Genomic DNA, 72089 nt, shown 5'->3' with positions numbered 1-72089 from the left:
CACACCTCACAATCATAATCACAGGTCCCAAATCACGAATCGTAATCACTTGGCATCTCGTGCGCACATTACCAATCACAACTACATGGACAACTCATGTGTTGCACGGACAACTCACATGCCAATACCATTTATGTCTCAGAACTGCACGGACAACTCACGTGCCAACAATAGTAATACCTCATATTCGCACGGATAACTCACGTGCCAACAGTTCAATCCACGCATAGAAGGCAGGTATACGAGGATACATGTACAGGATCAATAAACAACAAGATTCATACTCCTGGACTGATATGGTAATGTAATACAGTGTATGCTTGTGCAACTGTACTATCACAGCTTATGTCAACAGGTAAGATCAGAGACACCGAGTAGCACATTGGAAACAACACAAAACAACTTGTGATATGCATTACTCACCCAAGAAGGTCATACCACCATACAATTATCATCAATAACATTACCCCCAGGCCATCATAAGTCATCCCCGACAAAGCCACCTTGTCTCGCCGCGTGCGCAACAATAGAGTAAATGCATGTCTTGTCTCGCCGCGTGCGCAACAATAGAGTAAATGCATGCCTTGTCTCGCCACACGTGCATAATAATTATCACACCTTCTGTCACCACATGCGCAAACTCAACATATATAGCCTGTCTCGTCACGTCACATGTGAAAATATCAATAAGGGGTGGTTTGGTAAGAGGTATTAGAAAAAATAATGCAAGCATTAGTTCTATGGATTACTAATACCTTGTTTGGTACATTCTTCCAACTTGTGTATAACTAATACTTGTATTAGTTATACACCATACTTGGTATTATCCTATGTATAAATAATGCATAGAAAACCATGTCATTAGTAATACCAAGACTACTAATGCATGCATTAGGTTGGTTAAAGACAAAATTATCCTTAAAGTCCCTTAAAACTTGAGAATATGGAAGGCATTTTTGTAAACAACTATTTTTCTTAAATATTATGCAATGCATTATAGTTTTAATACACCACACCAAACAACAACAACAACAACAACAACAACAACCCAGTATAATCCCACTAGTGGGGTCTGGGGAGGGTAGTGTGTACGTAGACCTTACCCCTACCATGAGGTAGAGAGGCTGTTTCCAATAGACCTTCGGCATCCTTCCCTCCAAGAACTCCTCACCTTGCTCTTGGGGTGAAGCGAACTCACAACCTCTTGGTTGGAAGTGGAGGTTTCTTACCATCAGAGCAACCCCTCTTGTCTAAATAGTAGATAAGAAATAATATCTGCATAACTAATGCTTGCATTGCTAACCCATGCATTACTAATCCATGCATTACTAATACACCTTATTCCGCACTATTCTTATACACCCTACCAAATGACCCCTAATAGCAATAGCACGGATAGCTCACGTGCAAACACCCCGACAATCCTCTCAACAATCCCACATGTGCCAAAAACATAACAACATAATATAATAACTCGCACCACATGTGCTCATATACTATAATGTTTCCATAAAAATAATTCCAATACCACAACCACACATAGCCCACGGCTCAACAACACCAAGTACAATGAGAACACAATAACACGAGGGTACGACAAGTAAATCAACACAAGAATTACAATGATACAATGAAACAGAAGGATAAGCTCAACAATAAAAGACATAGCAAGTAATAATGACTTCAAGTAAGAGTAGTTCAACAATAATAGAGATAACATATAACATCGACTTCAAACAAGAATAATAAACTATGGATGAGATAACATGTAACAATGATTTCAAATAAGCATAATTCAACTATGAAAGAGATAGCATGTAACAATGATTTCAATTAAGAATAAATCAACTATGAAAGAGACAACATGACAATAAAGAGGCAACAACTCCAATTAAAGCATGTATGAGTATTTTTGGCAATAGAATATGAACCAACAACTTCAAATAATGCATAAAATAGTGAATTTAACAATGGAAAGCATAACATGATAGAGCAACTTCAATTTAGTGTGCATAAGAAACTTAAGAGTCTAAACCGATCAAATTTCCACATACAAGGCAGTGTACACACCAATCACCTCAAGTACACGTCTTTCATGTAGTTCAAATAGTGTAAACAAACCAATCCCTACGGGGTAGTTCCTCCACAAAAAGTTAGGCAAGACACTTACCTCAAAAGCCCTCAAGCAACACTCAGAAATAGCTTTTACTTTACAATTCACCTCTACTTGGCTCAAATCTAACCAAATTCGACTTAATAACATCAAATAATGCAAGAGAAATCAATTCCAATAAATAAAGCTATGATTTTTGCACAATTCCTCAAAAGTCAACAAAAGTCAACCCCGAGCTTGTCCGGTCAAAACTCGGGTCCAAGGGGAGATTCCGACTACCCATAACCCCGTGAGTCTATATATGTGTTTTGTTTAAAAATTTGAGTCCAAATCGACTCTCAAAACTCAAATTCTCATTTTTCAAAACATAGACAAAATTTCTCAAAATTGCACTTTAATTCTCACAAATTTGATGTTAAATCTCATATATAATCATGTAACTTAGTTGGAAATTGATCAAACTCACTTACCCAATGGTTGTATATGAAAATCCCTCTTTAAAGTTGGCTCTTACCGAGTGTAGGGTTCAAAGATGTGAAAATGAGACTAAAGTCTCATCCCTCGGCTTTTATGTTCAGTCACAGATGTCGCAAATACGACTTGGGGAACCCCGAAAATACGAAGAATGATCGCAAAAGCGACGCTCCTCACACCCATGCTGATGTCGCAAATGCGATGAAAAAGTTTGCAAATTCAAACAAGGAATGTATCACAAATACAAACACTTATTTTCGCAAATGCGAACCTGACAGACCCCCAGCATACTTCGTAATTGCGGTCACCCACCTCGCAAATGCGAAGATAGTCTCGCATTTGCGAGACCTGAAGCATCTGTGCAAAAACCTGCAAAGCTAGAACTCTTCCAAACACTCTGAAACGCGTCCAAAACTCACCCGAGCCCTCGGGGCTCCATACCAAACATCGACACAAGTTTAAAAATATAATACAAACTACCTCGCGCGATCAAACCGTCAAAATAACATTTGAAACAATGAATTGGACCTCCAAAACACATGAAATTAACATGAAACTCAAGAATTTCTAAAAACACAATCGCGCATCTGATTCCTATCAAATCAACTCGGAATAACGTCAAACTTTGCAGACAAGTTTCAATTAAAAAACGGACCTATTCCAAGTCCCAAAACCAAAATACGATCCCGATAGGCATGAAGTCAACCTACGGTCAAACTTATCAAAACTCTAAGCCTTTAAATTGCCAACTTTCGGCAAAACAAATCAAATTAACCTATGGGCCTTCGAATTAAATTCCGGGCATACGTCCAAGTCCAAAAATCACGATACGAACCTACCAGAGTCATCAAAACAACATTCCGGTGTCGTTTTCACAAAAGTCAAACCTCGGTCAACATTTTCAACTTAAGTTTTTAAAATGAGAATCACCCATCCAAATAAATCCCGAAACATCCGAAAATCAAATCCGACCACACACGCAAGTCATGTTACACAATATGAAGCTACCCAAGACCTCGAACAACTGAACGGAATGCTAAATCTCAAAATGATCGATCGGGTCGTTGCATTCTCCCTCTCTTAAGCAAACGTTCGTCCTCGAACGTGATAAGAGTCTTTCCCAAGCCATCAAATCACTACATAAACTTATTGTACACATGCCCACGGGTGATACTATGTCACCCCAATTCGCATAAGCCCGACACCATCATCACAACCGAAGATTATTCCTTCCACTCATGCCGATAATCCTTAGAATCAAATTTCAACACCCATCAAAAACCCGATCCTCACATAAACACACTGTATAATCCTGAAATAGTTGTAATAGCTCATGCATGCATCCACAAGATACAACCACATCGCATAACATATCACCCATATTCCCATAACAACAACTCTGACCACAATAGACGCACATTACCAAACCCGGTACTAGCAAATAGCCTCATATCGACTATAATCTTGTTCCAGACATTCACAATACTAACGATGATGCAAGAAACATGTGGAAATCATAACCACTCACCCGATTAACAAGCCACACCAAATGCCACCCAGGCACATACATTGCAATCCAAACCCAACAAGCATAACTTGAATACGACTGAATATGAAAAGAGGAACACATGAGAGAACTATCAAACAAGTCCAACAGGTATAACTCTCCATTGATACCGTATTATGGATCTATTCCACAAGGAAGAAGCAAGAAACACTGTCACGACCCCAATATCCCTCCGTAGGATATCGTGATGGCACCTAGACTCTACGACTAGGTAAGCCCAATATTTGATAATAATTAAACATATTTAAATAAAAAAATACTTAAACCCAGTTTGATAAACTCGTATAACTTCCGAAAAGCAAAATCTCAACCATACCATCCCCAAGAACTGTGGAACAGAGTCATAAGCACTATTGAATAAACTAAAATATCTGATACATCACTGTTTGCGAAAAAATACAATAGTAACTGAGAATAAGGGAAGGTGACTCTGAGACATGCGGATGCCAAGCAGGCATACCTTGAAGTCTCTGATAAAGGCAGCTAGCAGGTAATCTCTATTGACCGACACGAGAAGACGTACCTGGATCAGCACAAAAAATGTGCAGAAGCATAGTATGAGTACACCACAATGGTACCAAGTAAGTATCAAGCCTAACCTTAGTAGAGTAGTAACGAGGCCAGGTCAAGACACCTACTAGGATATAAGTAGACAGTATAAAAATGTAATACGGATATGTAATGGAGAGTGAAGAAACAACTGATATGGAACAAGATGATAGCAAGAACTAGTACCGGAAATCAACAATAGAAATAGCATAAAAGAATCAACTAAAGGGCTACAAGGATCATGTATGGACAATGGCTACTAGAACAATAAAGAATGAAACAACAAGATATATTCCCACCAAAAACACTCTGAAACATGAAATAAACAGCAAGAATCACAATGAGGTACCGCCTCATGTATAATGAAATCAAAATCGAGGCGTGTTTTTGCAACATGAAATAAACAGCAAGAATCACAACGAGGTACAGCCTCGTGTATAATGATATCAAAACCAAGGTACCGCCTCGTATAATCAAGAATCACAACCGAGGTACCACCTCGTATTCACATTTCTCAATTTTAGTCACAATCTTTTCCTTATACCGCCGTGTGAGCCTTACATTTGAAATAGGTTTTGAAAACAGTTTTCCCAAAATAGCTACACGCACTTTAGCCCACTTTATGACGCCGCGTGGCTTCACGTAGTTCCCCTACAAGAAACACTCACATAAGTTCCACCTTATGTTGCCACATGCACATCAATCCCAAGCCTTATTTCGCTGCATACGCGTCAATATCATATCACAATAACAATTCGCACCACAAGTGCCCATATATCACAACTTACCAATAACAATATTATCAATGTTTCACCAATAATATCCCATGACTCCACCTCAATATATACAAGAATATCAACAACAACAATGAATGATAAATGCTCAATAAGATAGATGTTACAGCAATAACTAACATCGCCTCAACCGCTCAACGTATTAACGACTTTCACAACTTCAACACCAAATAACTCAACAATGAGGGAAAATAATGTATAACCACGATATTAGATAAGACTAACTTGCAATGAAAGAGATAATATTTAACAATGAGTCTCAATAATGGAAATCAACAAGTAAGGGGATAACATGAAGAATTACTCCATCTAACGAAAATCAAATAAGGAAAGAGATAACACAGACAACAACTTCAAATAATGATAATTATTGATGAAGAGATGGCATGTAACAATTAAAAGATACAACAAGTTCAACTAAAGCATGGGAGCAAAACCCCCGAGAATCCCATGAAAAATCGCCAACAATGCTCTCTACATAGGCGACAGATTTGAATAGTGTATCGACGACCAACAATGGTCATTACTCCCTCGTCCGGTGGTGAAAAACCACTGGACCAGTCCCCAAAACTGCATATCAACATTGCGCACAAACAACTAGTAGGCGCCCCTATCATTTCTCCCCCAACTGTTGTAGAATTTAATAATGGTGGAAATGCCAATTTACCAAGAAATCGCCTGGGCACAACTGAAAGTCCTCTTCACATTCCTGGGTTAAATCTACTAATTCCAAGCCATGGAGATTGTTCACCTCCTCAAATACCTTTGACCCACCAAGTATCAAACAACTTCACCACCGGAATCGTCATCTCTGACCACAAGAACAAATCTTCTAAACTGCTGCTAGTCGCGCATGGGGACACAGGCATCCAAATGGGTCAACTACAATGCCAATCAACTCAAATTAATCTGGACATTGATCCCAAAGCCTCAAACAACAACTACACTGACCCACTCGTCACAACTTTGCAAAAAATCATTTCTGCAGATTTTACTATGCCTTGTGTTCGACGAAATACCCAGGTCAGTTTTGATGTCAATTTTAATGAACAAATGAATGGTTGTGCTTCACAAAGTCAAATTGAGATTAGTCATCATGAGAAGTCATAACAACATTTAACAAAAGAGGGTGATCATAAGCAGTCACCTTCAGCATCAACAATGGTGCAGGAACATGTTGATCTTAGGAGTTCTGAGTACCAAGTTGTGCTCAACCAAGGTGAACTAACTGTGTTAAATGCTGTCAATGCTATTAACAATCCACAAAGCTATCCAAATCCTCTACCTCTCCGAAATCCAAATTAAAGGAAAGGTTCACAACCAGTAGGGTCACAGGATGACAATAATAAAAAAATCATATCCCACACATCCCATCAGCAACTCAATAGTATCCCTTCCACCTCTATACAAAACCAACCTAAGATCTCTGCCAATTTTGATCGGCCAACAAGAAAAACTAATCAACCAAACCAAGCCCCACAAATAACTGCTGCTAGTACATTACACCCAGACACTAACAAAAACCCACATCAACCTGCAGGAACCAAAGCACAAGTCAAAATACCACCAAACAACACTGAACCACCCCTCATACAATCACTCATTCTTATGCTACAAAAATCAGGGCCAGATTTGAAGCAAAAAGAACTCCTATTAATTTCATACCACCAAAGTTAACCACCAAACAAGGCATACCTGCAGTTGTTTTTAAAAAAGATGATTACATGAGTACTATGGCTACAAGGTGTAGGAACACTGTGGTTGGGAAGTTCTCTAACACGATGCCTAGAATGGAAGTAATTAGAAGAAGCTTTGTCAACCAAATAGAACTCATATGAGGAGTTAAGATTGCTCACTTCAATTCTAAGACTGTCTACATTGATATAGACAATGAATATGATCATGCAATAGTGTGGAATAAGCAATTCATGTACATTCAAGGCCAAATTATGAAACTTGAAGCATGGACACCTCTCTTCAGTCCCAATGAAGACTCTCCTATTGTGCCAGTATGGATTATCATCCCCGAATTTCCATGGCATCTCTACTACATGGAAATTCTCACCCCATTACTATCTCATGTAGGTAAAGCCTTATTCTTTGATCTGGCTTCATTTCAAAAGACAAGGGGCAGTGTTGCTAAGGTGAAAATGCAGATTGACTTAACCAAGGATAGACTTCAACATGTTTGGTTGGGTTATGATGAAAACAAAGATAAAAATGGTGATGGTCAATGGTTGGAACTACAATATGAGAGAATTCCTGACTATTGCTCATATTGTAGACACCTTGAACACACAGCTCACGCATGCCCAGAAAAAGCTAGGCAAGAAGAAAAGCAGAAGAAGAAAGCAATTGCAATAACCAATGAACAAATTTAGCAGCAAGAGAAGACAACACAAGTCGTACATAACACCCAGAAACCACTGGAGCAACAAGAACTAACCACTCAGCAAATGTAGCCCCCTCAGTACCAACAGCAGATCAAGCACACAAAATAAGCAGCACAACACAAGGAAGAAGTGCAGAATTCAAGGGCAAACCCATCACAGGAAGAATGGCAAACGTAGAAAAATAGGAAGTTCAAAGGAATTGTACATAATAACACCAAGAAGCAACAGACAATATATATCTCTAAAGGCCCTACTGTTCGGCACATTCAGAATTCACCAAAAGAGAGTGCACCACCCGCCAACAAGCAATCAGGTATTACTACTAACAATAATCCAGCCCCAATGGAGAAGAGTACTGATTCTGATGCCCAGAATCAACCCAAGATCCCTACTCTCCCAACTGGTTATGTTTCTGAAGAAATAAATAGAAGAAGGGAGGTTGGTAAGGAGGAAACATTGAACAAACATGATAGGGATCCAAAAAGAGGGGGGCTCCTCATATTTTGCATGAGTGTTTTAAGGCACAACTGATTGAACCTACATTGGACCATTCCCCTGCTACCACCAATGACAATGCCAATCAGGTTCCTTTGATTAATGCCACTTCAGAGGAAGAAGTTGAAGCTCAGTCAAAGAGAAATGCAATTGGAAACCACCAACCTATGGAGTCAACTTTGAATTGGGTACATAAGAGTTTTTGGCACAAGTAGACAAGAGTTGAAGCAGTTGAATGTCACCATAAACCAGTCATGCTAGGAAATTCCTTCACAAACATATGAAGAATCTGAAATAAATAGAAAGCATAATGAAGTCAACTCTGACAAATCAATATGGAGTGATGAAGTTCAGTTACTGGCAACTCAAGAAAGAGTTAATGCTAGTTCAAAAAATAAGAAAAATAGGCAACAACCAGTTTTCCCAGTTAAGCATGATAAACCAGCTCAACTACAAGCTTTAAAAGATAGAAGTAAAGGGGCAAAAACCTTACAGATAGATCAGGACAATGAGGCACTCTCTTGTACACAAACTGGGCAGGTTTCCACCATATTTGAAGGTGCTTTAGTGAATGTTGTAGATGAGGATCCAGTTGGAGCGGCTAATTTAGGGTCCTTAGACGTTTTTGTGCAATCACATCTTCAGGCAGCTGGATACAACACCACTAATCTTAATGGAACAGTGATTACAAATTCATTGACTGCAGCAAAACCATGTTTGGAATCAATCTATGCATTACAATTCAGGAAGATGCACCAGACTGTTTGTGATGGAGAACAGAATGCTATGATTATGATGGAGACTAATGTGATGGAATCAGAACAATCACAACAACACATTGTACCACTACCAAAAGATTGTATGGCAGTAAGCCCTGTAGTTTCTATTTCTAAAACTAGACAGCCAATCCAACTGCAGATCAACATCCCATTGAAGACATATTTGCAAACATTACATGATTTAGTAACTCATAATATTACACCTAACGACCTGGCTTTGATGGAACAACAAAAACTAGAAGAGCAAGGAGATGATGAATCGACTATTGGGAATTCCAAGCAAGTGGCAAGGAAAGCTGATCTATCTCCTAGAACTAGTGCAAAGGGTGCTAAGACGACAAAGAGGCAGACTCAGAATAGAGAGCCACTACACCCAATAAGAATCTTGCCCAGTAGGGCAGCCTCACAGACTAAATGATGTTTAAGTCCTTGATTTAGAACATTAGGTCTGTCAATACACAACAGGCTTTTCCTAGGGTAATTATTATGCAAAGGGAGCACAGTTTCTTTTTCATTGCACTACTGGAGCCCTTTTAAAAGGTAGGGCATATAGAAAGGTATAGAAGAAGATTGAACATGGACACTGCTTTTTCAAATTTGAATGGAAAGATATGGTTGTTCTTTGACTCTATGGTGAAATGGGAATTGATTATGGAGACAGATCAATATGTGACAGTAAAACTGTTTCATCAAGACATTAGCTACCATAATATGATGACTTTTGTGTACGCAAAGTGTTCATCTCTGGAAAGGTTGGAAATGTGGGATAATATGTATTACATGGCATATGATATGGAGCTTCCTTGGTTAGTAGGAGGAGATTTCAATGTAGTATTACATGAAGATGACAAGATAGGTGGGTTACCAGTTTACCCTCCAGAATATGAGGATTTTGCATTCTATGTCAACTCTTGTGGGTTGTTTGAACAAGTCCATAAATTGAGTCCTTTTACATAGTGGAATGGAAGAACTAATGATATATGTATATTCAAGAGATTGGATAAGATTCTAGTCAATCTGCCATTTCAAAATATGCTGCCCTTAATAGAAGTGGAACACTTAATCAGAATTGGCTCAGATCATGCACCATTGTTTATAACCTGTGGAGATCAGAATTCTAATTTTGCCAAGCCTTTCAGATTCTTAAACTTATTGACAAAGCATGTTACATTTAAGAAGGTGGTGATATAGAATTGGGAGGCTGACTTCATAGGGGATCCATTTCTATTGTTCAAGCACAAATTAAAGAAGGTGAAAATGGCTTTATCTAAATGGACCAAGGAGACATTTGGTGATATTTTCAAACAGCTAGCAATACTGGAAGATATTGTAAAAGTAAAAGAGATGTTGTTTGAGGAGACCCTACTACTGAAAGTAGGATTGTTCTTCAAAAAGCTCAGGCAGAATTGAAGAAATATCTAAGTATAGAAGAGCAATACTGGAAGCAAAAAGCTGAGACCAAGAACATATTGCTAAGGCTGCAGTTGAATTCTATCAGAGGCAGTTCACTAAGGAAGGGGATCCTACTGATTTTTCTATTCTGAAGAATGTACCAAATATAGTGACACTAGAGCAGAACTTGGAATTGTGTAGATTTCCAATCCTAGAGGAAGTTAAGGCTGTAATTTTTGAGCTGAGTGGATAGTGCCAGTGGCCCAGATGGATTTACAGGATTATTCTATCAAGAATGTTGGGATGTAATTGGCTATGACATACATAATATGGTATTGCATTTCTATAGTGGGGCTACATTTCCAAAGTCTATTACTTATACTAATTTGGTGCTACTACCAAAGAAAACAAGAGTGCAGATCTTCTAAGACCTAAGGCTAATAAGTTTGAGCAATTTTATCAACAAAATTCTTTCTACAGTTCTACATGATAGATTGGAAAAGATACTACCTTCACTAATATCACCTAATCAGTATGGATTTGTAAAAGGGAGGAGCATATTTGAGAACATCCTACTCACTCTGGAAATTGTTATTTTTAACCTCGGGTACGAGGGCCGACGTAAGTCAGCCACGAAGTCTGCCAAGATTTGAGACTTGATGGCGGTTTGAGGTCGATATTCAATATCATACCCGCTGATTTCTACGGCCCATTTGGCCAATCGACCCGGAAGCTCGGGTTTATGCAAAACATTTCGAAGAGGATAAGTTGTTATGACACATATTGGATGACATTGGAAATACCGTTTTAGTTTCCTAGAGGCGCTTATTAAAGCAAGCGCTAATTTTCCTGGATATCTAGTTTTGGCCGCACCCAAGGTTCGACTAACATAATAGATATGGAATTGCATACGTGGTTCTTCTCGGACCAGGACTCTACTTACCGATATCTCCGAGACTACCAAGTACAGGTAAAATTGTTCGTCCACTTTCGGGGTGTGAAGCAGCGGCGGGCTCGATAAATACCGCTTTAGTTCCTCTAAGGCCTACTGGCATTTTGGAGTCCATGCAAAATTGCTCTTCTTCTTAAGCAGCTAGAAGAATCGGTGGCTTATATCTGAGGATCTCGAAATAAATCATCCTAGGGCAGTTATTCACCTCGTCAGCCTCTACACGATCGGATATCATCGATAGCTTTGATTTTATCGGGGTTGATCTCGATTCCCTGGTTGGACACCATGAAACCAAGAAACTTGCCTGAGCCAACACCGAATGCACACTTTTTAGGGTTGAGCTTCATATTGTACTTCCTTAATATATCGAAAGTTTCCTGCAAATGCTTTAAATGGTCCTCTGCTCGCAGGGATTTAATTAATATGTCATCAATATAAACTTCCATTGATTTTCCTATTTGTACTTTGAACATTTGGTTTACTAGGCGTTGATAAGTTGCACCAGTATTTTTTAGACCGAATGGCATTACATTATAACAGTAGGTACCGTACTTAGTGATAAACGAGGTCTTTTACTGATCCTCCGGGTTCATCTGTATCTGGTTGTACCCGGAATAGGCATTGAGAAAACTGAGAATCTCGTGGCCGGCTGTGGCATCGATCATACGATCGATATTTGGCAAAGGAAAAGAATCCTTGGGGCATGCTTTATTCAGGTCTTTATAATCTATACACATTCTAAGTTTGTTTCCCTTCTTAGGGACTACCACTATGTTTGCTAACCATTCGGGGTACTTTACTTCCCGAATGGATCCTATTTTGAGAAGTTTGGTTACCTCGTCCTTGATGAAGGCATGTTTAACCTCGGACTAGGGCCTTCTTTTTTGCTTTACCGGGCGGAATTTAGGGTCCAGGCTTAGTTTGTGAGTGGTAACTTCTGGTGGAATCCCTGTCATATCGAGATGGAACCAAGCAAAGCAATCCATGTTAGCTTTAAGGAAATGAATAAGTTTTTTCCTGAGCTCGGGGGTTAGCCCAGTGCCCAGGTATACCTTTCGTTCGGGTTGATGCTTGGCTAGTGTGATTTCTTCCAACTCTTCGACCGTTGACTTAGTGGCATTGGAGTCATCGGGAACTAATAAGGATCGAGGTATCCAGTAGTCATCATCTTCGTCGATCCCTTGCTCCTGCAATTGGGTCGAGGCCGGTATCTGTGGTTGCTATTTGGCCTCCTGTTTTCCCTTCGATCTTTTCGTTGATGAGAGTGCCGATACTGGTATCACTTCATCGATTGAAAATATTTCCTTGGCGTTGGGTTGCTCCCCATACACTATTTTGACTCCCTCCGACGTCGGGAACTTTAGAACTTGGTGAAGGGTCGAGGGCACTGCCCTTATGTTATGGATCCATGGCCTTCCAAGCAGGGCGTTGTACCTCATGTCACCATCGATCACATGGAACTTTGTTTCTTGAATGATCCCGCCCACGTTCATTGGAAAAGTAATTTCACCCTTGGTGGTTTCGCTTGCCATGTTGAAGTTGTTAAGTACTCCGGCTGCAGGCACGATTTGATCTTGTAGGCCGAGCTGTTCTATAACCCTCGACCGAATAATGTTGGCCGAGCTACCTGAATCAATCAAAACATATTTAACTTGAATTTTATTCATAAGAACAGATATTACCAGTGCATCGTTATGGGGTTATAATATCCCCTCTGTATCCTCGTCACTGAAAGATAAGGTCCCCTCCAGTACGTAGTCTCGAGTTCACTTTTCCCTCATGATCGACACCTTGGTGCGTTTGAATACGGGCCACTGAGGAATATCGAGCCCTCCAACAATCATGTGGATCACGTGCTGCGGCTCTTCTTGCTCATTCTGTATGTTTGAATCTCTGTTCTTGAAATGGTTTTTAGCTCGATCGCTTAAGAATTCTCGAAGATGCCTTTCGTTGAACAAACGGGCTACCTCCTCCCTCAGCTGTCTGCAATCTTCTATTCTATGATCGCGTATGACATGATATTTGCACATTTGATTAGGATTTCTCTAGGCCGGATCAGTCTGTAGAGGTAGGGGCCACCTGGTGTCTTTGATGCGCCCAATGGCTGATACAATAGCTGATGCATCAATGTTGAAGTTGTATTCCGATTGTCGTGGTACTTCTTTAGGTTCGACATTTTTGTCGAAAACTCTTTTACTCATGAGCCCTCGAGAGCTCTGTCCTCGATCATTTCTTCTATCAGTTCGACTGAGGTTGCGTCCAGGCCCGCTGTTTCTCCAATCTCCACCGTAATATCGATCTCTGTTTGACCGTGGTTCCCGGTCAATATCCCTTTTAACTCTATCGATGGTCCTGTTTGGATAAGCGGACCTGGAAGGAGTCCCCAACTGGTCATCCTCGACCCTAATCTTTGACTGGTACCGATTATGCACGTCGGCCCACGTTACAGCTGGATATTCGATCAAGTTCTACTTCAACTATTGTGAGGCTACCGAACTTCGTATGTTTAGGCCTTGAGGGAAAGCCTGAACGGCCCAATCGTCGGCGACTATGGGCAGATCCATGCACTCCATTTGGAACCAAGATACGAACTCTTTGAGCATCTCGTTGTCTTTTTGTTTTACTTTGAAGAGGTCCGACTTTCTAGTCTCGACCTTTATCGCTCCGGCGTACGCTTTGACGAAGGTATCTGCGAGCATGGCAAAAGAATCAATGAAGTTAGGTGGTAAATTATGGTACCATATCATTGCCCCCTTTGATAAAGTTTCTCTGAATTTCTTCAGCAGTACAGACTCAATCTCATCGTCCTCTAGGTCGTTCCCCCTTATTGCGCATGTGTAATAAGTGGCATGCTCGTTGGGGTTGGTAGTTCCATTATACTTGGGAATTTCTGGTATGCGGAATTTTTTCGGAATGGGCTTAGGAGCTGCGCTCGGGGGGAATAGCTTTTGTACGAACTTCTTTGAATCCAAACCCTTCAAAATCGGTAGTGTTCCCAGAATTTGATTAACTCGGGAGTTATATGTTTCCATTTTTTTGTCATTCGCTTCAATCTTCTTCTCCCCCGATTCGATTCGCTTAGTCAGCTCCTCGAATATTTTCAAGATAGCGGGTTCGGTTCCTGACTCATTCCCATTTGACCTCCCCAGTGCTGGTTCGGCCCTGTGAATAATTTCCTGTGATGGCTCGGGTTCGACCCTACTCGGCGCGTGGTTTTGATTTTGAAGTTGCGTTATTGCAGCTTGTTGAGCCTACAACATTTCGAATATTATTCGAAGGCTGATTCCGCCTTCTTCGCCGCCCTGTGAGTTCTGACCGGCTGATCGAACGCTTTTGCGGATGCTGTTTTCGGGGTCGACACCCAGATTTGCGTTCAGGGCAACATGGGAACTAACATCGATGGGGTCTGTAACTGGTACTCCCTCGGGGTCAATTGGAAGCACTTCGTTTCCTGGGGCGGCTACGTTGTCGTTTTCGCCATGAAAACCAAGGCCGTTGTCGATGTGTGTGGGTACTGCTTGAGAGTTTGACATGTTGATCCTGAAATAAAAAATGCTTACAAGAACAAGTGTAAAGCAGTGTGTGTTATGAAAATTAACACCAGGCAATCACTATTGTCCTTAGCCCCACGGTGGGCGCCAAATTGTTTACCCTAAAAGCAGATAACAATTGAATTTATATGTGGTTTTAAGGATACGTGATTTTACTTAACATAAACTGAGAAAATATGCAAACTGATATTGAAATTGACTATAAAGAAAAATAAAAGCAAACCAAATGAGATATGTAGCTTGGGCCCTCGAACCAAATGAAACAACAAAGAAAATATAAGCGAAGTAATATAGTATTGAGAACCTTGAGAAAAGAATATTATATTGCTTTTTTACTGTCTGAGCCCCTTTTACAAATGATCAGACCCCCTTTATATAATAGGGGAGTCCTACTCTTGATACAATTCTAAATATAGTAAGGACTCTCGTGATGAGCTAATTAATCGGCCTCTTCTTGATACATGTCATGATTTCCGCCGAGATTCTCTCTCTAATTGCGGCTGTAACGACTTTTTGTTTCTTGACTCGATCTTGATCCTCGCCGATCTTGATCTTGGCTGATCTCGATCTTAATCGGTCTCTGGGTCTTCGAGCTTGATCTTGACCGACCTCGATCTTGATCAGTCTCTGGGTCTCGAGCTCGACAATATATTCTTTGTACCATGGCTCGATATTACAATGATGAACCTTGAACCATCATGTTTCAATCTCGATTAATCATACGAAAGGTAAAACTCGGTTTCGACCGTATACACAAAACTAGTAATCGTATTCTTTTATGGATTCGTGCTCTTTTACGTAACGGAGGAGGAGAGGAGGAGAAATGAGAAAGAATAAGAAGAAGAGTTGGGGAACAAGCAGGAAATGGAAGGGTATAAAAGTTAATTGCCATATATATTGTAAATAAAAGGAGCTTATTTTTTTTTATAAAAGGTTGTAAAACAGAGTCAGGGGACAAATATTAAATATCATGCTCACGTAATTTCTGGTAGGTTGAATTACCCTGTGGTATAAGCCCAAAATGTGAGGTCGGTGTAGATTTTGACTTATGTTTGGCGATTGTAAATCAATTATCTAAATTAGGCAAACGAGTAAGTTGAGAAATTCTAAATTCTAAACTGTGCTAATAACAATTAAACCTTCTTTTTTCCTTAAAAAAATCGAGAAAAATATGAGATTTATTATTTTGTAAGTGAAACAAAATTTGTTTTCATTGTCAGACTATGGAAATTGAATATATGCCCTCCCGCAGTCAAATCATTTGCAAATTAACTTTTGCTCGACACTTTGTTGATATTTTCCTTAAACCAAACAATTAGATCTATCCTTCTACTGTCTTCTTCGAGCGATTGGACTCTAGTAACTCAGTTTTCTTCCCCAATTGCATTGACAAGGTTAGTTGGACTTCTACCTAGTTTGCAATTTTAATTTATGTTGTCCAATTGCTTGTACACTAGACAAACTTTGAGTATTGGAGCACAAAAAGAATATAGAGGATTAAGGCGTAGTAGTAGCTGTCTTAATCACTTCTAAATTTTGTAATTCTATCAAACACTTTCCTCACTTTATGACTTTTTGCTACAGGGAATCACCCTTGGGGGATTGGGTTTTCCTTTTTCGGACGGCAGTGGTATCTCCAATCAAGACTTGAATTGTAATCGTGAAAAAGAGAACCACTGTTGTTTCTTTAGGTTTGTAATCGTGAGCTCTTTCTGTGGAAGAAAACGTTTCCAGTAGAAATGTTTTACTACTATATCATCTTCTGCATATTTTCCGGTGTATGTTTGGTGACATATGCAAGATGTAAGATAGGGTATGAGAATAGTTCCGTTATGATTTTTAGTATAAAAGATTGAAAATATTTCTGGTCCGATCCTTCGCGGACCGCGCATAGCAGGAGCTTAGTGCGCTGCCCTACCTGTCGGTTAAAGCAAGTGTGATGGGATAAGATTGCAAGTGATGTGGAGTAAGACTTGTGATATTTGTGAAGGAAATGACTTGTGCTTATTGGTAAAGGAAGTCATTTCTCCCTTTTGGCAAAAGATGTTTTCTTTTGTGTTAACCAACTACTCTAAAATTATTCATCCTTGAAAATATTATCCAGCCATCACCAAACATATAATATTCTCTAGTTTCTTTCTTTGTTTGATCAACCAGTTTTACTATTGGCATTTTTGTTATCTTCTGAGGTTTCAGAGGAGGGTGTTTTTTGATGCTTGGTAATCAGCTGAGCAAATGGGCCCTATATATTACATCCTTATTGCATTGCCTTGCACCTTTGGTGCCATAGCGCTGGCACTTGTGCACATATACAGGCACCTTTTGAATTACACTGAGCCAACTTATCAAAGATACATTGTCCGGATCATCTTTATGGTTCCTGTAAGTGTTTCCTGACTCTTAGTCTTCTCCTCAATCTCTCCATTAATGTAATATTTTCTTTGATAAGTACCTTTAAAATTAAAAAAAAGTAGCTTTGAAATTAGTATGTTTATGTAGTTTGAGATTATGTAACTTCTTCTCAATCTCACCTTTAAAGTTATACATTTATGTAGTCTTTAGCATTATGCAACTGTAGACTACTTTCTTTTTCTTTATTATTCAGTCTGCTATGATATGCTAAAGATACTGGTGGAATTTAGTAATTGAAGTTGTTGCTTGACTTGGGGCTCCATATAATTTATACGACAAGTATTCTAGTTTAATTCCCACACGAATTAATCTTTAGCAAATGGACTCACATATTCTTGAGCTTTATCTTTGCCTCTATGCTTGTTTGATGCACCTCATTAATCAGAACATGTCTTTTGCCTTTGAGATTCATCACTTATAATGATGCACCATTATATGTCAGAAGGCCATTTGTATACTATAACTATTTTGCTTTGTGCCAAATTCACTGAGCACTCAGGTCAGTTGAAGATTTTGGGCCAAAAATCAGTGTTAAGCTTGTGAAGTTTTTGGTAATTAAACTTTTTTATTAATCACCAAGTAGTAAATTACAAAACTTAGCTGTGGTTGCCTCAGACAGCTATTTAGGAATGAACTACCAGACTCCACTATGCCTTTACTGAGAAGTAAGAAGCACACCTCCTAGGGAGGGTTTCTCTACTTTTCAAGCAAGGTACAAAATACTAGAAAACAGCTAAAACTTGTGAAGTTATGTGCTATGCAAGTGGATAATCATTTAGGTTCTTGAGCATTCATATAGACTGCAATAAGCTTGAGAGATAAAAAGTCCCAATTAGAATAAGCAACTTGTTGTACTTTTACAATTATAGAAAGGGGTACACCTTGGGTCCGGGTGCGTCAGGCCTTCAACTAACAAGAAAGTGTTAACATATCCTATTTAGTAGGTCAGTACCTGGCGTCCAATCTGGGGCAAGGAAGTTCTTGGGGCACTTAAAGCTAGGACTACAAATTTGATTTTGAAATGTAATAGTGCATGGCTGATATACTGTGAACTGTGATGATTGTGTTCCTGAGTAGCATGTTTAGAGTCACTCCTTTGAGTTTTGGTGATCTTGACACTATGGTCAAATGGGACAAATTTCTCCTTCATCTCATGCTAAAGGGCCTAATTTGGCTGCATATGTGAAGTAAGGGACGACTAGATTTCATTATTTTTAAATGTATGCAAGTCCAAAAGCAGGGACAGAGTTAAACTTTTTTATTCTTATTATGTTACTTTGGATGGTAACAGTTGATTGATGTTACTAGTTTTTGATGTAATGAAAGACTTTCTGTGTGGAAAATGTCTTTATAGAAAAGAATATTTTACCTCTTATTATGGTATATTAGAACTTAATGGGCTACGTTGTAACACTCAATATCTAAACGGGGTTGACTTAACTTAAAGTAATTGAAGTTTGGAATTACTTAAAAGTCAATGTTTTCCTCTTAGCCAGTTTGCAAGAAAGTTTTTTCTTCTTTCAAATTGTAAAAAGTTATATCACTAAAAATAAAACAAAACTGGAGCCAATTTTCTCGGAACGAACCCAATAAAAAGTCCTCCTAAAAGCAGATTTAATCACTCAATTAGGACGAAAACAAACTAAACATGCCAAACCAAACTAGACGGTCTTTTAATCCAACCGCCAATGCCACCTTAAAAGATCATGTCAAATTTAAGTACGCCGTTCAATCTGAAACTGGTGTAGTTTTATATTGATTCAAAAAATTAAGAAAAAACCTTTGATATGGGGCAGTTGGTACAACTTTGAAGTCAAAAATGGAAGTTATACAATTAAATTCGAAAAGTATGCAGAAGATGTGGATGATTGTGATAATTATTCAAAAGATTATGACAGGATGAAGAATTAGCATTGCCACAGGGTTTGCTGATTCAACGTATTTGTGAGAAAGTACGGGAGAAAATATGTTATTGATATTGGATAATAAATACAATCCAAGAGGTCCCTATTTATAGCTATACACTACAAGGAGATATTACTCCTCTTCCAATGTGAGACAAGACTACACTATACATATCTGTAAACTAACACTTCCCCTCAAGCCGGTGCATACACATCATATGTACCGAGCTTGTTACACATGTAGCTAATACGAGAACCAGTAAGAGACTTAGTGAAAATATCTGCTAGTTGATCATTCGACTTTACAAACTTTGTAACAATATCTCCTGAAAGTATTTTTTCTCTGATAAAGTGACAGTCGATCTCAATGTGTTTAGTCCTCTCATGGAACACCAGATTTGTCGCAATATGAAGAGCAGCTTGGTTATCACACACTAGTTCCATCTTGCTGATTTCTCTGAACTTTAACTCCTTGAGCAACTGCTTGACCCAAACTAACTCACACGTCGCCATAGCCATGGCCCGATATTCGGCTTCGGCGCTAGATCGAGCAACTACATTCTGTTTCTTGCTCTTCCACGAGACCAAATTACCTCCTACTAGAACACAATATCCAGAAGTAGAACGTCTGTCAAAAGGTGATCTTGCCCAATCAGCATCTGTGTACCCAACAATCTGCTCGTGGCCTCGATCCTCGAATAGTAATCCTTTGCCTGGAGCTGACTTTATATACCGAACAACTGTATCCCAGTGACTATCACAGGGAGAATCCATAAACTGACTTACAACACTCACCGGAAAAAAAAAGTCAAGTCTAGTCACTGTGAGGTAATTCAATTTTTCAACTAACCTCTTATATCTCGTAGGGTCTCTAAGAGGCTCCCCCCTGTCCAGGCAGAAGCTTAGCATTCGGATCCATAGGAGAGTTAATAGGTCTGCAACCCATCATTCCAGTCTCCTCAAGAATGTCTAAGGCATACTTCCGCTGTGAAATAACAATACCTGAGCTAGACTGAGCGACCACAATACCTAGAAAATACTTCAATCTGCCCAGATCCTTAGTCTGGAAGTGCTGAAAGAGATGTTGCTTTAGATTAGGAATACCATCCTGATCATTGCCAGTAATAACAATATCATCAACATAAACCACTAGATAAATACACAGATTAAGAGCATAATGCCGATAAAACACAGAGTGATCAACCTCACTACGAGTCATGCCGAACTCCTGATGTGATTCTTCGAGTTAACAAAGAACCAACCTACCAGGATCAAGATCTTGAAACGAAAACGTGGTTTTGCGGGCCAATTTCAAAAAACAACGTATCTCAAGTTTTACGACTCAGAATCTGATGATTCAAACACGAGGTGAAAAATGACGATCTGAACTATAAGAAAGACTATTTACTCGTTCAAAACAAGTAAATATTTATACTGTACCGGTTCAAGGAAAGTTATGATTCTATGATATCAAAAAAACGAATTTAGATCAAGAAACGTGTTCTTGAATGATCAAGAACCTATGTTACTCGGACTCTTCAAAAATGTTGTTGGGTGCATGTCGGATCCTCCAAATTTAGTGCATTTTTGTAGGATCCGACACGGGTGCGGCAACACTTTTGGAGAGTCCGAGCAACATAGTCAAGAACTATAAAATTCCTAAAGTCACCACTTGGAATCAATTAACGTGATAAAGAAACATCACACGCAATTGAAAACAAGATAAAGACTATCACCATCTTGCTTGGAACCAAAAACAAGGATAAAAAAGACAAAATAGAGAAAAATACTCTATTGTAAAACTAGGGCAAGCCTCAAAAACGTCAATTTCATTCTACAAGGCAAGAAAACCCTTTATATAGGCCTAAAGTCTCTTCTTTGATGACTACAATTCCTATTCTAATAAGGAAATAAAATAATTAAAGACAAGGAAAGTAAAATCCATATTCTACAAGGAAAAGAAACTAGAATCCTACTAAAAGGAAAATCCTTATTCTAAAAGGAATAAACTAAATCCTATTTTAAGAAGGAAAGGGTCTTGGCTTCTTGAAATCAATCTTGGGCTTCTTGGACTTCTTGTGCTTCTTGAAAATACGTCCATATATTTGAACCTGAGCTCTAAAACATGATCTTGGCCAAAATTAATAAAATTTAACATAGATTCTTCTTTTACATCATTCTTCCCTGGTTGAAAAAGACTCGTCTTCGAATCTAAAGGCTCCACAAATGGCACAAGCTTGGCAACTTCCATACTTTAGTTGAACTCATATTCACCCGGCTCTAAGTTGCATTTTTCTAACTTGTCAAAAAGCTTTATCGTGTTGTAACAAAGCTTAGCATGTGGCCGAACTAAATCCCACTTTCTCAATAGTAACTTTGTACCAATATTGCTGCAATGAATCCTCTTAAATTGATTTTTAAACACTAATCCACAATCATAAGTTATATTCTTTTGATCTTCAGAAATCTTGAACTTCTCCATGTCAATGTGGTGCTTATGGGATATGCCAAGAAAATTCGATTTAGCATCATAAAATCCCATAGAAGAATCAAATTCAAGTACCTTTGGATCAAGCTTGGAGATCGAAGTATATCTTCTTGAGAATTCATCAGCAACAACGCTCTCATATTTAACTAGATCATGACCATTGATGGAATTTGTGTTGAGATCTCTTACATATTCTTGAATATATTCATCCTTTGGGGGCAAGAAAAAAATTGGAACAAAATATGAACTCAAACCCTCCATTATGGACTCCTTTTTAAGCAACCCTTCCTGTTGTGTTTGCAAAGTTTCATGGACTTCTAGATTAATGCAATATGTTGCCTCGTTTGGAAGGATAGAATCAACAATCAAATTAATATTATATTGAGGATCTCTATTAGGTGAAAAGTTAAGCTCACATATGGGATGCTCCAACGGATCATCATCAAACTTCTGAGGTAAATTCTCAACTTGTGGATCTAGTGCATGCTCCTCCTCCTTGTGCTCTTCCGTAGTAATACCAACATTCAAAGACTTTTCTCCATTGATTGGACCAATTATTTGTAATTTGTTCAGAAAAGAATCATCATTGAGCTGGTACTAAAATAATCTTACGTCCATTCTCTGTAAAAGAATAGGTATTAAGGTCTTCATCATATTTAGCACACCTATCATACACCCATGGTCTTCTAAGTAATAAGTGACAAGCATCCATATTCACTACGTCACACCAAATCTTGTCTTTATAGATCTTACCAATAGAAAAAGATACTAGGCATTGACGAGTTACCTTTAAACCATCATCATTTCAACTTCAATGCTGTAAGGATATGGATGAAGCTTGGTAAGTGGGAAAACATCGACAGAGAATGGAACTTGATTCTGGATAGCTAAAGCAGAGAGCCAAAGACTACCATCTGTAACTGCCTTTTAGTAGGTGGATTTCATTCCATAAGTTAATTACCCTGTGAATAATGGTCATTGGAGTGATGCAATATGTAAGAACTGCATCCCCCAAAAACGCAACGAAGCATGGGATTGTATGAGTAGGGTACGAGCAGTTTCAATAAGATGTCTATTCTTTCTTTCAGCTACCCCATTTTGTTGAGATGTGTACGGACAAGATGTTTGATGAATAATCCCATGAGATTTCATAAACTGCTGAAATGGGGAAGACAAATACTCTCGGGCATTATCACCACGAAATGTGCGAATAGAAACCCCAAATTGATTTTGAATTTCAGCGTGGAAGGTCTGGAAAATAGAAAGCAGCTCAGATCGATTTTTTATCAAAAATATCCAAGTGCACCTGGAATAATCATCAATGAAACTGACAAAGTAGCGGAATCCCAAGGTGGAACTGACTCGACTAGGACCCCAAACATCTGAATGGACTAAAGTAAAAGGTGACTCTGCTCGATTATCAAGACGCCGAGGGAAATGAGAGCGGGTATGCTTACTGAGCTGACATGACTCACACTCTAGAGCTGACAAGTGAGATAAACTAGATACCATTTTCTGAAGTTTTGACAAACTGGGATGTCCCAATCGTTTATGTAATAAATCTGGTGAATCAGTAACAAGACAAGTTGTAGAAGGAAGACAAGATGTGAGTGCATGTGATTTAGCAAGGATAAGGTAATAAAGTTCGTTTGATTCACGCCCGGTACCAATGATCCGCCCCATACTGCGTACCTGTATAAAAACATGGTTGTGAGAAGGCACGGGAGAAAATATGTTATTGATATTGGATGATAAATACAATACAAGAGGTCCCTATTTATAGCTATACAGTACAAGGAGATATTACTCCTTTTCCAATGTGGGACAAGACAACACTATACATATCTGTAAACTAACACTCCCCCTCAAGCCGGTGCATACACATCATATGTACCGAGCTTGTTACACATGTAACTAATACGAGAACCAGTAAGAGACTTAGTGAAAATATCTGCTAGTTAATCATTCGATTTTACAAACTTTGTAACAATATCTCCTGAAAGTATTTTTTCTCTGACAAAGTGACAGTCGATCTCAATGTGTTTAGTCCTCTCATGGAACACCGGATTTGACGCAATATGAAGAGCAGCTTGGTTATCACACACTAGTTCCATCTTGCTGATTTCTCCGAACTTTAACTCCTTGAGCAACTGCTTGACCTAAGCTAACTCACACGTCGCCATAGCTATGGCTCGATATTCGGCTTCGGCGCTAGATCGAGCAACTACATTCTGTTTCTTGCTCTTCCACGAGACCAAATTACCTCCTACTAGAACACAATATCCAGACGTAGAACGTCTATCAAAAGATGATCCTGCCCAATCAGCATCTGTGTACCCAACAATCTGCTTGTTGCCTCGATCCTCGAATAGTAATCCTTTGCCTGGAGCTGACTTTATATACCGAAGAATGTGAACAACTGCATCCCAGTGACTATCACAGGGAGAATTCATAAACTGACTTACAATACTCACCAGAAAAGAAATTTCAGGTCTAGTCACTGTGAGGTAATTCAATTTGCCAACCAACCTCCTATATCTCGTAGGGTCTCTAAGAGGCTCCCCTGTCCAGGCAGAAGCTTAGCATTCGGATCCATAGGAGAGTCAACAGGTCTGCAACCCATCATTCCAGTCTTCTCAAGAATGTCTAAAGCATACTACCGCTGTGAAATAATAATATCTGAGTTAGACTGAGCGACCTCAATACCTAGAAAATACTTCAATCTGCTCAGATCCTTAGTTTGGAAGTGCGAAAGAGATGTTGCTTCAGATTAGTAATACCATTCTGATCATTACCAGTAATAACAATATCATCAACATAAACCATTAGATAAATACACAAATTAGGAGCAGAATGCCGATAAAACACAGAGTGATCAGCCTCACTACGAGTCATGCCGAACTCCTGAATAATTGTGCTAAACTTACCAAACCAAGCTCGAGGGGACTGTTTCAAACCATATAGTGACCTGCGCAATTTGCACACACAACCATTAAACTCCCCCTGAGCAACAAAACCAGGTGGTTGCTCCATATAAACTTCTTCCTCAAGATCACCGTGGAGAAAAGCATTCTTAATGTCTAACTGATAAAGAAGCCAATGACGTACAACAGCCATGGACAAAAAGAGACGAACATATGCTACTTTAGCCACGGGAGAGAAAGTATCACTATAATCAAGCCCAAAAATCTGAGTATATCCTTTTGCAACAAGACGAGCCTTAAGCCGATCAACCTAGCCATCCGGGCCGACTTTGACTGCATAAACCCAACGACAACCAACAGTAGACTTACCTGCAGGAAGAGGAACAAGCTCTCAAGTGTCACTCACATGTAAAGCAGACATCTCGTCAATCATAGCATGTCGCCATCCTAGATGAGATAGTGCCTCACCTGTAGACTTAGGGATAGAAACAGTGGACAAAGAAGATATAAAAGCATAAATGAGTTGACGACAGACGATGATAACTTAAACCGACATAGTGGGATTAGGATTAAGTATGGATCGTACACCTTTGCGGAGTGCAATTGGTTGACTAAGAGGAGACAAGTCCGCAGTAGGTGCAGAATCTGATGCGGGACGTGAATCACCTGGGCCTGATGCTGGATGTGGACGACGATGATAAGTCAAGAGTGGTGGAGCTGCAGAAGGTTGAACTTTATTATGTGGAGGAACTGGAGCTATAGGTGGTGGAGCTACAACCAGAGCTGTAGGTGGTGGAACTGGAGCTATAGGTGGTGGAGCTACAATTGGAGCTATAGGTGGTGGAGCTATAACTGGAGCTGTAGGTGGTGGAGCTGGAGTGACTGAATGTCCAAAAGATGAAACTGGTAGTACCTCAGAAATATCTAAGTGATGACCTGAACCTGTGAAGTATGATTGGGTTTCAAAGAAGGTAACATCAGCGGACATAAGGTACCGCTGGAGGTCAGGAGAGTAGCATCAATACCCCTTTTGTGTTCTCGAGAAACCCAGAAATACGCACTTAAGAGCACGAGGAGCTGACTTATCTGTTCCTGGAGTAAGGTTATGGACAAAACAAGTGCTTTCAAAGATACGGGGCGGAAGAGAGAACAAAGGTAAGTGGGAAAACATGACAGAGAATGGAACTTGGTTCTGGATTGCTGAAGATGACATACGATTAATAAGATAGCAAGATGTAAGAACTGTATCCCCCCAAAAACGCAATGAAGCATAAAATTGTATGAGTAGGGTACGAGCAGTTTCAATAAGATGTCTATTCTTTCTTTCAGCTACCCCATTTTGTTGAGATGTGTACGGACAAGATGTTTGATGAATAATCCCATGAGATTTCATAAACTGCTGAAATGGAGAAGACAAATACTCTCGGGCATTATCACTATGAAATGTGCGAATAGAAACCCCAAATTGATTTTGAATTTCAGCGTGGAAGGTCTGGAAAATAGAAAACACCTCAGATCGATTTTTTATCAAAAATATCCAAGTGCACCTGGAATAATCATCAATGAAACTGACAAAGTAGCGGAATCCCAAGGTGGAACTGACCCGACTAAGACCCCAAACATCTGAATGGACTAAAGTAAAAGGTGACTCTGCTCGATTATCAAGACGCCGAGGGAAATGGGAGCGGGTATGCTTACCGAGCTGACATGACTCTCACTCTAGAGCTGACAAATGAGATAAACCAGATACCATTTTTTGAAGTTTTGACAAACTGGGATGTCCCAACTGTTTATGTAATAAATCTGGTGAATCAGTAACAGGACAAGTTGTAGAAGGAAGACAAGATGTGAGTCCATGTGATTTAGCAAGGATAAGGTAATAAAGTCCGTTTGATTCACGCCCGGTACCAATGATCCGCCCCGTACTGCGTTCCTGTATAAAAACATGGTCATCAAGAAATAAAACAGCGCATTTAAGTGATTTGGCTAAGCGACTAACAACTATGAGATTAAAAGGACTATTGGGAACATAAAGGACTGAATCTAATGGTAAGGAAGGAAGTGGGCTTGCTTGACCTATTGCAGTTGCCATGGTTTGAGACCCATTGGCCATTGTGACTTTTGGAACAGATTGAGAATACGAAATAGTAGTGAAAAGAGATTTGTTACCAGAAATATGATCTGATGCACCTGAATCAATGACCCAAGACTGAGATGATGAAGATTGGGAGAAACAAGTCACGCTATTACCTGTTTGAACAACAGAAGCTATCTCAGAAGATGTCTGCTTACATGCTTTATAGTGAAGGAACTCAATATACTCTGCTAAAGAAACCATCCGACTATTCAAAGCATCGGTTCCCATGTCGCTACAATTTGTTGTAGTAGGGTTAACTTGAAATAGTGGAAATAAGTAACTCCTGTGAGAAAACTGAAGAAATAGCTTGAAAAACACTGTTTACAGCAGGAAAACAGAAAATTGTTCTGTGTCGGAAACACTTTTCACGCCGGAAACACTGTAGCTCGCCGGAAAATTCCAAAGTTGTCGGAATTTGTCGTAACCAGGATGGATAGACTCGGAATTCCTTTGCGAGCAAGCTGTCCTGAAGAAATGTTTTCAAAAAATGGCCGGAAAGGTCACTGTTCACACCGGAAAAATATTAAAGTGGTCGGAATTTGATTTGAATTAGATGGGTAGGCTCGGAATTTTAAGGAGAGCACACTGTCCTGAAGAAGCTTCGCGAAAAAATTGCCGGAACCCTCGCCGGAAAAGTTGTTGCCGGCGCGTGGAGGAGCGTGGCGGCTTTTCCGCCGGATAAAATTTCAGAGGTTGGTCGTCGGAAGGTGATCTACCTCGTGGTGGTGTTGGTTTTAGCACAACACCGACAGAAAGTGACTTTCACTTAGACAAGCCTTAGGTCACCGGAAAAATTACACGATGGCTAAGTTCTTTCTTCCCGGTTAACGTTGGAATGACGCACAACGATCTTTTCTCATTAATGCTCTGATACTATGTGAGAAAGCACGAGAGAAAATATGTTATTGATATTGAATGATAAATACAATACAAGAGGTCCCTATTTATAGCTATACACTACAAGGAGATATTACTCCTCTTCCAATGTGGGACAAGACAACACTATACATATCTGTAAACTAACAATGGTCATCAAGAAATAAAATAGCGCATTTAAGTGATTTGGCTAAAGCGACTAACAACTATGAGATTAAAAGGACTATTGTGAACATAAAGGACTGTATCTAAAGGTAAGGAAGGAAGTGAGCTTGCTTGACCTATTGCAGTTGCCATTGTTTGAGATCCATTGGCCATTGTGACTTTTGGAAGAGATTGAGAATACGAAATAGTAGTGAAAAGAGATTTGTTACCAGAAATATGATCTGATGCACCTGAATCAATGACCCAAGATTGAGAGGATGAAGATTGGGAGAAACAAGTCACGCTATTACCTGTTTGAACAACAGAAGCTATCTCAGAAGTCGCTACAATTTGTAGTAGTAGGGTTAACTTGAAATAGTAGAAATAAGTAACTCCTGTGAAAATATTGAAGAAAAAGCTTGAAAAACACTGTTTACAGCAGGAAAACAGATCATTGTTCTGCGCCGGAAACACTGTTCACGCTGGAAACACTGTAGCTCGCCGAAATCTACTATAGCTGACGGAAAACTCAAAGTGGTCGGAATGAAACAAAACCAGTGAGGGTAGGATCGGAATTACCAGGCGATCCTAATGTTCAACTGGAACTTTTTCAAAATCTGGCCGGAACAGTGCTCACGCGCCGGCGCGTGGGTCATATTTCGCCGGAATTTTTTTTCTTTTCCAAGCGCGTGAGGGCGCGTGGACGTGTGTTTTCAGGTGGGGTTGACTGGGGTTTGGTCGCCGGAGCCTGAGGAGTCTTGTGGTGGTGTTGGTTTTTGCCCAACACCTACAGAAAGTGATTTGCTTACGGACAACCTTCTAAGTCGCCGGAAAATTGCACGGCGAAGAGGTCTTTCTTCCCGGAAGTCGCTGGAATGATGCACAACGACGGGTTTCTCACTAATGCTCTGATACCATGTGAGAAAGCACGAAAGCACGGGAGAAAATATGTTATTGATATTGGATAATAAATACAATACAAGGAGATATATCTGCTCTTCCAATGTGGGACAAAACTACACTATACATATCTGTAAACTAACAGTATTGACCTTAGATGCAGTTCATTTCTTATATTGTCTTTGGCTTGGAATAGAAGAAAGAATGGCTACATGGTATACAACAACAACAAAAACCACCCAGAAGAATCCCACTAGTGGGGTCTGGGGAGGGTAGAGTGTACGCAGACCTTATCCCTACCCCGAAGGGATAGAGAGGCTGTTTCCGGGAGACCATCGGCTCAGAGACAATAAATCCGTAACAATAGAATCCAGAAAAATAGTATTAGCATCGTAAAAATGGCTACATGGTATCTGACCTGAATTTTCTTGATAAGTCAAAGTAAATCTTCAGTGCATAAAGCGGGCTTTAAATGCAGTTGTTTAATGGAGCTTTGTCGATTATAATTTTGGCAGAATTAGTTGTAGGATTTTGTGCTTTATTGCATAGAGGATATTGTTGTGTTCCCTCAAATCTAAATTCAAGGTGCTATTATTCACAGTGAGTACTCCAGCTTTATGGACTTGTTAGAGTATGTTGCATTAGCCACAAATTTTGCATTTATTTCCAGAAGGTCATCCTATTTATTTATATCTGGACACAATGGTGTTAATGTTGGTTAACAAATGATTGTTCCCAGTACATAGGTGCTAACTAACAAGCTTGACTTCTGAAATCCTTAAGAAATTCATAGTTACATTCCATCTTTCAATTTCTGCTATCACTTCGATAAATTAAAGTAGTTCTCCTTGTCTCCCTGACAGGTTTATGCGCTGATGTCATTCTTGTCACTCGTTCTAAATAAGAACGCCATCTATTTTAATTCCATACGGGAAATGTAAGTACAGTTCAATTTAGTATTTAGTGGGTTTGATGTACACACTTATTCTTCATGTTACTATGATAAGATCACAATGCTGTTTGTTCCTATTATTTTGCTGCTATTTTTGCCAAACTGAGTATAAATTTTGCAACTAGTAGCAACCATGAATGCTAGATGGGATGATATTAATAGTGAATAGCTTAGTGATGTACATACCGAAAATCATAGTTGTTCACTATAGCAAGTTCTTTTTCGTAAGCCTACTCTCTCTAGGTTGTTGACTCTTCCTAGTTCTTTAAATCCCATGCATGGATAGTTAAATACAATGAACTTTTGATTCCTATAGTTTTGGTCTCATGAGACTGGTACTGATTACGTTGAATACTCTATATTTTATCTTATGTTAATGGGCTAGGAAGCTATTATTGACTTGAGTGCAAAGTTAGGGTTTGAAACTGCAATGCCCTTGATTTTCTGAAATGTGTTTATGCAGCCAACGGATGACCACGCATGACTTGGTTACTATGTCTATACTTGCTTTTCAGCTTTGAAACATATATAATACCTTAACAGACAATATGTTATGATATATAACATTTAAGCTAAACTTGAATTTACTGCAAAAGGATTATGGATGCTTCTTCCATATCAAAGACGTAAAATCATTCTTTAACTCATTGGGTCAACCAAACATGAAGACATCCAAAGTAATAATAACTAATATAATGGAAACTAGCTGATATGCTGTTGTAGGTGCTATAGTTGTTGAACTACCAAGTTAGCGGTCCAACTTTAAAGCCTCCAACAACATATTAGGTCAACAAAGCGAAAGCTTCTCAAGAAGCTTCGACTAGGAGTACGTGGGACAGCTGGAAAGGCCTTAAAGTTTATTAAAGAGAAGTAAAACAGTTTAGCTACGAGCTTGCTGAGATGTAGGATAATTGAAAATCAAATAGACCACATCCTTCCATAAATTCAAATCCTCGGAGCAGAATTGGCTCCATCCTCGTGACTTATCTGGAACTACCTGTGGGTGCAATTGACCGACTTATCTTAGAGAACCACTTGTTGAGAGAGTTGAAAAGGCACTTGCTGGATGACCAAAGAGGTATCTGTCAAAGGGGAGAAAGAGCACTCTATCGGCTCTCTAGCATGCTGAAATATTACATTTTTGTCTACCAACCAAGAGGTTGTGAGTTCGAGTCACCCCAAGAGCAAGGTGGAGAGTTCTTGGACGGAGGGAGCCGAGGGTCTATCGGAAACAGCCTCTCTACCCCAGGGTAGGGGTAAGGTCTGCGTACACACTACCCTCCCCAGACCCCACTAGTGGAATTATACTGGGTTGTTGTTGTTGTTGTCTACCCACACCATGTATGTTGGCACAAAGGTTGGAAAACTTTACAAGAAACTTCTTATAGTGTATGTGGGGGGGAGGAAAAAAACCATCTTCTAAATTGGGAAACAATGTAATTCCCTCTAAAGGTTCTGGATGAAGTTAGGAAGAGACAAGGAGAGGCAGAGCACCCAACAGACCACTCAATCATATGGTGTAGCTTATGTAAAAAAGTACAATGAAAGGATGAGATGATTCTGTCACAGTAGGAAACGAGGATACAACCGGATTTCGGGTGCAGAAGAAGTGCAGGTATCTTGTGCAAACTGGATATTGAGAAAGCATTCGACCAAGTTAACTGGTCATACATGTTTTCAATGCTAAGGAAAATGGGATTTGGTAGCAGGTGGATTAGGTGGATTAAATACAGCTTGACTACAGTCAAATATTCAATTCTCATACATAGGAGCCCAGTAGGATTCTTCTCACCCCAAAAGGGTTTAAGGCAGGGGGACCCTTTGTCTCCATTCTTGTTCATCCTAGCTATGGAGGGTCTTAGCAAGATGTTGGACAAAGCAAAGCAGTTGCTTTGGTTAGATGGTTTTAGTGTTGGAAGACCTCAAGGGAATCCAATCTGAGTCTCACATTTGCTCTATGCAGATGACACATTAAGTTCAATATCTTAATCTAACTCTGCTCATTTTTGAAGCTATATCAGGACTTCACATCAACATGGCAAAAAGCATAATAAACCCAATTAATGAAGTTCTCGACTTAGAGGCTCTAGCTGATATTCTATGCTGTGGCATTGGCTCTTTCCCTGCCACATACCTTGGCCTACCATTGGGAGCCAAATTCAAATCCGCTGAAGTGTGGAATGGGGTGTTAGAGAAGGTAGAGAAGAGATTGGCGACATGGCAGATGCAGTATCTCTCCATGGGTGGTAGGCTAACTTTGATTAGCAGTGTAATTGACAGTATCCCAACCTATTTCATGTCATTATATCCTATGCCCAGCAAAGTGCTCAAGCAGCTGGACAAACAGGAAGAATTTTCTATGGAAGGGGAATAGCGAGGGACATAAGTTTCACCTGGTTAAATGTGCCAAAGTGACTCAACCTAAAGACCTTGGTGGACTTGGAATTAAAGACGTAGCAAAGCACAACAAATGCATGCTAATGAAATGGCTAGGGAGATTTGGTGAGGAAGACACTAGCCTGTGGAAGAAGGTGGTGATAGCCAAGCATGGTCAACAGAGCCACTGGTGTACCAAACTCAGTAGACCCCCCGTGGTGTTGGGCCATGGAAATACATCAGCAGCCTTTGGGAGGAATTTTCTCAGAATATTTCTTTCAAGGTTGGGAATGGGTTGCATGTAAGATTCTGGGAAGATAATTGGTTAGACAACTGCCCCTTGAAAGAGAGTTTTCCACTGCTATTCCTGATTGCTAGTGACCCCAACTCCACAGTAAGTCAATATAGATTAGGAAACTCTTGGGTTCCACTTTTCAGAAGGAACATGCATGACGGGGAGCTGAATAGTCTATTTGTTCTACTTGGTAGATTAGGAAACTTTACCATAAATGAGCAGACCCAAGACAGGCTTAGTTGGATAGGGTGTGGTACAGACGCATATACAGTGAAGTCAGGCTACAGGCGCATGTGCGAGCACAATGGAATCATTGACTCTTGGCCTTGGAAGCTTATTTGGAGGACAAAGCTCCCTACAAAAGTTATCTGCTTCACTTGGACAACACTCAAAGATGCTTGCCTCACCCAAGACAATCTCTGTAAAAGGAGTTTTCAGCTGGTCAATAGATGCTACCTGTGTCAGCAAAACTCTAAATCAATCAATCATCTATTTTTGCATTGTCCAGTGGCAGCAGACATGTGGTATATGTTTCTCTCTATACTGGGTATAAGCTGGACACAACCACAGGGTATCTGGGAGGCAGTGGAGGGTTGGAACAGTTGGAAAGTTGACAGAACCATCAAGAAGGTCTGGAAGATGATCCCAACAAGCATTTTTTGGTGCCTTTGGCAAGAAAGGATTGTTTTGATGGCATTTCAACTCCTATCCACTCTCAAAGCTAAATGCCTTGTGTACCTATTTAGTTGGAACTCTCTAACCCCGGTAAATAATGTAGTTTCCCTGGTAGATTTCATTGGCTCAATTGCTCTAACTTAGCTACTTTCTACTTTTGTGTTGTGGCTAGCTCCCTGTGCTAAGTAAGCTTTTTGTTGTAATGGAGCTAACACTTATCCTCTTTGTAATTTTGCATCTTCTTGATGCCTTGGAATGAAGAATCTTATTTCATCAAAAAAAAAAAAGGTGCAGAAATGTCTCTTAATTTAAAGCTTTTCAGCCCATCTTCACTGTGATGTGGCAAACAGAAATAGTTGCCCAAGGTGGAATCTTATGGTATCTACGTATAAGAAGATATCTGTAGGGTTTTATTTTGGGGGGGTGGGGAGGGGAGGCAGGAGAGCTCAACAAACTGCCCTTCAATGACAAATACCAATTACGAGAGAGAAAATTGGAATTTTCTCACGCCTCAATTTGAATTCCTATAACACTGAGGAAAGTGCCTTTATTCACTTGGATAGTAGTTTGGGGAGCCATCATAACACCAAATAATTTGAGGAAAAGAACAATTTACATTAGTTAGTGTGTCAAGTACAAGGAGACACGAGAAATTAAGCATTTGTTACTCCACCACCCCTATTACACACAGTTTATAGTGTATATTCTGGAATTAATTGTAATTTTGAGCGAAGATACAAAACTGAGAGAGATGCGGCTAGTAATTATTTTTTGGTTGTAAGTTGATATGAAAAAATTATGATGCTGGTGTTGCAAAATCCTTGTTCTAGGAAACGATTAGGATCTTGGATTCGTTTTGCTTATGACTTTTTCTTTATTTTATATCTTTCTGAGAAAATATTTTTTGGGGTGCGGGTGGGGGTCACTTGGACTTTTGAGCAGGCTTTGATTGGCAGATGGAACTTGGTAACGTATTATTTCATTCCAGTTGTGTGAAAGAGTTCAAAGTATAACCCTCCCTTTTCTAGCAATAACAACCTCTATCTTTTTTAATTGAAAATTGAAATGTGGAATTTTTTGCGATTCTGATAAATTTGCTTAACTAGTTGGTTTCCCAATAATTGCTTTGTTGCCTTGCAATCTATTTGAGTATTATGAGTCGAATTTAGATAGTTTGCGTGATAAATGAGCTTACTTTCCTGGCATAGGAGTATGGAGAAAAGTTGGCAAGAATGGTGGAGGAGAGTTCTGACTTAACAGTGTTCGGTCATCTCGCCAAACTGTAAAATGATGTTCCTGCAGTAATTTGACGTTGATTTAAATGGCTCTATTGACTCATAGTTGCTTTTATTAAAAAAAAGTTGTTGATGCTTAATTAGGATATTTGGGAAAACGTGGATAGTAAAAGCAATGAAAAACATATATATGTGCATCACACGATCCTCAACAGAAGAATAAATCCAAAATCCCCAAATACTGAATATTACCTCGAGTGGAACATATATAAGATCAATAACCAATAAAATGTCACATCTCAAGTCAGAAGGACTCATAGGTACGCCGACTCCTTATCGAATATTACACACGATTCTGCCGAGGCGAACGACTCGATCCCGTAATAATAGTGTACACCGCCGAGGTCGTACGACCTGATCCATAGACGCATCTCATAATACAGCCGAGGTGAATGGCCCGATCCCATAAGAATAGTGAAATTTTGACGGGTCACTGGCCCAACAACAACATACCCAGTATTATCCCACACCGTGGGGTCTGCGGAGGGTAGTGTATACGCAGACCTTACCCCTACCTTGTGAGGATAAAGATGTTGTTTCTAATAGACCCTCGGCTCAGGAAAGTATAAGCACCACATTAATAAAAATATAGACAAGGGACAATACCAAAAATCATATAAAAGCAGAATAAAAACAACAAGATAGTAAGGTGGTCAACAATGAAAAAAAACAACGGTTAGTCATAAAAACCTACTACCAATAGAAAGCGAGACTGCGTGCTAATACTACTGTTATGATCACTCTAGACTACCTACTCTATTACCCTAATCCTCGACCTCTATACCTTCCTATCAAGGGTCATGTCCTCGGTCAGCTGAAACTGCGCCATGTCTTGCCTAATCACCTGTCCCCACCTCTTCTTTGGCCTACCTCTACCTCTCTGTATGCCCTCCACTGTTAACCTCTCACACCTCCTCACAGGAGCGTCTGTGCTCCTCCTCCTCACATGACCAAACCACCTAAGCCGAGTTTCCCGCATCTTGTCCTCAATAGGGGCCATACCCACCTTGTCGCGAATAACCTCATTTCTGATCCTATCTAACCTGGTGTGCCCACATATCCATCTCAACATCCTCATCTCTGCTACCTTTATTTTCTAGACATGAGCGATCTTGATTGGCCAACACTCAGCCCCATCCAACATCGTTGGTCTGACCACCACTTTGTAGAACTTACTCTTAAGTTTCGGTGGTACCTTCTTGTCACACAAATCACCGAAAGCGAGTCTTTATTTCATCCATCCCGCTCCAATACGATGTGTGACATCTTCATCAATCTCCCTATCCCTCTGAATAATAGACCCAAGGTACTTAAATTTTCCTCTCCTAGGGATGACCTGCGAGTCCAGCCTCACCTCTCCTTCCCCTCCTTGAGTCTCGCCACTGAACTTGCATTCCAAGTATTCTATCTTGGTCCTGCTCAACTTGAAACCTTTAGATTCCAGGGTCTGCCTCCATACCTCTAATTGCGCGTTGACACTGTCTCGCGTCTCGTCAATCAATACAATATCATCTGCAAATAGCATGCACCACGGCACCTCCCCTTGGATGTGGCGCGTCAGTACGTCCATCGCCAGGGAAAATAAAAAAAGGCTGAGTGCCGATCTCTGATGCAACCCCATCATAACCGGAAAATGGTTCGAGTCCCCCACCCACCGTCCTCACTCGGGTCTTTACTCCATCATATGTTTCCTTAATCAACCTAACGTAGGCAACATATACACCTCTAGCCTCTAAACATCTCCACAAAACCTCCCTCGGAACTTTATCTTACGCCTTTTCTAAGTCGATGAACACCATATGCAAGTCCTTTCTCTCCCTAAACTACTCTATCAATCTCCTAACAAGGTGGATGGCTTCTGTTGTCGAACGCCCCGGCATAAACTTAAAATGGTTCTCGGAAATAGACACACTTCTCCTCACCCTTAGTTCTACCACTCTCTCCCAGACTTTCATAGTATGGCTAAGCAGCTTGATACCCCGATAGTTATTGCAATTTTGGATATCACCCTTGTTCTTGTATACATGCATCGTGCTCCACCTCCCACTCTTCAGGCATCTTCTTTGTTCTAAAAATGACATTAAATAACCTAGTGAGCAACTCCAAGCCTGCCTTGCCCGCACTCTTCCAAAACTCCACCGGGATTTCATCCAGCCCGGTCGCTTTGCCCCTGCTCATCTTACGCATAACCCCTCAACTTCATCAACTCTAATCTGCCTACAATACCCAAAGTCACAACAACTCCCAGAGAGTTCCAAATCATCAGTACAATGCTCTTGTCCCCCTACTCGTTCAAGAGACTGTGGAAGTAGGCCTGCCATCTCCGACGGATAAGCCCCTCATCCAACAAAACTCTACCATCTTCGTCCTTGATGCACTTTACTTGGTCCAAGTTACGTGCCTTCCTTTCTCGCGCCTTGGCTAACCTAAACAACTTCTTATCCCTACCTCGGCCCTCGAGTTCCTCATACAAACAACTAAAAGCTGCAGTCTTGGCCGCCGTAACTGCTAGCTTTGCCTCTTTCTTAGCCAACTTATAATACTCCCTATTCGCCCTCTTCTCCTACTCGTTTACACTTTCCACTAGCTTCAAATACGTTGCTTTCTTGGTTTCCACTTTTCCTTGCACCTCTCCATTCCACCACCAGTCTCCCTTGTGACCACCAGAGTAAACCCTTTGAGACCCCTAATACCTCTCTCGCGGCTTCCCTAATGCACTGCGCAGTCGTGGTCCACATAGTGCTTGCGTCCCCACTACTCCTCCAAGCCCCCGTAGTCACCAACTTGACCCCTAACTCCTGCGCTTTAGCTTCCGTCAAGGCTCCCCACTTGATCCTATGTTGGCTATACATCGCCCTTTTCCTCCTCTTCCTCGTGATCTCAAGGTCCATGACGGGTCACTGGCCCAACTCACGAATATATATATGAGTTATGAAATTCAAGAAACTTTCGAACAAACACGTACAACGCGGGAGATATCCGGAAAAAGGAGTATAATTTCCGCGACTAATCAAGTAGCGCGTCAAGTATCTATAATAGCAAAGTTCGATATTCTACGCAAGTCTAGTATCAGACAAAAACATAAATTAATGTATCTAAGCATGCAAGAATAACTCAAATAGTACAATTTAAACATGGTATGGGCCTAAGTCTACCCGAACATAATCAAGAATCTTCCATACACACAGACATTCGTCACCTCATGCGTGCGTAGCTCCCATAACACGTAGCACGTAGCAAATATAACACCTACGGGGTAAATTTCCCCTTACAAGGTTAGATAGAAGACTTACCTCGCTCCGAAATCTGATAACCGGTTCCAACGCATCTCTAACACCTCAAACCAATACCAAACGATCCGAAACTAGTCAAAGAACGTGCAAACCAATCAAAATATACTCAAAGACTCGTAATTTAACAATTACAAATAATTCCTAACTTCACACGAAAAGTCAATAAAGTCAACCCCTGAGCCCACGTGCCCGAATTCCGAAAATTTTTGATGATAAATATTATCCATAGCACCACGAACTCAAATATATGATTTATATCCAATTCCATGTCCAATTTCGTGGTCAAAACTCAAAAATACCATTTCTAGGTTTTCTTCCAAAATCCCACTATGTCGACCAATTTCCATGTTAAAATTCATATATAATCCGTGTATTTAGCTCACAATGAGTAGGAATCACTTACATTTAGATGATAAAAATGCCTTTCCAAAGTCGCCCCAAAATCGCCTCCAATGAGAGAAATAAGATAAAAATGAGCAAATTCTCGAATTGCTAACTTATACATTGCCCAGACGTTACCTATCGCGATTGCGGTCAAAAGGCTCGCGCTCGCGAAGCAAAAACACCCCTGCTTACCAAAATAGCCTACGCGATCGCGTTTGACCTTCCGCGATCACAAAACACGAACATCCTCTCCACCACGAAGGTGAGACCTCTTCGCGTTCGCGAAAACCAACTCACCCCAGCCGGGCTTCAACCCCTATGTGAACGCGAGCCTCAACACGCAAACGCGAAGCCCCAACTCAGACCACTATGCCAACGCGGAGCATCACCCGCGATCGCGAAGAACAATAGCCCCCAACTCCAGAGCACCCTTCGCGACGCACCATCCGCGATCGCGATGCGTACCAAAGACATCAGAAACCAGCAGCTGCAAATCAAAGGGAAATGGTCCGAAACCATCCCGAAACACACCCGAGGCCCACCCAGGACCCTGTTCAATCATACCAGCAAGTCCCCATACCTTATCCAAAGGCTCGAAACGCCACAAATAACATCAAAACCAAGAATCGACGATCAAAATCCCTCTCTTAACTTTCAAATTTCGTCGAACGCGTCCGAATCACACTTAGACATTCCGGATCACGACCAAACTTCACACACAAGTTCTAATCAACTAAATGAACCTATCCAAGGTCCCGGAACACCACCCGGAGTCTGATAACACCAAAGTCCACTCCAAGTCAAACTTAGCAAATTCAAAACTTTCAAAATGCAAACTTCCGATAATAAGCGCCAAATTGCTCCCGAACCATCCGATACTCAACCCGAACATACGCCCAAGTTCGACCTATAGGAACCTTCAAATCTCTATTCCGAGGTCGTTTACTCAAAAGTCAAACCTTGATCAACTCTTCCAACTTAAAGCTTCCGAATTGAGAATTATTCTTCCCAAATCAACTCCGAACTTTTCGAAAATCGAAATCAACTGCACATGCAAGTCATTTTACATATAGTGAAGCTACTCAGGGTCTCAAACCGCCGAATGACATGCTAGAGCTCAAAACGACTGGTCGGGTCGTTACACAAGAACACGGCAAATGTTTTAGAGCCGGAGGCTTTTGTTGACTCTCTAAGTTCGTTACCTACTCACCAGAAAGTCTTCTTTTGGATGTACTCTGTCCCAGCATCACTTTAATGATGGTTTTCTTACATCAATAATATTATGACAATAACCGATATTTTTTAAAGATCTTAGAGAGAAATGGCTTGAAACTTCCTTTGAACTACTGCAAAAACTATAATGTCTTTGTGAACTCTTATTGGTGACTATGCATTGACGGAAACCTCACAGAAATTAGTTGATGCTTACAGCATATAGAGAGGAAATGGAAACAATATTAGACTTGCTATGATCCATGTCTGTATGTTCTTTGTTAGGTTAGTTTTATTATATTGATTCTTGGTTTATCTATCTTACTATGAGATCCCTATACTTGGGATGTTACTCTTTTTGGTGGTTGTGTTTGTGTTTAAACTTGATATTTGTTTAAACCGCATATCTTTGAATTCAGAGGAAGTGAAGGATCATTCGCTTTTTTTTTTTTTGGAGTAAAAGGGAAGGATCATTTTAACTTCAATTATAGAGGCTTAACATACTGTATCCATAAACTTGCTACTGTTGTTCTTTTTGGTGTTTGTGAGTGCATTTGACTGATCGAAGGAAGAACTTCCTCAAAGCTCCGGCCACATTTCTTTGGACTTTAGAGGAAAGAGGAGTGTAGTGGCTTCAGTTATAGAGACTATTCTTTTTTTGGATAAATACTTCAATTATACAGAAATAAATATTGTGTTAAGTTATATCTTCATGCATGGGCTCTCCGGGATGGCGGGATCTGGATTTCACATGTTTGGCTCACTCATAGCTCTTCTACTCCTATTATCTTCAAAAATTTACATCAATATGGGAGAGTCATGGGCTCTCCGGGATGGCGGGATCTGGATTTCACATGTTTGGCTCACTCATAGCCCTTCTACTCCTATTATCTTCAAAAATTTACATCAATATGGGAGAGTCTGGTTTATATTTGTTTGTTGCTTTGCCTTCATTGTTTGACATTTTTAGCTCATTTGTAAATATTTCATGTGTAATTGACTCAATCTTTTCTTTGTTAATTTCCATCCTATTCAAGCATGCCAAAAGAAAAAGCTTTTTAGGGGAAGGGGGTGTTTGGTTATAAATTTGTATACGATGTATCCTTTGAACTGAGATGGTGTGTAAACGTTTCTCTTTGAAGCTAAATAATAAACTTCATGGATTTAATATTTCTAATTTCCATTTCAGATATGAGGCTTGGGTCATATATAATTTTCTATCACTCTGCCTGGCATGGGTAGGTGGCCCAGGAGCTGTTGTTCTAAATCTGAGTGGCCGAGTTATAAAGCCTAATTGGTATCTGATGACGTGCTGCTTTCCTCCAATTCCTTTGGATGGGTAAGATACTCTTGCAGGAAGCCACATTTCTTTGCAATTTGTCAATAAATAGTATTCTCTCTCCACCATAAATGAACATTAATTATTTGGACCTTTTTAGTTTTTATCTAATATTTGGACGTCAATGGATTTTCAGTTGTCTTGAGCCACTTAACGACTCCCTTGATCCTTGCCACCAGATTAATTTTCACCATGTTGTACTGTTTAGTTAATCGCGTAGGTATTGCGGAAATGCTATCGGTGTTATCAAAGGCGAAAATCGCAAAAAAGCTCTAAGGTCCGTTGGGGCTTTAAGCGCAAAGCATAATTAAAGCGTGGGCTTTAATGAAAAATGCGCAACTGGAGAAAAAGTAAAAATATGTATATGTAGTCTAAGACCAATAATTATAAGCATGAATAACAAATATATGGACAAAGAAATTGAAAAGAATTACGATAAAGTGAAATATCAATTGTTTAGTGTCGTCTTTTCAGGAATATACTCATTGGTAAGAAAAAGAATACCTTAGATCCTTGATGCGACACTGAAGCGCCCACAAAGCGAGGCGAAGCACTCAACATGTTTTGAGCTTCGTTTCAGGGCTTTAGCGCGCTTTAAGCGTGCCTTTGACAACACTGAACGCTATAAATTTTGTTAGATGATTCGAGATTTCATCTCGTGTTTTATATTTTGTAAACTGCATTTCTGTTGATGTCAAAGCTATGCAGGCGCTTTATTCGGAGGTGCAAGCAGGGATGTTTGCAGTTTGTGATCCTCAAGCCCATATTAGTGGCAGTCACATTCATACTTTATGCAAAACAGAAATATGAGGATGGAAATTTCAGTCCAATGCAATCCTACCTCTACCTCACAATTATCTATACTATCTCATACTCGATGGCACTTTATGCCTTGATCTTGTTTTACGTGGCATGCAGAGATTTGCTCCAGCCATTTAATCCAGTTCCAAAGTTTATCATAATCAAATCTGTTGTATTCCTTACTTACTGGCAGGTAGGATTTTCCATCTTTCTATAAATTTATATAATCACATTCTGTATCCACCACTGAAATTGAATTGTGCTTAATTACATTTATTTACTCTGTATTATTTGGTAAAGAAACCTTCTATAATCTTTTATCACTGGCCTTATTGCACCAAATCTGGCATGGTTTGATGCTTTTCACTTCATTGGCTCTGTTAGCTAAAAAATTGCTTTCACAAGTCCAGCAAAACAGTTAAACTCTAGAACTATTATTACTAACTGCTTATTGGTGCACACGGGAAAAACCATTTCACATTGTTGCGTTTTTTCCTAAGTGGTTATCTTTCTTCAACTGCTTATTGATGCCCATTGGGAATGCTTTTACGCCTAGAATTGTTATGCTGTTCACTAGATGGCCATTTTTGCTTGATTCTCGTTTGACTGTGGTCTCGCATCCGGTGTCTTGTGCGATAAGAAGGTCCCACAAAGACTTAAAGGTAAGTTCTACGGAGTAGTTGTTAGACCAGCTATGTTATATGGGGCCGAGTGTTGGTCAGTCACTAACTCTCCAAAGGGAAGTTATCACGGCGTGAAAATGAGGATGTTGAAATGGATGTGGGGACATACTAGGAGAGATACGATTAATTAAAATATTCGTGACAAGGTGGGGGTGGCCTCCGTTATTGACAAGATGAGGGAAGCGAGACTGAGATGGTTTGAGCATGTGAAGAGGAGATGCACAGATGCCACAGTGAGTAGGTATGAGAAGTTGGCAATTGTGGGTCTAAGGAGAGGTAGAGGTAGGCCGAAGAAGTAATGAGGAAAAGTTATTAGACAGGACATGACACATCTTCAGCTTAGTGAGGGCATGACCCTAGATAGAAGGATATGGAGGTCGAGGATAAGGGTAGAAGATTAGTAGGTAGTCGTAGTTGGTGAGGGTTCGATTCCTCACCTTGTAATCTCCTCCTCCATTTTTCCCGCCCCTACCCTATGTAATAAAATAAAATAACAAATCTTTATTAAGGAGGAATGGTTGCTTTTACCTTTTCTGCTTTTGAAATGTGGTAGTTTGCTTGCTGACAAAGCTGAGGATTACCTTTTTAACTTAGCTTGGATAAGTCATGTATTTTTAAAGGGCTAGTTTTCCTTTTATTTTTTGGTCATGCAATGGTGTGTAACAGAGTTTATACTGAAATTCTAGACAGAGAATTACTGGCTCTTGGTTCACGGAATATATTCTTGTGTTTAAAAGTTATGTCCATTTCAAGCTTCAAGTTCTCATATCCTTCTTCGTAACTGACTTCCAGGGAGTTCTGGTGTTTCTTGCTGCGAAGGCTCGATTTATTAAAGATACCGAGGAAGCTGCAGAGTTTCAGAATTTTATAATTTGTGTTGAGATGCTTATTGCTGCTGCCGGCCATCTTTTTGCCTTTCCATACAAGGAGTATGCTGGAGCTAATGTTGGTCCTTCTCATGGCTTTTTGGCTAGCCTTGGCCATGCCCTTAAACTTAATGACTTTTACCATGACACTGTCCACCAGGTAAACCAGGCAACATGCTCATTTTCCGTTTTGCCTTCTACTGTATAACCAAATGTATCTTCACAAATTTATGTTCTTCCACTAATGCAGTTTGCTCCGACTTATCATGATTACGTGCTCTATAATCATAGCGAGGGTGATGAGGGAGCAAAAAAATACAGGGCGAGGACTTTTGTCCCAACTGGTACAGAGATGGATACTGTTAGGAAAAGCAAGAAGATATCTGCAAACAAATTGGAATATATACAATTCTCTAGTCTCTCTTCTGCTAGCAGTACTTCCGAAAATGCTGGGATTGGCTGTCAAACTGGGAAATCAGAGGCAGTGAATTCTTCATTGCTGATAGATGCATCAAATAGTGTCTCATTGTCCCATGATCTCTCTCACATTGATGTTGACTTGACAAATTATCCACCTAAGGTTCCTGCAGCTAACGTGTCAGGGACATGCTGACAAATAGAAAATGTTTATTCAAGTGACTAATACTAGCAAAATATGTATTTTTAATGGGTCAGATGGCAGCAAAGTTGGTCACAATTGTATATTTCTTACCCATTGATTTGCAAGGCCTTACTCTCTCTCTCTCAATTGTATATCTTCGTGGTTAGTGGGTGGGTGTGAAATTACTCCCTATTGTCTCTCGAGAATCTGTTTATAGATGCTGTTCTCGTGTTTTCCATTTGATTCTACTATAGGAAGGCAATTCTATTAGGAGCTCTTCAATTTGCATTTAAATTCTCAAAAGTGAGTTCATATCTGGGTTGGTCAATTAGACGTGTATTTTCAGATAACGTAGGCAGTAATAACATTACCTAGACCCTACGCCTCATATTTGCATTCTTTGAACCGTGCAAGTGAAGTCAAGCGTTGCTATTGCTTACTAGTACTTTCATTTCATGAACTTATTTTCTTTTTGGTCCGTTCTAAATTTTAGTAAACATGCCAGTTATTTGGTCCTTAGGCTTAGAAATGTAATGACCCAACCTGTAGTTTTTAGTTTAAAACTCTATTACCTAAGTTAGGATTTTTAGTAGGATCATTTGGTGTTTTATGATTCTGCGGGTCCCGAAGGGTTCGAGAAGGTTTTGGATCACAAATTGGCCATTTGGAATGTTTAAAAGCTAAAAATAGCAACCTTACCCCTACATTGCATTATATACACTTTGGTTCATGGTTTGAAGCTTCTAATAAGTTTATATAATATTTTTGGATTTGTACGTATGTTCGGATTAGGATCCGAGGGGCTCAGGACCATTTTGGCACTATTGCATGAAAGTTAGAACCTTAAGATTCTTAAGTTTAATATGAGTCCTCATTTCTGTGTTATTGCATTTTGCTTCATGCTTTGAGCCTTTGGACAAGTCCATATAGGGTATTTGGACTAGTCGTGATGATCAGGAGGGGTCCTAGGTGCTTAAGTAAGTTTTGAGGTATTCGAGAGATTTTAAATTGAAAAACCAGCAAACAATTACACTAGATGTGCAGACCAGTAAGGTTTTTCGTTACATGGAATGGCGACAACCTAGGGGAGAATGTGATGGGGCTCGCATCGCGAGGGCCCTACACATCTAGTTTAGATTCTATATTTTTAGCACTTTGTTTATATAGCCAACACAAAAGAAATAACAGATAATATAAGAAATTGCAGAATAGGATAGTACGAGAATAATACTAATACTACTGATAGTAGAAGGAGGAGCAAATAAGGTGCTCCAAACTGTCACCATGCCTCTCCACAGGAAAGTGATATATCACTCCTCGACTACCGACTAACCTTCTACCCTAATTCTCGACCTTCATACCCTCCTATCTAAGGTCATGTCCTCAGTAAATTGAAGATGTACCATGTCCTGTCTAATCACCTTACCCCAATACTTTTTTGGCCTACCTCTACCTCTCGTTAGACCTATTATTGCCAACCTTTCACACCTCCTCACTGGGGCACCTGTGCATCTCCTCTTCATACGGCTGATCCATCTCAGTCTCACTTCTCTCATCTTGTCCACCATGTAGTCCACTCCCACTTTGCCCTGTATACCTTTATTCCTAATCATATCTTTCATAGTATTCCAAAACATTTATCTCAACATCTTTATTTTTGCTACTTTTATCTCCTGAACATGTGAGTTCTTAATTAGCCAACACTCTACCCCATACAATTGTTACGAACCAAAATCCCACCTCAAGGCTGTGATGGAGCCTAGCCGAACTTCTAAGCAAGCCAACTCACAATCAACAAATATAGTCTATTTTCATTAATTAGAGATATATAATAATTAAAGATGGAAGTAGTCTCAAAACAGTAATAATAGCCGATACAACCAAAACATGGCCTAAACACGGTGAATATGGTACAACCACCCAAGACTAGGTGGCACAAGTACACGAGCAATATACGAAAATAAGAGCACGTATGTATACATAACCAATTGTTTGAAGTATAAATAGACATGAATAACAAAGGAACAGGAATTCGGGAACTGCGAAGTAGATCCATGAAGTGCAGCTCATCCTAAGTCTTCGTGAGGTCAACCAAGCTCAATCAGGAAGCTCTTCTAGGACCCACCTGAAGACCTGCACAAAAAGATATGCAGAAGCGTAGTATAAATACACCGCAATCGGTACCTAGTAAGTATCAAGTCTAATCTTAAAGAAGTAGTGGCGAGGCTTGATGCTTCTGAATACTTACCACACTGGTATAGTAATAGAATTAACAATTGAAATAGTAGATAATGCCATAAATAATAAGAATCAGAGATATCAACAGTTGAAAGGAATTAAGCATGCTTTCCAGTATAGAATTAACCAAAATGCTGCTTAGATATAGTAATACAAGATGGCATGCTCAATTAACAGAGCAATGTGACTCCCAATTAGCATATAAGGATGTCAAGTAACAATTAACAGTTAAATGAATTTTTCTACATGAGTAAATAATGTGAATGCATGCTCAAACCGGTACAAGATCCATGTACCACTATACACCATCCATGTATCAACATATTCCGATACAAAATCTATGTATCAACCCTGTACAAAATACATGCACCAACCATGCTTATAGGGACCAAAGTAATACGGGTTATCACCTGACTCCGGAGGGACGAATCTAAATCCAAGTGCAAAGAGGAGCATAATAGCACCACTCTTAAATCAATATCCGATCATCATGTCCAATGTGCCATAACTGTATCTCATCTGTACACTTTACCTTTCTTGTCAAAATTCTCAGTCCAAATCAAGTGTCCTTATTCAAAATGTATGCATATGCTTAAGAATTATAGATTAAAGGTGCACAAAAACTTAATAGAAATCGTACGGATATGTGCTCATGGAATATCTATGTGACTATGGACAATTTAAGAATTCAACATATCAAGGATAAGTTTCCATCCCTTCGTAATTAATCATAAACCTCGACATGATTTCTAACATGAATTAGAGATCATGAATCAAATGGGCACATAGTCAAAACAAGGCATATAACATTCCTATTCTACTCCGGTCATGATATAAACTCGGTAAGTGCATATAAGCTCGCCACCACGTATATCCACCACCCCAATATCTTAAACAAATAGCAATTAAGTCAAATCCTAGGGGTTTCCCTCTTAACAAGGTTAGCCAAGAGACTTACCTCCACCCGATAGCCTAAAAATCCCCAAAAATATGAAATCCTAAAAAATCCAACTCCAAACGGCTCAAATCTAGTCAAATACAACCAAACAATGTCAAACAAAGTCATGGAAATCGAACCCAAACAATAAAGATTGAATCTTTAATCATATACACAAAGTCAATCAAAATGTCAACCCAGCTCGCTACCCGACAAAACTCACAAATCCTGAACACCTATTCCAATACAAGTCCAAACATGTAAGTTTCATCCAAAATCGATTCTAATTCGGGGTTCAAATCGTAATTATTCACTTTCCAAAAGTTTTGCCAAAAATTCCCAAATTTCACTTTAAAATCCAAGCTTTTAGGTGTAGAAATTCATGATATAAAGTGAAATCCAAGTGTAAATTGCTTACCTCCAATGACGTAGTTAAATAGCTTCTCAAAGTCACCCACTCTCGAAGTCTAGGGCTCAAAATATGATAAAGTGGGTAAAAGTCCCGAAATTCTCATTTAAGCAGTCTGCCCAGGCCTGTGCATCACGATCGCGGGTCCAACATCGCGATTACGAAGGCAAAAAAATACTCAGCTAGAAACTCTCCTTCATGAACACGAAAGCACCCCGCGAATTTGACCACTACACCAGCTATGTTTACGTGAACGCGGCCTCACACCCCCAATCGCGAAGGCAAACCTCCTGCCCAACCACTAGTCATCGCGAACGTGTCTTCTGAGCGCGAACGTGAAGTAGCAAATCCTATCCCTCAGCGAACACGAACCTTCTCCCGCGAACGCGATGGGTAATATTTGCACTCCGCGATCACGAGCCTCCCTCCGCGATCGCAAAGAAGCCCCTCTACACCAGAAACCAGCGATCCAAAACAAGGGGAAAATGGTGCGAAACCACTGCGAACCACACCCGAACCCCCGTGACCCTGTATAATCATGAAAACAAGTTTCAATACCTAATCCAAACTTATCCAAATGTTCAAACACAACGAATAACAATAAAACCAAGAATCGACGATCAAAACACATGTTGAGCTTCACTTAAGTTCATCAAATTCCAAATTTCAAACAAAGCGTCTGATTCAAGCCTAACCAATTCGGAATGAACCCAAACTTTGGACACAAGTCCCAAATGAAAAATGAACATATCCTAACTTTTAAAACAACAATCCGAATCCAATAGCCTCAAAGTCAACCCTCGGTCAAACTTAAGAACTCTCCCAAACTTCAAATTGCCAACTTTCGCCAAATAGCACCAAAACATCCTAGGAACCTCCAAATTCAATTCCGAACATACGAATAAGTCCAAAATTACCATACAAATATATTTGAACCATAAAAACACTATTCCAAGGTCGTTTTCACAAAATTCAAACCTTGATCAACTCTTACAATTTAAGCTTTCAAAATGAGACTAAATGTCTCAATTCACTCCCAAACCTTCTGGAAGCCAAACCAACCACCCCTTCAAGTCACAAAACCACAAACACACCTACGGGAAGAATAAAATAGGGTAACATGGCTCAAATACATAAAATAACCGGCCAAATCATTACGTTCTCCCCCTCTTAAACAAACGTTTGTCCTCGAACGAGTTTAGAAACATACCTGGAATGCTAAAAAGATGAGGATATGTGCTCCGCATATCATGCTTTATCTCCCAAGTCGCCTACTCGACCGGTTGATATCTCCATTTAACATTCATCGATGCAATGCCCTTCGACCTCAGCTTCCGAATCTGCCTAGCCAAAATGGCCACTAGTTCCTCCTCATTAGCTAAATTCTCATCCAACTGCACCGAACTATAATCTAGCACATGCGACTGATCCTCATGATACTTCTAAAGCATGAAAACATAAAACACCAGATGAATTCCCGACAAGTTGGGTGGTAAAGCAAGCCTATAAGCCACCTCACCTACTCTCCTTAAAACCTCAAATAGACCAATGTACCGAGGACTAAACTTGCCCTTCTTCCCAAACCTCATCAGGCACTTCATAGGCGAAACTTTGAGAAGGACCCTCTCACCCTCCATGAAAGCTACACCGCGAACCTTCCTATCAACATAACTCTTCTGCCTGGACAGCGCTATACGAAGCTGCTCCTGGATCAACTTCAGCTTCTCTAAAGCATTACAAACCAAATCGGTGCCCAATAACCTAGCCTCCCCCGGCACAAACTAACCAACCAAATAATGACATCGCCTCCCATATAAGGCCTCATACAGATCCATCTGGATACTCAATTGGTAGCTATTATTGTAGGCGAACTCTGCTAACAATAGAAACGGATCCCATTGGCCCCCAAAATCAATAATGCAGGCTCAAGATCTGAATGGTCTGTTCGGACTACCCGTCTATTTAAGGGTGAAATGTAGTACTCAACTCAATCCAAGTGCCCAACTCATGCTGCACGGCTCTCCAAAAATGCGATATAAATTGAGTAACTCTATCCAAGATGATAGACACATGCACACTATGCATGCGAACAATCTCCCTAAGATAAATCTGACCCAATTGCTCAGAAGTGTAGGAAGTCATGACTTAGCATACTAGAAGTATGCCCATGAGAACCTTTCCATTCTAACCTTGGCAACCTCGGCATAGCCAATGTCAAAATCTTAGAATGAAAATTAAGAATAGTATGATACGGAGATAACCAACCCATACCCAAAATCATATCATATTCCACCATACTAAGCAACAAGAGATCAACATTGGTCTCATAGCCCTCAATGGTAACCAAACAAGACTGATACACCAGATCCACCTTAATAGAGTCACCAACATGTGTAGATACATGAACAAAAATATCAAGAGAACTATAGGGCAAATCTAAATACAATGCAAAGTAAGATGACACATAGGAATATGTAGAACTAGGATAAAATAAAACTGATGTATCTCTATGATAGGACAAAACAATACCTTTAATAACTGTATCGGAAGCCTCCACCTGGGGCCTGACCTCCGTCCAACTGACCTCCACCTCTAGGATGTCCCTTGACTGCTTAAGCTCCCCCTCCAGCTAGTGGCACTGGTGGTGCAACAACTAGAACTGAAGTCACTGCCTGAGAACCCTATGGTGATGCGCCTCTACCACGCCTGGGGAAATACCTCTTGATATGCCCTACCTCTCCACACTCAAAACAACCTCAACCTGAGAATGACTGCTAAATCTAAGGCTGCCTCTGATAGCATGAGTACCCACTGGAAGAACCCTGGGCTGATGGAGTGCTATAGGAACTCTGAGCTGGTAATGCACTGAATGAAGACTAAATTGGAGCACCACAAGTGGTCTGATAATCTGAAGGGACTGGCCTGCTAGGATGGCCTCTCCCAAAATGATCCCTACCTCGAGATGAGGTAGCACTGAAGCCGCTATTATATCGAGGTTTCTTGACCCTCATCACCATGGTCTATCTGTTCTGACCCTGAATGTGCTCAATCCTGTGCACTATATCCTCAGCCTGAAGGAATGTAGTACCACTCACTGCCTCCCAATCCATAACAATCTTGATACCAAAATTCAACCCCTCCGTGAACCTCCTCACCTTCTCAACATCGATAAGGATCTGAAAAGTCGCTTGACATGAAAGCTCAGTAAATCTCATCTCATACTCAGTCACAAACATATGACCTTGATTAAGGTGCTCGAAATGGCCACGCATCTCCTCCCTCTTCGTGAGGGGAACAAATTTCTCTAAGAAGAGATATGAAACAGACTCCATATGAGTGGAGGGGACGCTGCTGACCTGCTATGCTCATATGATTGCCACCACCTCTTGGCTGGCCCCTAGAGCTAAAAAGTAGTGACAACAACCCTATTTTACTCCACCAAACCAAGATTCTGCAGAATCTCCTGACAACCATCTAATAAATCCTGTGCATCTGCTAAAGGATCACCATCATAACGTGGAGGACCTATCATCCTGAACTGATCAAACCACTTCTGCTCCTCCTCAAGCATAGTGGCCTCCACTACTGGCCTAACAGCAACCACACGAGGATATCCCCCAACTGTACTACTTCTGGCATCTGATAAATAGCAGCAACCTACTCAGGAGTATGAGTAGTGTGAGTATATGTTCCTCCCTCGGCCTGAGAAGTAGCCGGTGCCACAGGAAGTACTCTAACATGTACTAGACCCTCCACAAGACCAATCAAATGAACAAGAGCATCCTGAAGTACTGGGTAGCCATAAATCCCTTAGGGACCTGAGCTGGTCTACCTGGGTCACCCTGATTAAAAACTTGTTCCTCCATTGGAGCTACTGGTGGATCCAAAATGGATGCCTTAGTAGGGGCTTTAACTGCAGTGTGGGCACCTCCCCCGCCTCTGCATCGACCACGACTTCTCATGGACCTATCCTGAGGGGCTGGTGCCTGTCTAACTACTCCTGATGAGCGGCTCACTATCTGTGAGATAAAATAAAGACAAGGATTCAAACTTCAGATCAATAAAGCTGCACGATAAAGAATGAAAGAAAGGTAGTTTCCTAACATCCTGTAGCCTCTCGGAGATAGGTACAAACGTCTCCATACCGATCCACAAGACTCTACTAGACCTGATCATGACTCGAGATACCTACACAACCTAGAGTATGATACCAACTTGTCACGATCCAAAATCCCACCTTAGGGCCGTGATGGAGCCTAGCGAACTTGCAAAGCAAGCCAACTCACAATAGTCCATTTTTATTAATTAACAGAAAAATATAATAATTACAGATGGAAATAGTTTCAAAATAGTAATAATATCTGATATAACCAAAACATGACCTAAGCACGGCCAATATAGTACAACCCTCAAGATTAGGTGGTACAAGTACACATGCAAACTATGGAAATAAGAACAAGTCAATATACATAGCCAACTATCTAAAACACAAATAGATATGAATAATAAAGGAACAATGATTTGGGAACTGCGAAATAGATCCATGAAGTGTAGCTCACCCTAAGTCTCCGTGTGGTCACCCAAGCTAAATCAGGAAGTTATGCTAGGACCCACCTGAGGATCTGCATAAAATGATGTGAAGAAGCATAGTTTGAGTACATCACAATTGGTACCTAGTAAGTATCAAGTCTAACATCGAAGAAGTAGTGGCAAGACTAGATGCTTCCGAATACTTACCATACTAGTATAATAACATAATTAAGAACTGAAATAGTTGATAATGTCATTAATAACAAGAATCAGAAATATCAATAATTGAAAGGTATTAATCATGCTTTCAAGGATAGGATTAACCAAAACACTGCTCAGATATAGCAATAAAAGATGGCATGCTCAATTAACGGAGTCAGGACTCCTAATTTGTAATTACCCAACCAGTCATTTTGAGCATTTGCATTCCGTTCAGTAGTTTGAAGTCTTGATTAGCTTTGTATGATGTATTATGACTTGTGTGAATCTTCGATTTTGATTTTCAGGTGATTTGGGATTGATTTGGAAGAATGATTCTCAGCTAGGAAGTTTTAAGTTAGAAAAGTTGACCAAGTTTGACTTTTTTGTATTTGACCTTAGATTAGAGTTTTGATGGTTTTGTTAGGTTTGGATAGTGATTTTTAACTTGGGCGTATGCCCGTATTTGCATTTGGATATTTCTAGAAGGTTTTGGTACTAGTTCGCAACTGTTGGAAATTTAAAGGTTTGGAATATTCATAAGTTTGACCGAAAGTTGACTTTGATGATGTCAGGTTCGAATTGTTGTTCCGGGAGTTATAATAGGTTTGTTATGTCATTTGGAACTTGTGTGAAAAATTTGAAGTCAGTTCGGGTTGATTTGATATGAATCGGTACGAGTTTGGAAGTTGAAAGTTCAAAAGTTTTTTCAGGTTTGGTTTGAGGTGCGATTCGCCATTTCAATGTTGTTATGTGTAATTTGAGGCCTCAAATTGGTCCGTGTTATGTTTTGAGACGTGTTGGTATATTCGGACGGGGTCCCGAGGCTCGGGTGAGTTTCAAATATGATTCAGATCATTTTGGCTATGCTGGTTTGGCAGGGACCTGGTGTGATCACACATGTGGAGCCTTGGGCACAGGTTCGGAGCCACAGAAGTGGCACTCGTAGCGCAGAAGCCCAAATTGGAGCTGGGGACAGGATTCCACAAATGTGGAGATTTCATCACATCTTCGAAGGCGTAGATGCAGTAGCTATGCCGCAAAAGCAGGATGGGCGCATATGCGGAGATTTTTCTCGCATCTGCGATGTCACAGAATTGAGTATATTCAGCAGGTGCGAGAGGTTTGGGATCAATGATTTTTACAAAAGCGAAGGTTGGGGCCGCACATGCAGTTCCACAGAAGCGGGAATTTTGTTGCAGGTGCGACTTACCTGGGGAGACTTCCTATATATCGAGGTTTTGGTTCTTTTTGTCAGAATTTGAGATTTGGAGCTCGATTTTGGGCGATTTTAGAGAGGATTTTCACCACATGGATTGGGGTAAGTATTTTTGACTCAGTTTTGATTATATTTCATGAATCTACCTTCCATTTTGGCATTTAGATTATGAATTTTAAAGAGAAATTGGGGGGGGGGGGGGGGTGACTAAATATCCTAAAGTGAAATTTTGAGTTTTGAACATCGATTCGGAGTTATATTTGAGTGAAATTAGTATGGTTGGACTCATAATTGAATGAGTTGTCGGAATTTGTGAGTGTTGCCGGGTTATGAGGTGCGGGCCCAGGTTTGACTTTTTGGTTGACTTTGAGTTATTGATTAAAAATTCGACGTTTATCATTTGGGTTGGTTTCCTTTGGAATTATTTGATGTGTTTGAGTTGGTTTTGGCTAGTTTTGAGTCGTTCGAAGGTTGTTACGCACGGGATGGCATTTCTAGAGTGTTGTTTCGCTTGCCCGATATTTGTTTTGGCTCGTTTGATGTATGTATCTTATCTAAACTTGGTTGAGGCACTAGTTGCTTGAATTATTTATGATAGCTACGTGCTATGGGTGGGAATATGTATGGGGTTTGACTCCCACGTGCAAGCACCGGGTTATTTATCCATGCTCGGGGTAGTGCTTAGGCTATGATGTGCCTAGAATTGACTGTTAAGCTTTAAGCTATAGTGTTTCACGTATTTATAACATTATTGTGAAATATTTGAACCATGTTTGAGGTTACAAAGAGGCTAATTCCCTGAATAAACTTGGAAATTGTTACTTCTATGATGAAATTACCGATTTGAGTTATGATAGCACACTTTGCACATGCATACACTTTAGCATGTCACTTATACCAGTCCAGGAGCATGAAATCTGATATTCGTTGATCACATACATGTATTCTTATATATGTGCTTCTGTGTGATATGATTTGGACAGGATTCCTGTGACCACGCCAGACGGATATTGTTGTTATGCTTGTGATCATGTCGGGCGGATTGTGTTGTTATGCCTGTGACCACGTCGGGCGATTTGTGTTATTATGCCTGTGACCACGCCGGGCAGATTGTATTGTTATGTCTGTGACCATGCCGGGCATATTGTATTGTTATGCCTATGACCACACCAGGTGGATTGTGTTGTTATGCATGTGACCACGCCGGGCGCATTATGATGTTAAGCCTGTGACCACGCCGGGCGAATTGTGAGTATCGGCACGTGAGTTGTCTGTGCAAATCCAGATACTGATATTATGGTACATGAGTTGTCTATGACGCATGTGCGTTGTCCACGCGGTTGATATTGAGCTTGTGACAAGGCCAGGCAGTTTATGATATTGAGCTTGTGACCATGTCGGGCTGGTAGCAAGTTGAATAAGCCGTGTTTGTGTGTGGATATAGATCCATTACCTTAGGGTCACCTTCTCATATTTATCTCTTGATGGTGTACACGTGGATTGTGCGAAATCGATAGGTTTCTGGTTGATGTGATCTCTGGGAGAGCTGGTTGTTGTTATTGGATCTGGTTGCACACCGCAACATGCCTTATTGGCTTATTGTTATTTAGATTGAGTTGCGCGCCGCAACTGACTGATATGTGGTTATTGCATTTCATCATTACTTGAAATTTCCTTGATTGTTTACATGATTTACTTGCATATCTTCCTTATATGTTGGATTGTGGACTGAGCAGAACACTTTAAAACAAAGAATTATGAGCATTAAAGTGGTTTTAACTGAGATTTCCTGAGGTTAGTGAGTATCATTTATAGTTCTTGCTTCTTTTACCTCAGCGAGGTTAGTTAGGATACTTATTGAGTACATGGTATCGGTTGTACTTATACTACACTTCTGCACCCTGCATGCAGATTTTGGAGCTGATGCTCTTGTGAATGGCGGAAGCTGGCATTGTAGATATACCACATTCCAGATTTTGCTACCACTAGTTCTTGGTAGTTCTAGATTTGAGATTCTGTTCATGTACATTTCAAATAGATGTTGTGTCATTTCTCATTTCATTTTGTAAATCTAAGTCTTAGTGGATCATGACTTGTACTACCAATCCTTGAGGATTTGTATAAAGATTCATTTATTTCACTTTTGACTCTTAATTTTATTATTAAATTGTGTTTATTGTTATTTGGCTTACCTAGCAGGTTGGGTTAGGTGCCATCACGACTAGTTGGATTTTGGGTCGTGATAAGTTGGTATCACAACTCCAGGTTCATACGTTCTACGAGTCATGAGCAATTGTCTAGTAGAGTCTTTCAGATCGGTATGATGACGTCCATACCTATCTTTTAGAGGCTACAAGGCATATAGAATAAAACTTCCCATCTTTCATTCTTTATCGTGTGACATTGATTCATCTTGAAACGTATCTATTCGAATCCCTTCCACTCACTCGTGTGTTGTGTTGAGCGCTTGGTGTTAGCTGTGCATCTACAACTTGCGATTCCATGGATGAAGTGCGAGATGTGCACTTGGTGTGGTGGTTTTGAGCCAGTCTAGAGGACTTGAGGTTGGGTTTTAACTGCAACTTCGGGCTCGATGGTTTCAGTTGTGTGAGTATGTGCTTTTGGACTTGTATTTCTGGTAGTGTCCCTAGGAGTGGGGATTATGGCTTGGTGAGCGGTTGGATAGTTATATGATGAGTGTAATGTCACTCCGGAATGTGTTCAGATGTCTTGGATGTGACGAGAATAGTTTTCTTAGGATGTGAAGAGGACTAGTGGGTGCTTGATTTCTATCTTGATGTGTTGTACAACTCTGCATTGTGGGAATGTTGAGAGATCTTTCAGATGTACATTTATGAGATGAAGTAGATTCTTATGTCTTTTTGAAAAGTTCATACGCGGGAAGATTAGGTTATCGCAGAGTTGTGGTGACCATGGTAGATCATAGAGAAATGCCTGTTTGAGGCTAAGCAGGTGGGTTATCTCATGCGGGACGTTCTGAGGATGATGTTATTTCTATCAGTAGGTTATATGTGTTGCAATCTCAGTTTGGATCGCTTGAGGAAGTTGGCTTGATTGTCTTGAGGATGAATGTGAGCTTATCAGATGAGTTGGGGTATTATATGATTAGTGATAGATGAGTTCATGAAGGATTTAGCTGAATTTCAGTGTGAGATCGTGGTATTTGTGTAGCAAAGATATTGTGGGTTATCGGATGTTTTGTTCTATGGCTTCGAGCAAAGTGGGGCAGCCTGCTATCGATGATCAAATTGCATAGTTATGTGTTGTATTGGTTTCCATCTTAGGTATGTTTGTGAATCATTTATGACTTGCAGAGGTTGAGATCGAGGATGAATCGAGTAAGGGGATTTTTGGATACGGGATATATTACACTTTATGGGTATATGGAAATCATGGAATTCTTTGAGTTTGTTCTTTTGGTGTTGGTGTGAGGATGGAGCACAAGTCATTCAGCTTGTTTTGGCAGTGCATTGAGATTAGAATAGGGTGAATGACTCTCGAGAAGGTCCCAATGGGTTCAAGGTTCATATGTGGTGTTTGAGGTATTTCGGAAATTTGTAAAAGGCTAAGATCTGAGATTTGCATTGGGTGGTGTTGGGATTGGCAGTACATCTGTATCATTAGAGGTTCTACATTTTAGTATCAGAAAGGTAAAGGAAACAAGATTTGATTCACATAAGGTCTCTTCAGAGTTGGCACTTTGGCTGCGGTACTATTTGATGCTGAAGAGGGAATACAATTACTTATGGGCTTAGGATGACATGGTTTCATGCTAGGATCTCTTGTACCGAGCTTTGATTGAGGATTGTGGTATTTTGTCAAGGAGAGGTGTTAACTTAAAGGCAATTTGGAAGGAACTCAGAGAAATAGGATAGCTTGGTGGTAGATCGAACCAACATGGTAATGGGTATAATCGTTTCTTTTGGTTCTTATGATGTGGTATGTATCTACAGGTGTTTAATGGCAATACTCTTTGGTTTGGCGACCTGCGTGACATAGTTGAGTTAGAGGGATTCGGTTCTGATGTCTTGATTATGTGCATATGGGTTTCGTAGGGTTCTCGATGATTTCTACTACTGTTCGAGATATATATTTTCTACCGGCATGAGGAGTATGTTGCGTATTGTGATTTTCTCTTGGATGGGATCAAGTGGAAGGTTTCTGACTAATCGAGTGTGTATTTTATGTATGATTCAGAGTTGATAATGGGGTTCTCGTGTTTTCATATGATGGCATGATAGATGCGGTGCATCATGTGGGATTAAGGTTTGCATGTACTAGGTTGTAGTTCAGTTTTGAAGGGAAGGTTATGAATTTTAGATAGTATGGAAGGTTTTAACTGTTTAGATGAATTCTAGTGCTACTTGGTATTTCCTGAGAAGGGAACACATTTCAGAAGACATAGTGTGTTTGACTTGCAGATACTTTACTAGTATTGCGGTACTTGCCTGGTTGATCGACAACTGATATTCAGATTTGATATGTGACACAGGAGAATTATAGAAGTATTTCTCGTGGGATGATTGTGTATGAGAGATATGTTAGTCATTCGAGTGGTGGAGTTTGGATCGTCTATGATGATTCATGTGTCCTATGGATTTGGGGACTAGGAGTTCTCAGAAGCAGATTGTTTCGTGGTTGCGGAAATTGAAGATGTGGCCAAAGTTAGCCAGATGGTAGTACGTGTTATGATTAGGTCATTGTGGACTTTTGGAGGGTTATTTATCCATTTGGGGATGACTGGAGTTGATTTGAGAGCCCGTGGATAGGCCCAATGAGGATGTGTGTTCTACACCGGGTTAGATTTGTTGACTTAGCACTGTTATTGTTGAGGGGTGTGTCATTCGGTTAGAGTTAAGCTTGTTTGTGTTCCGATATGTTTTATGTGTTACAAGTCTATGCTACAATGGTTTGTGATCTATTGGTTATTTGCACACATTATGCAATTCTGTTTGGGCCTTGTAGCGGAATTCGAGTGATATTGGGATGTCGAATGGTTGATTGCACCTTGGTTATAGTCTTTCCTATTGGTGGTATATTGTGCTAGCCGTTTCTCCACAGTTATGGTCATTCCCTTCATGTGTTTTTTTGTTGATTTACGTTGGGTTGTGGATTTTGAGCATTATGGCTAGACGTATTTCATGTCAACCGGTGTTTGGATTGGGTCCCCCACTGCGACAAAGTTATGTTAGGAAATGATCCTTTGTGTGAGGTTCGTGTGTTTTAGTTCTACTATATGTGATGGGTTCGTAGCATTGTGCTTGTGGTGGTATCTATTGAGCTTGCGGGGCGATTCTCTCATTTGATTCTCTTTCCATTACAGGGATCATTTATGTTGTTGCTTATTTGGTGCATGGATTGCACGGTGTGTGGCTTGAGGTGGTATTGGTGTGGCGTGTCAGTAGAGTAACTATATTTCATGTGATGAGGTTATTGGACCTGGAATGAGTACTATCGGATTTGATTGCGGTATATTTGGAAGGATAATGTCACTGATCGACTTATAATTGGATATGGTTCTTGTTGGACAAGAGAGCTTCATGACTGGTTGACCTGATGAGTGGTTATGAGTTTCTGCGTGTTTCATTCACCATTTGGCAGTATACTAAGGTTTGGGACTGAGTTTTAGTTGATATGAGGTTTGTTACCTGTACTAGGTTTATTTCTCGGAAGCTATTGTGGTTAGAATTTATTGCTATGAGTATCTGAGTTATGTGGTATATCAAGTGAATACATCTTGGGTGATAGTTATGGCTTGGTACAACTTGTTCAGACTTACGGAGTGTATGGATGTGAGAATTGGGTCTTATAATGAATTCCGGATGTTGGAAATTAGGTTCCAAGGTTTATGGACTAAGGTTGAAGGAAGGATCTTCGGTCATGTTGAGTTGACAGACTTATATGGATTCGGGTGACATGGGGTCACCCCCGGGTGTGTGCATGGTAAGGTTACATAGTGATATGATGGCTTTGGAACGACTCTTGGCACGCTCGAGAACGAACGTATGTTTAAGTGGGGGATAATGTAATGACCCAACCAGTCATTTTGAGAATTTGCATTCTGTTCAGCTGTTTGAAGTCTTGAGTAGCTTCGTATGATATATTATGACTTGTGTGAATCATCGATTTTGGTTTTCAGGTGATTTGGGATTGATTTGGAAGAATAATTCTCAACTAGGAAGCTTTAAGTTGGAAGAGTTAACCAAATTTAACTTTTGTGTATTTGACCTTAGATCGGAGTTTTGATGGTTCCGTTAGGTCGGGATAGTGATATTTGACTTGGGTGTATGCCCGGATTTGCATTTGGATATTTCTAGTAGGTGCGTCTTACCTAGGCAGACTCACTATATATCTAGGGTTTGGTTATTTTTATCACAATTTGAGATTTAGAGCTCAGTTTTGGGTGATTATGGAGAGGATTTTCACCACATAGATAGGGGTAAGTATTTTTGACTCTGTTTTGATTATATTTCATGAATCTACCTTCGATTTTGGCATTTGGATTATTAATTTTAAAGGGAAGTTGGGGTTTTTTTTAACTAAACTTTCCTAAAGTATTTTTTTTGAGTTTTTAACATCGATTCAGAGTCGAATTTGAGTAAAATTAGTATGATTGGACTCGTAATTGAATGGGTTTCGGAATTTGTGAGTTTTTTCGGGTTTCGAGGTACGGGCCCGGATTTGACTTTTTGGTTTACTTTGAGTTATTGATAAAAGATTCAACCTTTATCATTTGGGTTAGTGTCCTTTGGCATTATTTGATGTGTTTGACTTTATTTTGGCTAGTTTTGATCCATTCAGAGGTTGTTACGTGTGGGATGACATTTCTAGAGTGTTGTTTGGCTTGCTCGGTATTTCTTTGGCTCGTTTGAGGTACGTATCTTATCCAAACTTGTTTGAGGCACTAGTTGCCTGAATTATTTGTGATAGCTATGTGCTATGGGTGCGCATATGTGTGGGGTTTGAGCCCATGGGAGAGCACCAGGGTATTTATCCATGCTCGGGGTAGTGCTTAGGCTATGATAGCCCTAGAATTGACTGTTAAGCTTAAAGCTATAATGTTTCTTGTATTTGTAACATTGTTGTAAACTGTTTGAACTATGTTTGAGGTTATGAAGAAGCTAATTCCCTGAATAAACTTGGAAATTGTTACTTCTGTGACGAAATTATCGATTTGAGTTATGATAGCACACTTTGCACATGCATATACTTTAGCATGTCACTTATACCAGCCCAGGAGCATGAAATCTAATATTCATTGATCACATACATGTATTCTTATATATTTGCTTATGTGTGATATGATTTGGACTGGATGCCTATGACCACGTAGGGCGGATTGTGTTGTTATACCTGTGACCATGCCGGGCGGATTGTGTTGTTATTCCTGTGACCACGCAGAGCGGTTTGTGTTATTATGCCTGTGACCATGCCGGGCGAATTGTGTTGTTATGCCTGTGACCACGTCGGGCGGATTATGTTGTTATGCCCGTGACCACGCCGAGCGAATTATGTTGTTATGACTGTGACCACAACAGGCGGATTGTGATGTTGAGACTATGACCATGCCGGGCATATTGTGAGTATCGGCACATAAGTTGTCCGTGCAGATCCAGATACCTATATTATGGCATGTGAGTTGGCCATGCAACACGTGAGTCATCCGTGCAGTTGATATTGAGCCTGTGACCATGCCAGGTGGTTTATGATATTGAGATTATAACCAGGCCGGGCTGGTAGCACGTTGAATTGGTCGTGCTTATGTGTGTGGATATGGATCCATCCTCCTAGGGTCACCCTCTCATGTTTCTCTCTTGATGGTGTACACGCATATTGTTAGAAACCGACGGGTTTCTGGTTGATGTGAGCTCTGGGAGAGCTGGTTACTGTTGTTGGATCGGGTTGCACGCCGCAACAAACCTTATTGGCTTACAGTTATTTGGATAGGGTTACGCGCCGCAACAGACTGATATATGGTTATTGCAGTTCATCATTACTTGCAATTTCTTTAACTGTTTGCCTAATTTACTTGCATATCTTTCTTATATGCTAGATTGTTAAGTGAGAAGAACACTTTAAAATAAAGAATTGTGAGCATCAAAGTGGTTTTACCTGAGATTTCTTGATTTTATCACATATCTGTTCTATACTTGTTGAAATTATGAACTGTACAGGTGTTAGTGAGTATCATTTATAGTTCTTGCTTATTTTACCTCACGAGGTTAGTTAGAATACTTATTGAGTACATGGGGTCGATTGTACTCATACTACACTTCTGCACCTTGCTTACATATTTTGGAGCTGATATTGCTGTGAATAGGGGGAGCTGTCATTGAAGATGTACCGTGTTCCAGATTTTTCCACCACTAGTTCTTGGTAGTTCAAGATTTGAGATTCTGTTCATGTACATTTCAAACAGATCTTGTATCATTTCTCATTTCAATTTGTAAATCTAAGTCTTAGTGGCTCATTACTTGTACTACCAGTCCTTGGTGAGTTGTATAAAGATTCAGTTATTTCACCTTTGACTCTTAATTTTATTATTAAATTGTGTTTACTGTTATTTGGCTTACCTACCGTGTTGGGTTAGGTGCCATCACAACTAGTTGGATTTTGGGTCGTGACACAATTAACATATAAGGATGTCAGGTAATAATTAACAGCTAAATGATTTTTTTTAAATGAGTCAATAATATGAATGCATACTCAAACCGGTACAAGATCCATGTACCCCGATACACCGTCCTTGTATCAACATAAGCTGATACAACATCCATGTATCGACCCGGTATAATATCCATGCACCGACCATGCTCACGGGGCCTAAACTAACATGGGTTATCACGTGATTTCGAAGGGACATATCCAAATCCAAGCACAATGTGCCATAACTATATCTCATTCGCACGCTTTGACTTTCGTGCAAAAATCCTCATTTCAAATCAGGTGTTGTTGCACCCTATTTTGCGTGAGTCAAAATAAGATTCAACTAGTGGTTTCCCTATTGATGGTAAAAGAGTGTTGCCACCTAATATTTAAAGGTATACTAGGGCATCTGTTTAATGAGTAACCTGTTTTACTGAGTTTCCATTCGTCGAACGGAAGCCTATACTACCGGCCATCATGTTGGACCACAAGTTACTCTATGCACTAAGTTTGAGGAGTAACAACAACTTGAAAAATGTTGAGGACAGATGGGTGAGTCTGGACTAGTTGTTTGACAGATTTGGGAATCTGGAGAGCTATTATTGGCATCTTGAGTAATTGCAGTGCGACCAAGAGACATGGGAGAGCCTCCGCCCCCTGACCTTTTCTTTTGCATTGTTGGGACTTCTGGTTTTCCTGCAAAGAAAGGGCCGGATCAATATCAACCTTCCTAGGCGCAGATGTTCAGGGCACTGTCGGCATGTTCAAGAGGGTATGATTTCTTCAAGGGTTGTAACTTGCTACTACAGATATGGGCTACAGGGTATTTCTTCTAAAGGGAGCTGACCATTGACTGCATTGTCGGCACCAACAATATCATCCGTAGTCACAATGAGAGAATAAGGCATTGGGCTACACCACATGGCCAGGAAGAGTGGAGGGAGCCTTTGACCCACTACACCAGAGAATTCATCAATTGGAAACTTTCTTGGCTGAGTGATAGAACAATTGTGAGAAGCCCAAGAAAATATTTCATTGAGTTAGTAGGCTTGGAAGGGATTCAGCCGTATGCACCACTAAAGTTTATAAGTAAGTTTGGCTTGATTCAAGATGTACCACTTTGGTCAAGGACAACTTTGTACGGGAATGGCTACAACAGGCAGATACTCTCGAGGGTAAGAAGACTCCTAGATGAGTGGAACGACGTGATCATAATAGGTGTGGGGCAAAACTCGTGGTGCACACCCGAGTATTTTGTGTGGATTAATGTAGAAGGTGAATTGGACAGACCCACTAGGGAGGTATTAGCTAGATTGGAGGACTTAGCAACAGCCTTACATATATACCATGAGATCCTGCCTCACTATCTTGTCACCACTGCCATGCATCAATAGGTAGTTCTGGGATTGGTCGATCACATGTTGCCTATAACGACCCGACTGGTCGTTTTGAGTGTTGTAGCCCTGTTCCCCCATTCACTTCTTATTCTATGCTCAATTGTTGTTATGTGACTTGCCGGGATAGTTAGTTTGATTCTGGGATGTTTAAGAATGAATTGGGACACTTAGTCCTAAGGTTGGAAGCTTAAGTTAAAAGAATTACCAGATGTTGACTTATATGTAAATGGCCCCGGAATGGAGTTTTGATGGTTCCGATAGCTCTGTATGGTGATTTTGGACTTAGGAGTGTGTCCGGATATTTATTTGGAGGTTCGTAGGTGATTTCGGCTTAAAATGGCGAAAGTTGGAAACTTTGAAGTTTGGAGAGATGAGAAGTTTGACTGAGAGTTGACTTTGAGGTTAACGAGCTCAGATTTTGGTTTCAAAAGTTGGAATAGGTCTGTTGTGTCATTTATGACTTGTATGCAAAAATTGAGGTCAATCAGAGTTGATTTGATAGGTTTCGACATTGATTATAAAAGTTGGAATTCATTAGTTTTCATTAGGCTTGAATTGGGATGCGATTCATGTTTTGGATGTGACTCGAGGCCTTGACTAAGTTTGTATCATGGTTTGGAACTTGTTGGTATGTTTGGTTGAGGTCTCGGGCGCCACAGGGTGGATTTTGGATGGTTAACGAATCGAATTTGGCTGAGGTGCTTTAGGTTTGATGTCATCGCACCTGCGGAGGGATTGGCCGCAGGAGCGGAGCCATAGAAGCGGCTATGTTTGCGCATCTGCTAAGAGGAGGAAGGCTACTGGGGTTGCAGGTGCGAAAGGATTTCCGCAGATGCGGATGCACATCTGCGCATGAGCGACCGCAGAAGCAGAATTGGGTAGGAAGCTTTGGAATCGGAGAAGTGAGGGGTGGTTCGCATATATGGTCCCGCAGGTGCGAGGATGGGACAACAAGTGCACGAGGTTGGCTATTTAGTGGGCTTCATAGAAGCATGGTTTTCCCGCAAAAGCAGGAGTGGAGGTGCGAGCCCAGGCTTTGCAGGAGCGGAATGGCTGGGCATTGTTTAAAATTGAAAGGTTCCGAGATTTTTATCTTTTTTGGAATTTTCAAGCTCGGTTAGAGGCGATTTGTGAGAGGGATTTCACGAGAATTCTTGAGGTAATCCACTTTTGATTATTTTTTATTTAATAATATTGATTACCCATTGAATTTCCCACCTAGTTCATGTGTTTTTAAGATGGAATTTTGGGAGTTTTGACCTTGGGATTGGAGAGTAATATTTGGGGATTTGGGTGATGATTTGGTGTCAAAATTTGGTAAATTTGGTATGGTTGGACTCGTGGTTGAATGGGTGTTCGGATTTTGTAACTTTTGTTGGATTCCGAGATGTGGTCTCGGGGTTGACTTTTGAGTTGACGTTTTGACCTTTGATTAAGAACTTAAGCATTTTCATATGGAATTGATTCCTATAGCTTGTGTTTATTGTATCGAGTTATTTGTGGCTAGATTTGAGACGTTCAGAGGCCGATTTACGAGGCAAGGGCTTATTGGAGTAGAGATTTGCACGGTTTGAGGTAAGTAGTACTTCTAAACTTGGTTCTTAGGGTATGAATCCTTGAACTGACGTGTTATATGATCGATGCTGAGGTGACGCACATGCTAGGTGATGAGCGTGTGGGCTTACACTGTAGAAATGGTAACTTGGTCGATTCCGTGGAACTGTGTAGTCATCCTATTTGAATATTATCACTGTACTCTATGTGTTAGAGAATTCGAGCTGCGATTTATGTTAGAAATGATTTTTAGGTTATGTGCTGGTACTTGCTGGTACTATTAGGACCCACAACGGTCGTTCTTTGCTGTTGAGCTATTTTATTAAAATGTAATGATGTACTCAGTCGCATTCATCATTGCATATCATATCTCAGTCTCTGTTATCATAGATCGTCACTTCATGGGTCATTGATTTGGGCTGCTTGGCATGAGTGTTGTGAGCCCGAGAGACTGGAGAGATTGATGACTGAATAATGCCGAGGGACTGTTTATGAGTAATATTGATGGGATCGGGCTGCACGCCGCAGAGGGTACTATTGACTCATGATGGGATCGGGTTGCATGCCGCAACAGGAACTATTGACTCATGATGGGAATGGACTGCACGCCACAACATGTATTATTAATTTATGATGGGATCGAGCTGCGTCCCGCAGTAGGTTTTATTAGCACTCGGGCAGGATTTGTCCCTCCAGAGTTTGACATACCAGCAGTGAGCGCATGCACCATACAATGATGAGAGACTGAGTCTGATGAGCGAGAATTGAGATAGTCGGATTGAGTACTCTGAGAGTGTGAGTACGTGAGGTTTTCATTGTGTTGCATAACATATGATATGGATATTGGCATATAGATATAGTGATGTCATATTCCTCATATCAGTCATACTTGGCATATTTTATCCGTAGTGAGTTTAATTGTTAAACCTAGGAGCATGTCTACATTTCTTTTATTGTGTACGTACAGATTATGAGTTTTCTCTAAGATATTATTATGCTATTTTCTGTCACTTATGTACTGTTACACTCTGTATTTGGAGTGTATTAGTTGAGCTTGTCACTGTTTTCAACCTAGAGGTAAGTCTTGTTACTATTGAGTTGGTTGTACTCTTACTACACTCTACACTTCGTGTGCAGATCCAGGTATTTTTGGGCACGGTGGTTGCTGATTGTGGAGCTTTATCAGTTCGGAGATTATCGAGGTAGCTGCTCTGGCGTCCGTAGACCTTGACTCTCCTCCTTTATCTTCTAGTTTTATTTATACTATTCTACCTTCCTAGATAGTGTTTCAGACCATGTTATTGTATAGGTGCTCATGTAATCAGTGACGCCAGAATTTCTGGGAATATTGTATTGAGTCGCGGTATTTTCTTACTAGTATTTATGAGATTTTCTCTTGAACTTATATTATTATGTTTTCCAAATTTAAAGATGCGTGGTTTTATTGTGAATGTCAGCTTGCCTAGTATTTTGATAGGCACCATCACGACATGTGTGATTTGGGGTAGTGACAAGTTAATATCAGAGCCTAGGTTACTTAGGTCTCACGAGTCATAAGAAGGTTTAGTAGAGTCTTGCGGATCGGTACAGAGACGTCTGTACTTATCTTCAAGAGGCTGCCGAAACCGTAGGAAAACTTCACATTCTAGTACTTTTGTCGTGCGAATTTGTTGATTCCGGGAACGAAACTTCTGTTATTCTATTCTCTCATAGATGGTGAGGACACGTGCCATCGAATTGGGCAGTCGGCCACCAGTACCACCAACTAGGGCCACGGGAGACCGAGGCCATAGTAGAGGCCGAGGTGCAGCTCGTACAACAGCTAGAGCAACACCTGTAGACCCATCAATTGCTCCAGCCCAGGAGCAGATTCTAGATGTATTTGAGCCGGTGGAACCAGTTCAGGCACCGGCTGTGCCCATTGTGATTCCAGGCCTTCAAGAGACTTTAATCTAGATATTGACTATTTGCACTAGCCTTTCCCAGGCGGTTTCAGTTCAGGCCGCACCAGCCACTTCTCAGGCCGGGGGAGGTATTCAGACTCTCGCCACCTGTACTCCAGAGCAGGTGGTGTAGGGACTTCAGACACTGGGGTTACTACCAGCCCAGTTGGTTGCAGTTGCTCACTCCCAGGTGGGTCCTCCGATGAGTGACGAGGAGCAGAAGATGCTAGAGAGGTTTGGGAGGCTCATGCCTTGATCATTCAGTGGGGCTGAGTCAGAGGATGCTCAAGACTTCTTGGATTGGTGCTAGTGGATTCTTCGTACTGCAGGTATTCTGGAGACTAGTGGGGTCTAATTTACTACTTTTCAGCTGTCGGGGACAACCTTCAGATAGTGGGAGACCTATGAGTAGAGCAGGCCAACCGGTGCTGCACCACTTTCATGGAACACGTTCTCCTTTCTCTGTTTGGAGAAGTTTGTGTCATCGACCCACAGAGAGGAGTTGCGTAGGTAGTTTGAGCAGCTACGCTAGGAGGGTATGTCTGTGACCCAATACAAGATGAGATTTTCAGAGTTGGCTCGTCACGTAGTTTGGTTGGTTCCCACAGAGAGGGAGAGGATTAGGATGTTCATTGATGGCCTCAACTATGGACTGTGCTTTGTTATGATTCGAGAGAATGTATCAGGTGCTATGTTCGATGAGGTTGTTTATATTGCTCGGCGGCTAGAGCTAGTGTGTAGTCAGGAGCCTGAGGAGAGGGAGGCCTAGAGGCCTCATGATTCGGGTAGTTTCAATGGTGTTTCTTCTAGGGGCCAGTCCCACCACAGCAGGGGTCATCCTTATAGGCCCACTCAAATGGATCGTCCGGTTCATCATAGTGCATCATTTAGCCATGGTTCAGACAATGCCCACCCGGGCCAGTCATCTCTTAGTGCACTCCCAGCTCAGAGTTTATCTCATGCTCCATTAGTTCAGGGTTCATCTATGCCAGGCCCCTCGAATAGATTCTGGTTCTCGGGGTTTTCTTCAGTACTTGCCGCCATTGTCAAAGCTTGTTTGCTTTGAGTGTGGAGAATTTGTTCATGTAAAGAGGCATTTTCCCCGCCTTTTGGGAGGTTCAGGTCAGCAGAGGAGTCAGGTTATGACTTCTGCACCAGTTACTTCACCACCCGCTGAGCCAGCTCGAGGTGGGGCTCAGACAGCTAGAGGTCACCCTAGAGGGGGAAGCCGATTAGGTGGTAGTCATGCTCGATTCTATGCTATTCCTGCCAGGTCAGAGGCTGTTTCTTCAGACACAGTGATCACAAATGTTGTCTCAGTATGCCATAGGGATGCATCTATATTATTTGACCCTAGTTCCACTTATTCGTATGTATCATCATATTTTTCTCATTATTTGGATATGCCCCATGAGTCCTTAGTTTCACCTGTTCATATATCTACGTCGATGGGTGATACGATTGTTGTAGACCGTGTGTATCGGTCGTGTGTAGTGACTATTGGGGGATTGGAGACTAGAGTTGATCTCTTATTGCTTAGTTGGTTGATTTCGACGTGATTTTGGGTATGGATTGGTTGTTTTCGTGTCATACTATTCTGGATTGTCATGCTAATACTGTGACATTGGCGATGCTGGGATTGCCGAAGATCGAGTGGAGTGGTTCTCTAGATTATGTTCCCAGCTTGGTGATTTCTTATCTGAAGGCCCAATGGATGGTTGGGAAGGGGTGTCTGTCATATTTGGACTTTGTGAAGGATGTTGGTGCTGATACTCCTACTATTGATTCTGTTCCGGTAGTGTAAGACTTTCTAGATGTGTTTGCTGCAGACCTGCCGGGCATGCCACCCGACAAGGATATTGATTTTAGTATTGACTTAGTGCCGGACACTCAGCCTATTTCTATTCCTCTATATCGTATGGCACCAGCAGAGTTAAAGGAATTGAAAGAGAAGCTTCAGGAGCTTCTTGATAAGGGGTTTATTAGGCCTAGTATGTCGCCTTGGGGTGCGCCAGTTCTGTTTGTAAAGAAGAAGGATGGTACTATGCATATGTGTATCGACTATAGGAAGATGAACAAAGTTATAATCAAGAACAAGTATCCTTTGCCGCGCATTGATGATTTATTTGACCAGTTTCAGGGAGCGAGTGTGCTCTCTAAGATTGGCTTGAGGTCTGGGTATCACCAGTTGAAGATTCAGGACTCGGATATTCTAAAGACGACATTCAAATGAGTTCCCTGTGATGTCTTTTGGGCTGACCAATGCCCCAACAATATTCATGCATTTGATGAACAGTGTATTTCAGCCATATCTTGATTCATTTGTCATAGTATTCATTGATGATATCCTGGTGTACTCATGTAGCCAGGAGGAGCATGCCCAGTATTTAAGTATTGTACTACAAAGGTTGAGGGAGAATAAGCTTTATGCCAAGTTCTCCAAGTGTGAGTTTTGGCATAGTTCGGTGGTGTTCTTGGGACACATGGTGTCCAGTGAGGGGATTAAGGTGGATCAAAAGAAGATAGAGGTGGTTTAGAGTTGGCCCTGACCGTCTTCAACTACCGAGCGGATATTATCGTTGCTTCATGGAGTTTTTCTCGTCCATTGTAGCATAGTTGACCAGGTTTACCCAGAAGGGTGCTCCATTCAGGTGGTCGGATGAGTGTGAGGAGAGCTTTCAGAAGCTCAAAACTGCCTTGACCACAACTCTAGTTCTAGTTTTGCCTTTGGCATCGAGTTCTTATACTGTATATTGTGATGATTCTCGGATTAGTATTGGGTGTGTATTGATGTAGGAGGGTAGACTGATTGCTTATGCTTCGCTCCAGTTGAATCCCCATGAGAAGAACTACCCTGTTCATGATTTGGAGTTGGCAGCCATCGTTCATGCATTGAATATTTGGAGGCATTATCTATACAATATGTCTTGTGAGGTATTTATGGATCATTGGAGTCTCCAGCACTTGTTCAAACAAAAGGATCCAAATTTGAGGTAACGGAGACGATTGGAGTTGCTAAAGGACTATGATATTAGCATTTTGTATCATCCCGGGAAGGTCAATGTGGTGGCCGATGACTTGAGTAGGAAGGCGGTAAGTATGGGTAGCCTTTTATCAATTCATGTTGGCGAGAGACCGCCTGCATGAGATGTTCAGGCCTTGGCCAATCAGTTCGTGAGTTTAGATGTTTCAGAGCCCAGTCGGGTTCTAGCTTATGTGGTTTCTCGATCTTCCTTTTATGATCGCATCAGAGAGCACCAGTATTATGATCCCCACTTGCTTTTCCTTAAGGAAACAGTTTAGCAAGGTGATGCCAAGGAGGTTACTATTGGGGATGATGGGGTGTTGAGGATGTAAGGTCGGATTTGTGTGCCCAATGTGGATGGGCTACATGAGTTGATTCTTGAGGAGGTCCATAGTTCACGGTATTCCATTTATCAGGGTGCCGCAAAGATGTATCAGGACTTGAGAAGCACTATTGGTGGAGGAGGATGTAGAAAGACATAGTGGGGTTGGTAGCTCGGTGCCTAAACTGTCAGTAAGTGAAGTACGAGCATCAGAGACCGGGCAGATTGCTTCAGAGGCTTGAGATTCTGGAATGGAAATGAGAGCATATCACCATGGATTTTGTAGTTGGGCTCCCACGGACCTCGAGGAAGTTTGATACTATTTGGGTGATTATGGATCGGTTGACCAAGTCCGCACATATAATTCTAGTTGGGACTACTTATTCTTCAGAGCGGTTGGCTGAGATCTGCATCCGCAAGATAGTTCATCTTCACGGTGTGTCGGTGTCCATCATTTCAGATCGGGGCACGCAATTTACATCATAATTTTGGAGAGCAGTACAGCGAGAGTTGGGAACACGGGTTGAGTTGAGTACAATATTCCACCCTCAGACGGACAGACAGCCCGAGCGCACTATTCAAATATTGGAGGATATTCTACGCGCTTGTGTCATAGTTTTCGGGGGTTCTTGGGATCCGTTTCTGCAAGCTTTCTGCCACTTGCAGAGTTTTCCTACAACAACAACTACCAATTGAGCATTCAGATGGCTCCGTATCAGGATTTGTATGGGAGATAGTGTCTATCTCTAGTGGTTTGGTTTGAGCCGGGTGAGGCTAGACTATTGGGTACTGACTTGGTTCAGGATGCTTTGGACAAGGTCAAGTTGATTCAGGATCGGCGTCACACGGCACAGTCTAGATAGAAGAGATACGCCAATCGAAAGGTTCGTGATGTTGCTTACATGGTGGAGGAGAATGTACTACTCAGAGTTTCACCCATGAAGGGTGTTATGAGGTTCGGGAAGAAGGGTAAGTTGAGCCCTTGGTATATTGGGCCATTTGAGGTGCTTGAGAGGATTTGAGAGGTGGCTTACAGGTTTGCATTGCCGCATAGTCTATCGAGTGTTCATTTAGTATTTCATGTTTTCATGCTCCGGAAGTATGTCAGTGATCCATCTCATGTTTTGGACTTCAGCACAGTTTAATTGGATGGTGATGTGACTTATGATGTGGAGCGGGTGGCTATTTTGGATCGGCAGGTTCAAAAGTTGAGGTCAAAGAACATAGCTTCAGTGAAGGTGCAGTGGGGAGGTTAGCCAATCGAGGAGGCTACTTGGGAGACTGAGCGGGAGATGCAGAGCAAATATCCATGCCTATATGAGACTCCAAGTATGATTCTAGACCCGTTCGAGGATGAACGTTTGTTTAAGAGGGGGAGTTTGTAACGACCCAGCCGATTATTTTGAGTGTTGTAGCTCCGTTCCCCAATTTACTGCTTATTCTATACTCAATTGTTGTTATGTGACTTGCGGGGGTATTTGGTTTGGTTCTGGGGATGCTTCAGAATGAATTGGGACACTTAGTCCCAAGGTTGGAAGCCTAAGTTGAAAGAGTTGATCGGATGTTGACTTATGTGTAAATGGCTCAAGAATAGAGTTTTTATGGTTCTAATAGCTCCGTATGGTGATTTTGGACTTAGGAGCGTGTCCGAATATTGATTTAGAGGTCCATAGGTGATTTCGGCTTGCAATGGCAAAAGTTGGAAAATTTGAAGTTTGGAGAGTTGAGAAGTTTGACCGAGAGTTGACTTTGAGGTTACCATGCTCAGATTTTGGTTCCTAAAGTTGGAATAGGTCCTTTGTATCATTTATGACTTGTGTGCAAAATTTGAGGTCAATCACAATTGATTTGATAAGTTTCGGCATCGATTGTAGAAGTTGGAATTCATTAGTTTTCATTAGACTTGAATTAGGGTGCGATTTGTGTTTTTGATGTTGTTTTATGTGATTTGAGGCCCCGACTAAGTTTGTATTGTGTTTTGGGACTTGTTGTTATGTTTGGTTGAGGTCCTGGGGGGCCTCGGGTGGATTTTGG

The 72089-nt window shown here is 40.7% G+C and overlaps 1 protein-coding gene across 5 annotated transcripts; it reads left to right on the top strand.

Moving 5' to 3' along the window:
* Window positions 1–16199: 16199 nt before the first annotated feature.
* Window positions 16200–43854, top strand: LOC104117754 (uncharacterized). 5 transcript variants are annotated; one of them, XM_070196889.1, is made up of 8 exons: window positions 16200–16453; window positions 16644–17069; window positions 17256–17441; window positions 29708–29781; window positions 40516–40665; window positions 41374–41659; window positions 42942–43175; window positions 43266–43854. In XM_070196889.1, exons 3-8 carry the CDS (start codon window positions 17295–17297, stop codon window positions 43626–43628), a joined length of 1254 nt encoding a protein of 417 aa, XP_070052990.1. In that variant the 5' UTR covers window positions 16200–16453; window positions 16644–17069; window positions 17256–17294; the 3' UTR covers window positions 43629–43854. The 5 variants fall into 5 exon arrangements, with proteins under 5 accessions (XP_070052990.1, XP_070052991.1, XP_070052989.1 ...); XM_070196888.1 differs by having other exon boundaries at window positions 16201–16453; window positions 16644–16750; XM_070196890.1 differs by lacking the exon at window positions 16644–17069.
* The last annotated feature ends 28235 nt before the right edge of the window (window positions 43855–72089 follow it).

Source organism: Nicotiana tomentosiformis, chromosome 3 (assembly GCF_000390325.3).
Source record: "Nicotiana tomentosiformis chromosome 3, ASM39032v3, whole genome shotgun sequence".
NCBI lineage: Eukaryota > Viridiplantae > Streptophyta > Magnoliopsida > Solanales > Solanaceae > Nicotiana > Nicotiana tomentosiformis.
The sequence above is the reverse complement of the archived record's forward strand: the minus strand, read 5'-3'. Positions and strand labels throughout refer to the sequence as shown.

What these genes read in the sequence shown, in the direction of transcription:
- LOC104117754 (XM_070196890.1), top strand. Translation starts at nt 17,295, where the DNA reads ATGGGCCCTATATATTACATCCTTATTGCATTGCCTTGCACCTTTGGT. An exon ending in GGATCATCTTTATGGTTCCT is followed by an intron (nt 17,442 to 29,707) that starts GTAAGTGTTTCC and finishes TCTCCCTGACAG; the next exon opens with GTTTATGCGCTGATGTCATT. An exon ending in CCTCCAATTCCTTTGGATGG is followed by an intron (nt 40,666 to 41,373) that starts GTAAGATACTCT and finishes AAAGCTATGCAG; the next exon opens with GCGCTTTATTCGGAGGTGCA.